This window comes from Malaclemys terrapin, chromosome 2 (genome assembly GCF_027887155.1).
Source record: "Malaclemys terrapin pileata isolate rMalTer1 chromosome 2, rMalTer1.hap1, whole genome shotgun sequence".
NCBI classification, from domain to species: Eukaryota; Metazoa; Chordata; order Testudines; family Emydidae; genus Malaclemys; species Malaclemys terrapin.
In genome coordinates, this window is record NC_071506.1 from 285,279,024 (window position 1) to 285,339,585 (window position 60,562).

The following is a 60,562-nucleotide window of genomic DNA, read 5'->3' on the forward strand; positions in this document are numbered from 1 at the left end:
GCAGAGTCCTCAGAGCGACGGGCTGGCCGGGGGCAATGGGAGATGGGTCATGGCACGGCAGGAACAATCCTGCTCCACCTAGCCCAGTACAATGGCACTGTTTACAAACCGGGAGCTGCCAGACGCACACTGGCCAGCCCGGCCCTGTGCTCCCATCATGCTTCTTCCCCTTCGGGGCGGGCCCATCACCCCAAGGGTGATACCAGAGTGGCCCCTTTGGTCGATCTGCTTCCTCCTGGCTAATGTGACAAATTGATCTATTGTACGATTGAGGCGCGCTGTTTCACGTATTTGTGTGTGAGTCCGTGAAAAGGGAGGTAAGCTTTGGGGGTACGGAGCATGCCCCTGAGCCCAAGGTGAGACCAGAGTGGCCCCTTTCATCGATCTGCTTCCTCCTGGCTAGCATGCCCCTGAGCCCAAGGTCATACCAGAGTGGCCCCTTCCATTTTTTCCACTGGCTTCCGCCTTCCTTATTTCCAATGACTTGTCTGCTCATGCACCTGTCACTGGTCCATGGGGTTGCGAATCAGGAGGGATGGGGTTTGTGGTCAAAAACACTCACGGTCTGCTTCCTCCTGGCTAATGTGCCAAATTGATCTCTATTGGTCAATTGAGGCGCACTGTTTCACGTTTTTGTGTGTGAATACGTGAAAAGACCCCCACAAACCCCCATGCCCAGTGCCCTCCCACAGACCACTCTGAACCCCCCCAGATCCTCTCACTGCCCAGTGCCCCCTAGCTGTAGACCCCCCCACAGCCCTCCGACAACTGCACAGTGCCCTGCCCCTCCCCGCCCAGAGCCCCCCCGCAGATTCCCTCACTGCCCAGTGCCCCCCACCGCCCCACTGCCACAACTGCACAGTGCCCCACCCAGACCCCTGCACACTTCCCAGTGCCCCAACACACACAGATCTTCCCACCCCTCACTGCACAGCACCCCCCCAGACCCACTAGAGACCTACTCTCCCACACCCTAACCCCCAGCCACAATACCCGGCCCTGATGGGAGGTGACTGTGTCTGCCAGGCTGAGCCGGCAGCGCAGCCACAGCTTGTCCTGGGGCAGGATAACTCCGGCCCTTGGGGTGCAATCAGCCAGGCTGGCAGTCACGACTGGAACACAGGTATGGAGGGGTATGCGCTGTTTAGGAAAGACCGGGACAAAGGTAAAGGTGGGGGGGGGCATTGTATGTCAATAGTGAAATAAGCTGTAAAGAAATAATAATCGATGGAATAGATAACACAGAGTCCGTCTGGGCAATACTCACACTGGGTAAAAGGACTACTAGAGCCTCTCCGTGGATAGTGCTTGGGGTGTGCTATAGACCGCCGGGATCGACCCAGGATATGGATAAGGAACTATTTAATGTGTTTAGAGAAGTAAATACTAATAGAAACTGTATAATTATGGGGGACTTTAACTTCCCGGATATAGATTGGGGAACAAACGCTAGTAGCAATAATAGGGCTCAGATGTTCCTAGATGTGCTTGCTGATCAATTCCTTCATCAAGTGGTAGCTGAACCGACGAGGGGGGGCGCATTTTAGATTTGATTCTGGTAAGTAGTGAGGACCTCGTTGAGGAAGTGGTAGTAGGGGACAATTTGGGCTCCAGTGATCATGAGCTAATTCGGTTTAAACTAAATGGAAGGAGTAACAGAATTAAGTCAAAGACTAGGGTTTATAATTTTAAAAAGGCCAATTTTAACAAATTAAGGGGACTGGTAAGGGAAGTGGATTGGGCAAACATATTAATGGATCTAAAGGCAGAAGAAGCCTGGGATTACTTCAAGTTAAAGATGCAAGAGCTGTCAGAGGCCTGTATCCCAAAAAAGGGAAAAAGATTACTAAGCAAGAGATTTAGACTGAGCTGGATGAGCGACCGACTCAAAGGGGCGATTAGGAAAAAACAGAAAGCGTACAAAGAGTGGAAGAGGGGAGGGATCAGTAAGGAAACTTACCTTAGTGAAGTCAGAGAATGTAGAGATAGAGTGAGAAAGGCCAAAGGCCGTGTAGAGTTGGACCTAGCGAGGGGAATTCAAAGCAATAGTAAGAGGTTTTACAGCCATATAAATAGGAAGAAAGCAAAGAAAGAAGAAGTGGAACCACTGAAGACTATTGCCGGCGAGGATATTAAAGATAATCTAGGCATGGCGCAATATCTCAATGAATATTTTGCATTGGTGTTTAATGAGGCCAATGAAGGTATTAGGGTTACTAGCACCATTACAGAGGGGCATTCAGGATGGGGGATTACCGCATCCGAGGTAGAAACAAAACTCGAACACCTTAATGGGGCTAAGTCGGGAGGACCGGACGATCTTCATCTGAGAATATTGAAGGAATTGGCGCGGGAAATAGCAGGCCCATTAGCGACTATATTTAATGAATCTGTAAACTCGGGGGTGGTCCCGTTAGACTGGAGAATAGCTAATGTGGTTCCTATTTTCAAGAAAGGGAAAAAAAGTGACCCGGGTAACTACAGGCCTGTTAGTTTAACATCTGTAGTGTGCAAGGTGTTAGAGAAAATTCTGAAAGAGAAACTAGTTGAGGACCTGGAGGTTAATGGCAATTGCGATAAATTACAGCATGGTTTTACGAAGGGCAGATCGTGCCAAACGAATCTGATCTCCTTCTTTGAGAAAGTAACGGACTTATTAGATAAGGGAAATGCGGTGGACCTAATATACCTGGATTTCAGTAAAGCGTTTGATACTGTACCCCATGAGGAATTATTGGTTAAACTGAAAAACATGGTGATTGATATGAAAATCCAGAGGTGGATAGGGAATTGGTTAATGGGGAGACTGCAGCGGGTCGTATTGAAGGGTGAACTGTCAGGTTGGAGGGAGGTTACTAGTGGAGTGCCTCAAGGTTCAGTTTTGGGACCCATTTTATTCAATCTATTTATAACTGACCTCGGAACCGATTGCAGGGGTGGGCTGATAAAGTTTGCGGATGATACGAAGGTGGGAGGCGTTGTAAATTCGGAGGAGGATAGGGATATTCTGCAGGGAGACTTGAATGAGCTTGTGAATTGGAGTGTCAGAAATAAGATGAAATTTAATAGTGAAAAGTGTAAGGTGATGCATTTGGGGATGACTAATAACAATTTTAGTTACAAGCTGGGGACGCATTGGTTAGAAGTAACGGAAGAGGAGAAGGACCTAGGGGTCCTTGTAGACCACCCCCAGGCAGCGACAGCCCTTTTGCACCAACCATCACCATCACCCAGTGAGAGCCCATTATGTAACTGCAAATGTCTACATCCTATTAAAGCATTTAATGTTTTCAAATGTTGGATTTAGTGTATTTTCAAATTATTACAAATTAATTTTTGAATGTATTTCACTGGTTATTTTTTACATTTCCAAATACATGTTACTAGAGTATTGCAACTTTTTTTTAATGGAAGGGGCCCCAAAAATTGCTTTGTATATGATGCAAATTGGAAGAGTAAAGTAAAAAAAAACCCTTTTCACGGATTCACACAAAAAAAAGTGAAACAGCATGCCTCAATCATGCAATAGATCAACTTGGCACATTAGCCAGGAGGAAGCAGACCGGGAGTGTTTTCCACCACAACCCCATCCCTCCCGTTGTGCAACCATCCCCCAGAGGAAGCAGATTGGGAGTGTTTTCGACCACAAACCCCATCCCTCCCGTTTTGCAACCATCCCTGGACCAGTGACAGGTGCATGAGCAGCCCAGTCATTGGAACTAAGCAAGGAGAAGCCAGTGGAAAAAATGAAAAGGGGCCACTGTGGTCTCACCTTGGGCTCGGGGGCATGCACCGTTCCCCCAAACCTTACCTCCCTTTTCACGGATTCACACACAAAAAAGTAAAACAGTATGCCTCAATCATGCAACAGATCAATTTGGCACATTAGCCAGGAGGAAGCAGACCGGGAGTGTTTTCCACCACAACCCCATCCCTCCCGTTTTGCAACCCCCCCCCCAGAAGAAGCAGACCGGGAGTGTTTTCCACCACAACCCCATCCCTCCCGTTTTGCAACCCCCCCCCCCCCCCCCCCCAGGAAGCAGACCGGGAGTGTTTTCCACCACAACCCCATCCCTCCCGTTTTGCAACCATCCCCCCCCCCCCCCCCAGAGGAAGCAGACCGGGAGTGTTGACCAAACTGCTACGCTGCGTGGCAGAAACCGCTCCCAGTAGCAAAAGGGGAGGGGAGCACTTTGTGGGGCTACACCTGGCGGAGCAGAGCGAGCGCCGCCGGGGGGAGCCGCGGCCTGGCTGCCGGGGCCCGGGAGCGGCGGGGCGGGGAGGAGCGGGGCGGCAGCGGCCCCTGGCGGCGGCAGGCGGGGCCGGGCCGGGAGGCCGGGGCCAGTCCCCGCCCTGAGCGCGGCTCGTTCTTGGCTGGACAAACCCCGCAGCGGGGCTCAGGGGCTGGGAGCCGGTAGGTTCAGCAGCCGCCCCGGCCGCCTCTGCCCCTGGTGCGGACCCCGCGGGCCGCAGCAGAAGCCCCCGGGGCCGGAGGGGGGACTCCCGCGGGGCAGCCCCGCTCCTGGGCTCCCGCTGCCTCGTCAGCCCAGCGAGCTGGGAACCCAGCCCCCCGCACCCCACCCGGTCAGACCTAGGGGCCGTGGGGCCCGGTCTGACTGCGGCCAGGCCAGCTGCTTCAGAGGGACTGACCAGACCCGGGCAATTCTCCAGGGATCCCTCCCCTGCCCTCCACGCCCCGCTTCCGGCAGTCAGAGGTTTAGGGGCACCCAGAGCGTGGGGTTCCCCCCCGAGCATCTGGACTAATAGCCATTGATGGACCTGTCCTCCATGAACTTATCTAGTTCTATTTTGAACTGTTATAGTCTTGGCCTTCACAACATCCGCTGGCAAGGAGTTCCACGGGCTGTGCGTTGTGAAGAAATACTTCCTTTTGTTTGTTTTAAACCTGCTGCCTATTCATTTCATTTGGTGACCCCTAGTTCTTGTGTTATGGGAAGGAGTAAATAACACTTCCTTATTTACTTACATATTCACTGGATGTTAGAGCCTCACTTGTCTACCAAGTCCACCACTGTAAGCTCCTGGGAGGCAGACACCTGTCTATCCGGGGAAGTGCCAAGCTCACTGGTGGACACTAAAACAAGGCCTAGTTTTCCCGGCTGCCTGCAAGAGCCTAGATTGTGATGCTGTGTAGCAATGCAGTGACAACACAAAACACACTGCTACGTGCTAGACATAGTGCTGAGCCGCACTGTGCCATAGCAGGCTAAAGGTGGTGGCTGTTTCCTGCCCTCTGAAACGCAGCATCTAAAAAAGGCTAGGCTGAGATCCAGCTCCCCACTCCGGAGCATGTTACTGCACTCGAACAGGAGCAAGTAATCACGGCAGGGCAGAAAAATAGCTTCTCCTTGAAAGTGCTCCCCTCCTTGGCCGCCTGGGGCCTGGCCGCCCAGCGCAGGCTCATGCCAATCAAGCTGACCCACAGGCTACCATGATCACCTCCTCTTGGACAGACGATCACAGTCGCGGCCCTTTGCTCCTACATTCCCGCTTTTCGTCCTGCGTGCTGCACCCAGGCTCACGGATGCTTTGGGTGGGCATAGCCCCTTCTCTTGGTTAGGGTTTGAGTTACAAGGCCTCAACCCACCCAACCTCCATTTTTGTGGGTGCAAAGTGGATCCAGTTCCCACTCCTGTCCTGGCACTAAAAGGGGCTATCGCTACCTGTCTGTTTCAGATGGCCACCGACAGTGGGCCACAGAATTCAGGGGGTTCCACCTGCATATGGCAGAGCTGGAGTTTGTCTGAATATCTGTAGCAAACTGTACACCCCCCCCTCCGTTATTTAGAGACCAAACCACTCTTCTCCCCTCTGCCGCAGGACAGAAAGGAGCCAAGGCCCATGGAATGAGCTGGTACAATTTTATTTACAGACTTTAGAAAACCCCCATTTCTACCAAGCTGCTCTTTACATGTTTCTGGAGCAGACAGGTTTACAGCAGCTCTTTCACCCTGGAGATCATGGGAAGGGGATTCTCCTCCCCTGGCCCCTCCTGAAAAGGAAACCCTGTGTATTTTGGGTGTTGGTGTCAGTTCCCACAGCCTCTCCATTGAAACTAAAGAAAAACCTCAGCAGCCCAGCTCTGTGATGCAGAATAAATACTGTACCACACTGTGTGAGCCCAGGCAGAAAAGGAGAAGCCCACCCAGGGCTGGTAACAGGCTGAGCTGGGGAGGTCAGAGAAGACAGGCAGCCAAAAGCAGCATTTTGAAAGTAATTTACCCCCCCCCCAGCTTATTTTGACATTTCACTGTGTATGTTTCCACTTCCCGTAAGCAGGTAGGAACGTGGACTAGAACCAGCGGCATCAAGGATTTCTCTCACTCCAACCCTAACTGTCTAGAAACGAGTTAAGCTCCAAGGCTCCGGCTGGGATTTTTTGAAGTCACCTAAGGGACCTCGGTGTCCAGCTCCCATTGACTCGGAATGGAATTTAGGCACCTAATTCCCAAAGGCTGTTCTGAAAATCCCAACCTAGCTGTCCTCGCTGGAGAACCGGCCAGGACTGCAACTCTGGGCCTGTGTCCCCACAGCCTGGCACCCTCTGCTCTCAGTGACACTGGCCCAGAGGGGGAGGCTGCAGCCGGCTGATACAGAAGCGTTCTGCACCCACTTTGCACAGGGGAAGAGACTGCACAGGGTGCAGGACAGCGGAGAACTACACCATCTGAGTTCTCCCAGCGCCGAGAGTTACATTCCTGGGCTGTTTCGATATTTCTACCATCAAACCAGAACAGTCCTGTTCTGCTTTGGAACAGAGGGGCCTAGGTTTGATTCCCTGCTGCAGGCCCAGGGGCCCGTCCCTGAGGAGGAGCACGTCCTGCTGTGACTCTCGGCAGGTAACCGGGAGATGCTCATAGCGGGAGCTTTTCCCACACTCGGTGCACGCCACGCGGTTCCTCTCCACGGTCTGTGATCCCGTGTCTCAATGACATCGGAGCAGCCAATTGGCTGGGAGCGGGGAGGACTGGTCACAAGGGACGGAGCTTTACACCTGTGACCTGGCCCCAGGTCAGTACCAGCCAAGCGTCGTTATCATCAGACGTGGTTGGAGCCCGTTGGTCAGACCGTCCAGTTACCAACAGGCAGAGCGTGCGACCCAGACCCCCACTGGAGTCTCTGGGGTTAGGAGCGGCCCAGCCACCCCAGAATGGAAGAGCCTGGTGGGGACACTGGCATGGTCACTACACATGCCGGGCCTGCTCTGGGGACGGACACTGTCACTGTCCAGCCCTGCTTAACCTGGCATCTTCCACACGCGCCAAATCCCCAGCCCGGGGGATAGGCAGAGGTGTGGAGGGCTCACAGCGCTCAGGGCAAAGTGGGGAGAGCTGGAGCGCCAGGCACGTTGGCTGAGGCCCCTGTACAGGTTTGGGTGGCCAGGGTGGCACGGGAGCCAGTTGCACAAGGCAAGAGCTCCCCCGTGCCCGGGGATCTCAGCTGGCCTGACCTGGTTGCTTTCTGCCCCCTTCGTGCTGCCCGAACACAGGGGTGCGCAAAGGGACCTGAACGCACCAGCCCGGCTGGCTTGTGGGGTGTGACTGAGGCTGTTCCCACAGTGAGCGACGCCTCCTGCCCAGATTCTCAGTGTCGTTTATCCTTCCCCGTGCTCAGGAGCGGCAGCTGTTCCTCCCAGCAGGTGCTGGCCCCGGTAGTGCTCCGACCCGACACGTTCCCCACCACAGAGCTGGGGGAAGCCCTATCCCCGCACTCTGCACCGATGGTTTCTCTGAAGGGCTCGGGTGGGCAGCAAACCCCTCCCCAGGGACTCTATTCCTGGAAGGTCTCTGCCTCGCCTGGCCCAGGGCCGGCTGGCACCCGGGAGGGATGGAACACGTGTCACGTGGGCACAGTAGGGGGCTGGCTCGCCAAGTCCAGCTCAGGCTGGTGCAGCCTGAGAGGCCCTGGCTCCCCGCTGCCAGCCCCGCGGTGCCCTCGGCAGGAGACGAGTCCTCTGGTGCTGTGCCAGGCTGTCCTGGCGGGCAAAGCCCCGCCCACACTGAGTGCCCTTGGAGGGACCCACTGGTGCGTGGCCAGGTGGCACAGGCGGGGCAGCCCCCCATGGCGTGCGCCCACTGGTGCTGCGTTTACTCCTCGGGGACAAAGCCCTGGCGGCAGGCAGCTCACAGGTACTTGTGCTCTCAGAGGTGGGTCTTCTGGTGAGCCAGGAGCATGTCCCGCTGGCTGAAGGCCTTGCCGCAGGCGGGGCAGGAGAAGGGCTGCTCGGCCATGTGGGGCTCGGGGGGGAAGAGCAGGGGCCGCTTCTTGCGGAAGCGCTTCCGGCACTCGGCGCAGGTGAAGGGCAGCTTACCCGGGGGCATGTGCTGGTGCTGGAGGCAGCACTGAATCCGGCCGACGCTCTTGCCGCATTCCCTGCACTTGGCGGGCTTCTCCGCCAACAGGCTCTTCTTGGGGCTTAGCAGCGACTGCTTCTGCCCCAAGCACTTCCCACGCTCGGGACATGGGCCGGGCCGCTCACCCCCCACGGCTCTCTGCTGGCCCCCGGCTCCTCGGAGCTCCCCAATGCCCCTCTTGCCCTGAGCCGACTGTCCCAGGACACTTCTCTGCCGAGCCGCAGGGCCCTCGCCGGGGCTCTGGACCATGGTCCCTTTGGATGTTGCACAAACTGCCCTGGGGGGGCCCTTGCCCACCTCCTCCGCACGATGCTCCTCTGCAAGTTGGAGCGGGATCTCACCTGCCGGGGCAGAAGAAAGCAGCCGTTATTCATGTCACCTGCCGGGAGGGAGGGAGGGAATTCTGCGATTCAGGGGCTCCTGCTTTGGAGTCAAGGCCCATGAAGTTGGCTGTGGGGAGCGAGCTGGGACACTCATCGAGGTGCTGGTTTACCGGCCGGGCTCTGCAAATCCTTTGTTCCCCTAGAGAAGGGCAGAGGGGACGTTTTCCCCATCTCACTGTCTGAGGTGCTGGGGTCAGACCTGGGCCTTGCTATCACCAGCGATGAGGCTGCTTTGAGCTCCTCTGGGCTTGCAGAGCAGCCTCACGTGGCCTGCTGGGAATTCCCCAGGGGAAGAAACGCTGGAAGGGCCAGGCCTACACCACCCCCCTCCCCCGGCAGAGGGGCCGTGCTGGGGGGGATGGGAGGGGCCCGTTTGCAGTCGCAATGCGCTGGAAGTTGGCGCTGACCAGCTCCTTTAGCCACTCACTGGTTCCGAGCTGTTGCTCTCCACTACTCACCTGCGCTGGGCTCTCCAGGGAGCCCCCTTTGCTCCAAAGCTGGTTGAGTCCTAGCACACACCTCCGGCTCCGGTTTAACCCAGGGGGAACGGGCAGGCGCAGGAGCAGGAGGTTCTGTTCCCAGGGAAGAGCAGGTGGGAATTAGCAGACGGTTTCTAACGTCCTGGAAGGGGCTCCCGACAGAGGTGGAGGCAAGGGAAAGGGGTTTGAAGGTGGAGCGTGTATGTTTCTGAACGGGGCGGGTTAGTCTATCCAGGATTAAATGCACTTGACTACAGAAAATCTGGTTTTGCAGGTTCCGTAAAGGGCAGGCACTTCTCAGTTGTGGGAAGGCGTGAAAGGAGGAGTTCAGCCAGCCGTGCCTGGCACCAGGGGACGCTTTGCTGGAAACATTAAACTGGATCCATAGCTGATGAAGTCAGAAGGAAAATTCCTTGCTCAACTGGCCGAGGCCAGAGAAAGGACAACTCCAAACTGCCTAATCCCTGGCTATTAGCGAAGAGAACGGCTGGCGATAGGACATCACTTGTTTGTGAAAGGGTACGAAGGGGTGAGCGTCTAAAGGGTTCATTAGCGTGTCTGCCTGTCCAAGTGGGAGCCGCCAGCGTGGGTTTGAGCACCCCGGGGCCTACTCCTTTTTGCGAGTATCCTTCGTCAACATTTGTACAGCCTTATCACGGTTCGTCACTGTCTGGATGTGGCAACTCCTGACTAGTGCGGCTTTCAGCCATGTTTGGAGCAACTGTACAAATTCCGCTTGGATTTAATACAGACATTTACGGCTCAGTTAGTATCTGGTGCCACCCTGAAAAATCAGGGCTGTAAACAAACTTCCAGCACCGGGTTCCATGCTGGGGTGGCCTGCGATAGCGGGGACTGGACTCCGGGTCCCAGAGTCCCTTCCACTCCTGGGGGATTACGTTCCAGTTTGGGTTCTACTCCCACTTCCCCCCGCGTTGGGGGTTTAAAGCCGGCAGTGGCTCTTGCTGGAGGAGAGAAGACACCTCTTTCTAATGGATACAAAGGTGCTGGTCAGGCTCAAGAGGAAGCAGAAAACGAGGGGCTAAGACCAGTGATCAGACTAGCCAAAGAGGGACAAGAGGAGGGGCTCTGGGGGGTGGCAGGGCCAGGAGGGGGGACGACCGGCTGGCTTGCGGCCTGTAAACTAACACCACGTTAGAGAAGTTGAGACCAGATGAGCAGAAATGGTAAAACGGTCCGGCTGGATTCGCCGCTCGTCCCCTCACGCCCTGTGCCCAGAGCTCTCGGCTGCTACTCACCAGGGCTGGGGCCTGCAGGGGTTCTGCCTTCTCCACAGACTGGCCGATCCTGCCCACACGGCTCTTCCTCACGTTTAACCCAGGACACGGCCTCGGGGGGGACAATCGGAAACTCTGTTCAGGGCAAAGAGGATTACACCACGTTCCCCGCTCTCGGCCAGAGCCGAACACCGAGCTCAGGCCCCACCACCTTCGCTGTGGACCCCTCCTCCGCCCTAAGACAAGTTCGGCGGCTCCAAAGGGGGGGGATTTGCTGAACGGCCAGAACACTAAGGGACACCCCCGCCCTGCTGGGCTTCATGAACGCAGAGCACGTGCACTAACGGCCAGACAGGCCAAGCTCCCACGCAGCAGGCAAGGGAGCGAGACAACATCCTCTCTGCACGCAGGGCAGGTCCCGTCCCAGCTCCTGAGCAGAGGGGCTGCTCCCTGCCAGCCCCCCTGGGGCACTGCCAGCCCCACACGGGGCAAGGCGACCGCAGGGTGTTGCTGTTGAAAGGCCGGGGGACAAGCCGGCAGGAGTCGGGTACAGCAATGAGGTGGGCGACAGGCTGCCCAGAGGGTAAGAAAACTGCTGCCGGTCCCTGGAGATGGCTGGGCGCAGACGATTACTGCAATCGCCGGCTCCGAGATGGCGAAATCCATTACTCACCCGAGCAGGGGCTTCCACTGATTTCGTTTTCCCCAGAGTCCCCTCGGGCCCCGCAGCCCGGATCCTCCTCCTGGTTAATCCACAATGAAATGTCTGGTGCAGAGACGGGGGATTCTGTTCACAGGAAAGAGACGGGCTCAGATTTTCAGAGGGGCCTAGGGGAGTTGGGCACCCAGTTCCTATGGACTGTCAGTGGGAGGTGGGGGCCCGAAGTCGCTAGGCTGCTTAGCCAATCCCAGCCAAAGGCTATTAAGGGTACGTCGACTTTCGAGCTGGACGTGTAGCCGTGGTGGTGGGAGGGGCTGGCTGCCCCAGGTACGTCTGTAATGGCTCAGATGAGATCGTACGTGGGGCAGCTTGTCCCTCCCTCCGTGCGCCCCCACGGCTACACTTCTCGTTAGCTGCTCGTTAGATCAGAACTCCCGCGGGTACGGCTCCTTGGCTGGCACTTCCCCCTTCCAGCCTGAACGCAGACACACCCTGCCTGTTTCTCCTCCCCGCTGAGAGCTGGGCCCAGGAGCCTCACACCCATCTCCGCCCAGCACCGTGTTTCAGAGGGGGCCCGCTCTGAACAGACGCTAGCGCGGCTCTGGGGGGAGGGGAAAGGGAGGGCTGCAGATGGGTTTGATTCGAACAGGGGCTGCTAACAGGGAGTTTCGCAAGGGAGTTCTCCAGGTGAAGGAGGAGCAATACAGCAACCTTTTGGGGTAAGTGACTGTCTGTAGTGTGTGTTTGTTTGTGTTTGAGGGGTACTTGCTGTGTGCTGAGCTTGTGTTTGTCAGTCTGTTTGTTTGTTTTGGTTGTTTGAAGGACCGTGTGCTGTGGCTGGCAGTTGGAAGCTGTGAGCTTCAAAGGAAGGTTTGAAAGCTAGAAGCCTCTGGTAAGTGGCTGAGCCTTAATCAGTGGGCGGGGCATTCATACAGGCCAAGGCTTTATAAAGCAGCGCACAAGCGACCAGGGGCTGCTAACAGGGAGTTTCGCAAGGGAGTTTGGAAGGGAGCAGGAAGGGGGCGAGGGTCCCTTGCCAGTTCTATCTGTTTTCTCTTGATTCCCCTTAATACCTATAAAGCAACTACATTCTAACTGTTTGCTTAAACAACCCTTTCAGCTGACAGGGGGCTGCAGACGGGAGTTTGACAGAGGGAGGCTTACGATGGTTAGGAAGACCCGCAACACCTGTGCCAGCACTGCTGCTGTCTCCTCCACCTGTGCCTGTAGCCAGACAGAGTGCCTAAGCATGGATGCCTCTACCCAGATCCTGGTGTGGTTTTGCAAAGACTGTAACTTGCAATTTCCACTTACTGATATCCAGGCTGGGGGGACCATCCAATGTGAAAGGTGCCTGCTGGTGGAATCTCTCAGGCAGCAGGTGGGAGAGCTACAGGAGGAGGTGGCTAGGTTGAGGAGCATCCGTATCCACGAGCAATTCCTCGACAGTGTCCATGTGGAGACAGCTGAGGTAGCTGTCCCAGTACACAGGACTGCTGATACACCACTGGTGGAGGAGGAGATGGCTCAGGGTGGACGCTGGCAGCTGGTTACTTCTGGCAGCAGGCAGTGCTCCACCCTTGCTCCGAATCCTCCTGCCGTGGTTATAGGTAACCGTTATGCTCTTCTTGATACAGGAAAGAAGGAATCACTCCCTACAGTAAAGGAGGAGAAGCCTCGTACCCCTAAGGCTGGAGAGTCTGCTGCCACCACTGCGAATAGGAAACGTAGGGTAGTGGTGGTCGGAGACTCTCTGCTGAGGGGGACGGAGGCGCCCATCTGTCGCCCTGACATTTCATCTCGGGAGGTATGCTGCCTGCCGGGGGCCCGTATCCGAGACGTTACGGAGGCATTGTCGAGGATTATCCGGCCCTCTGACTACTACCCCATGCTACTCATCCATGTGGGCACAAATGATACTGCGCGGTGTGACACTGAGCGGATCAAGAGTGACTACAGGGCTCTGGGAGCACGGGTGAAGGAGTTTGGAGCACAGGTGGTATTCTCTTCAATTCTTCCTGTTAAAGGTAGGGGCCCGGGCAGAGACAGATGCATCATGGAGGTGAATGCCTGGCTGCGAAGATGGTGTCGCCAGGAGGGCTTTGGCTTCCTAGACCACGGGATGCTATTCGAGGAAGGACTGCTAGGCAGAGATGGCGTTCACCTTTCGAGGAGAGGGAAGACCCTATTCGGGCACAGACTGGCTAACCTAGTGAGGAGGGCTTTAAATTAGGTTCGACGGGGACAGATGAGCAAAGCCCACAGGTAAGTGGGGAACATGGAGACCGGGGAAATGAGTCGGAAACAAGAGGGAGTGTGGGCTATATTGGCAGAGAGAAAGGAGAGTCAGGAAAAAACTGGGAGGAAAGATCAAACCAGTATCTTAGATGCCTATATACAAATGCGAGAAGTATGGGGAATAAGCAGGAAGAACTGGAAGTGCTAATAAATAAATACAACTATGACATTGTTGGCATCACTGAAACTTGGTGGGATAATACACATGATTGGAATGTTGGTGTGGATGGGTACAGCTTGCTCAGGAAGGATAGACAGGGGAAAAAGGGAGGAGGTGTTGCCTTATATATTAAAAATGTACACACTTGGACTGAGGTAGAGATGGACATAGGAGACGGAAGTGTTGAGAGTCTCTGGGTTAGGCTTAAAGGGGCAAAAAACAAGGGAGATGTCATGCTAGGCGTCTACTACAGGCCACCTAACCAGGTGGAAGAGGTGGATGAGCCGTTTTTCAAGCAACTAACAAAATCATCCAAAGCCCAAGATTTGGTGGTGATGGGGGACTTCAACTATCCGGATATATGTTGGGAAAATAACACAGCGGGGAACAGACTATCCAACAAATTCTTGGACTGCATTGGAGACAACTTTTTATTTCAGAAGGTTGAAAAAGCTACTAGGGTGGAAGCTGTTCTAGACTTGATTTTAACAAATAGGGAGGAACTCGTTGAGAATGTGAAAGTAGAAGGCAGCCTGGGTGAAAGTGATCATGAAATCATAGACTTTGCAATTCTAAGGAAGGGTAGAAGGGAGAACAGCAAAATAGAGACAATGGATTTCAGGAAGGCAGATTTTGGGAAGCTCAGAGAGCTGATAGGTAAGGTCCCATGGGAATCAAGACTGAGGGGAAAAACAACTGAGGAGAGTTGGCAGTTTTTCAAAGGGACACTATTAAGGGCCCAAAAGCAAGCTATTCCGCTGGTTAGGAAAGATAGAAAATGTGGCAAAAGACCACCTTGGCTTAACCACGAGATCTTGCACGATCTAAAAAATAAAAAGGAGTCATATAAAAAATGGAAACTAGGACAGATTACAAAGGATGAATATAGGCAAACAACACAGGAATGCAGGGGCAAGATTAGAAAGGCAAAGGCACAAAATGAGCTCAAACTAGCTACGGGAATAAAAGGAAACAAGAAGACTTTTTATCAATACATTAGAAGCAAGAGGAAGACCAAAGACAGGGTAGGCCCACTGCTTAGTGAAGAGGGAGAAACAGTAACAGGAAACTTGGAAATGGCAGAGATGCTTAATGACTTCTTTGTTTCGGTCTTCACCGAGAAGTCTGAAGGAATGCCTAACATAGTGAATGCTAATGGGAAGGGGGTAGGTTTAGCAGATAAAATAAAAAAAGAACAAGTTAAACATCACTTAGAAAAGTTAGATGCCTGCAAGTCACCCGGGCCTGATGAAATGCATCCTAGAATACTCAAGGAGCTAATAGAGGAGGTATCTGAGCCTCTAGCTATTATCTTTGGAAAGTCATGGGAGACGGGAGAGATTCCAGAAGACTGGAAAAGGGCAAATATAGTGCCCATCTATAAAAAGGGAAATAAAAACAACCCAGGTAACTACAGACCAGTTAGTTTAACTTCTGTGCCAGGGAAGATAATGGAGCAAGTAATTAAGGAAATCGTCTGCCAACACTTGGAAGGTGGTAAGGTGATAGGGAATAGCCAGCATGGATTTGTGAAGAACAAATCATGTCAAACCAATCTGATAGCTTTCTTTGATAGGATAATGAGCCTTGTGGATAAGGGTGAAGCGGTGGATGTGGTATACCTAGACTTTAGTAAGGCATTTGATACGGTCTCGCATGATATTCTTATCGATAAACTAGGCAAATACAAATTAGATGGGACTACTATAAGGTGGGTGCATAACTGGCTGGATAATCGTACTCAGAGAGTTGTTATTAATGGTTCCCAATCCTGCTGGAAAGGCGTAACGAGTGGGGTACCGCAGGGGTCTGTTTTGGGACCGGCTCTGTTCAATATCTTCATCAACGACTTAGATATTGGCATAGAAAGTACGCTTATTAAGTTTGCGGATGATACCAAACTGGGAGGGATTGCAACTACTTTGGAGGACAGGGTCATAATTCAAAATGATCTGGACAAATTGGAGAAATGGTCTGAGTTAAACAGGATGAAGTTTAACAAAGACAAATGCAAAGTGCTCCACTTAGGAAGGAAAAATCAATTTCACACATACAGAATGGGAAAAGACTGTCTAGGAAGGAGTACGGCAGAAAGGGATCTAGGGGTTATAGTGGACCACAAGCTAAATATGAGTCAACAGTGTGATGCTGTTGCAAAAAAAGCAAACATGATTCTGGGATGCATTAACAGGTGTGTTGTGAGCAAGACACGAGAAGTCATTCTTCCGCTCTACTCTGCTCTGGTTAGGCCTCAGCTGGAGTATTGTGTCCAGTTCTGGGCGCCGCATTTTAAAAAAGATGTGGAGAAACTGGAAAGGGTCCAAAGAAGAGCAACAAGAATGATTAAAGGTCTTGAGAACATGACCTATGAAGGAAGGCTGAAAGAATTGGGTTTGTTTAGTTTGGAAAAGAGAAGACTGAGAGGGGACATGATAGCAGTTTTCAGGTATATAAAAGGGTGTCATAAGAAGGAGGGAGAGAACTTGTTCACCTTAGCCTCTAAGGATAGAACCAGAAACAATGGGTTTAAACTGCAGCAAGGGAGGTCTAGATTGGACATTAGGAAAAAGTTCCTAACTGTCAGGGTGGTTAAACACTGGAACAAATTGCCTAGGGAGGTTGTGGAATCTCCGTCTCTGGAGATATTTAAGAGTAGGTTAGATAAATGTCTATTAGGGATGGTCTAGGCAGTATTTGGTCCTGCCATGCGGGCAGGGGACTGGACTCGATGACCTCTCGAGGTCCCTTCCAGTCCTAGAATCTATGAATCTATGAATTCCAGAACGGTCAGGAAGGGGGAGGGGAGTTGAGGTGGGATGGGGGGAGAGCTGCAGATGGCACTTGCCGGGGACAAGGACAGAAATCCACGTCTGGGGAGGAGCTGCACGTTCTGAGAGCTTGCTAGAACTTCAGCTTCCCTTTGCGCTAGTGGTTCCCCCGGGGGCTGGGTGAGCCTGTCCGCTCTCAGAGCCCGTTCAGCACACGGGACGTTCTGCAGCACGCAGGCTGCCAGGGTTAAACTGTGTAACTGCCCCTGGGTTGTTCCAGGCTTTGGGATCTCAAAGGAGCTTTTCTCACTTGCTACTTCCAGAGAGGTCTTCTCTCTCATCCCCGCCCTGCCTAACCTGGGGGGCAGCCAGGGGAAATCCCGTGTCACAGGGTGTCTGCTCACCGTTGGTCAAACCAAACTGGGGGGGGGGGGGGAAGAAGGGAGGAAGCGGTTTCAAGATCCTGATCTGGATTTGTGGCTTCATCCCATCACTGCTCTTACCCGCTGGCCGGGATTAGATTAAAAAAGCAAAGAGCAGGAATAAAACACACACATGACGCTCAACCCCCTGGTGCAATCTCAGGGATTCGGGGGAAGCAACGTCCATTTCGCCCGAATTACCCCAAACGTTCTCCTGTCCCTGGCACAAGTGTCAGAAAAGTGTCTATTGAAATAGAAGGAATGAAAGAGCTTGTGAAGCTTTCATTAGATAGAGCCATTTAACTTCACACCTTGTGCGCGTTCGCCAGGCAGTCACACCTCCAGCACCGGGAATGCCCCGGCAGCCAGTGGAACGGGACCACTGGGAACCCAGCTGAAGCGAGAGGCCTCAGGGCTCATTTCGGGGCGGTTTCAATGTACCTGGGCTGGGGTCTGCAGGGATCTCGCTCTCCTCTGAACGACCCCGATCTCTGACACACGGCTCCTCCCCTCGTTCAATCCGGGACAGGAGGTCAGGTTTGGAGATGGCGTAGTCTGCAGATGGAGAGAGACGCTCCAGTGTTTGAGTCACACAGTAGCATGCTCATTACAGATCATGATCAGTGGTTTTAAATACCCAACCCCCGATTGCTGGGGGTGACAGGCGATGTGAAGAGACGCTGCACAGTTACAGGGATACCTGCCCCGGGGCGGGCGTGTTCCTCTGATGGGTGGGGCTCTCTGATTCTTCCCAAGGGAAGGGGCTGCCATGGGCACAGGAAGTATTAATCCACGTGCCTATTTATTAAGCACCAAGAAGCCGAGCAGGGAGCCACCCACAGAGGGGCAGAAGGGTTCATTTGGACACTAATTATACTATAATAGAGCCTGGGGGCGCTGGGGCTGTTCTCGGACACACAACGCACAGTTATGTCCTGAAATTCCAGGTGCAGGATCTTAGCCAAGGAAAACTTGGGGCAAACTGGGCAGTGCATTTGGGGTATCGAATTTGCTGTCCACTGTTAACCCTCGGGATTATTCTTTTCCTTCCTCCTAATTACATGATGTGTATTACAGATGGAAATATTGATTAAAAAAGTGAACCGATTAAACGATTACAATTATTTTGTTTAATTGGTTAACCAAGGTAGCGGGCCTGGGGCCAATCCGGCCAGGGCCAGGAAGCCCACCAGCCGGCTAGATGCATCCCGGCCTGCACCATGCAGGGCCGCCAGGATTACTTGATAACCTTTTACATCCATCCCTAATGTGTATCAGGCTTTCCCCGCTGCTTTTCGGCTCTCCAGCTCTCTGTCCGCTAGGAAACTGTATGACTTGCGATTCCGCACTGGTGGTGCTGACTGTGGCCGCGTGGCCTCCCCTTGTGGAAGGGTGGGACCCCCTGGGGGTCTGGCACACTGAACGGGTCCTTCCAGGGGCCAGTTAAAGGCCGACGCATAGCACAGATCCTGTGGGTCTGACACCATTTGCATCTGTCTCAATGCAGCTGGCCACTCAGAACCCGCTGGGGCAAAGGCGAGTGGCACTGTAATGGGGGGGGCCTCGGCTCGGGAACACCCACTGGTTGAGTGCGCGCATGGCTGCAGTTTTTCCTCAATTTCCTCAGCTCACGGTGTCCCCCGTCGGCTGCTGCGCTTGTCAGATGGGTCTTCAGGACTCAGCCCAGATGCAAATGGACCCTTTCTAGGGTATTAGTCCAAGATGTCCTGCAGCCCTCCCCAGCTTCAGTCCTTTAACAGTCCATCCGGGCCCATCACAGGACCCCTCCGTTGACAATGCCTCTTTAGCTCTCCTCAGTCTGACCAAGAGGGCCGGGCTCAGTACCCTAGCCTGGCAGCTGATGCATGAAGGTTCCTATTCTGGGATGGAGCAGCACCCCTAGGCCTTCCTCCCTGGAGGCTCTTCGCCTGACCTTTGGTCCTCTGACCCTGGCTCTCCAGCTGGGTCAGTCTCAGTTCAGCTCCGTTCTGGGGGGGGGGGGGGTGGGAATAACAGGCCCATGTACAGTTCCTTCCCTGGGCCTGTCTACACTCCCTTCTCTCAGGGCACAGCCACTTCCCCCAATGGCTGTTGGGGGACGGGGGAGATCTGGACCTGCCCTCTACTCCAGGTCCTAGCCCAGGGACCCTCTCAGTATCAGCCACATCCCTTTAACTACCTGCGTTTCCCTGGGCCACCTCTCCGTAGCCCGTCTTAATTGAGTTGTGGTAGCCAGCCAACAGCGATTCCCTCACTTCCCTGGTCCCTGCCAGCAACTGCCTGCCTTAGCCCTTACAGCCCCTCCAGCCAGCCAGGAGCACCTCTTGTTCCCCCAGTCCCTGCAAGCAGACTTCCCTGAGCTCAGTCCTGCCTGCAGTGAACTGTCCATGGTCCTGCTGCTCTTCCAGCCACCGAGGAACCCAGGCTTCCCTCTTCCAGCTCCAGGCAGCAATTGACTGCCCCTCCTCTGCTGCTCCCTTTTATATGGCCCTTCTGGCCCCTGATTGGCTGCTCCAACAGTCCCTCTGGTTGGCTGCTTCCCTTGCAGCCACTCTAGGCTGCAGGCAGCCTCTGGATCTAGTCCACCCTTTTACAGGTACCTCCACACACCAGCACTGAATTTGATCCACTATCTAGAGTTGGAACTGGATGGTCCGTGCAATTAGTGATAGGACATGGAATCTCTGGCAGCTGGTTGGGAAGTACCTGCGTAATGCGACTTGGGGTCTCCAGGCAGCCCAACTGCAGAAACCATCTTCTCAGTTAGAACTAGTAATTGGCCATTCTAGCTGACAGGCCAAGGAGTGAGTGGGAATGAAGCTCATAGATGAAATGGCGAGAACTCCAGTGCTACCAGCTACACCATGTCACTATGTTCACTTGGGACTGCAAAGGTTTCCATTAGCTCAAACACAACTTCTGTCTTCAGTCAGGAGATCTGACATTAACGCAACAGAGCCAGAGTTGGATGTGTAGAATATGCACAACTCAATACACCCACTATCTAGGCCATCAGTAGAAAGCACTGGAGGTGGAGCAATAAGGAATGTGTATTTTAATCTCTTTTTAAAATGCACCATCAGTCAAAGACGTGCACTACAAGGATTTTACCTACTGATCAACCAGGAATCAAAAGAATTGGAGAATAAACTTGAGCTGGAGCCAACTCTACCTTCAGCGATCTCACAGCTTCTCGTAAGCGAGCGAAGAAAAAAGAATTACCCAGGGAGATCAGGGCCTCATAATTCCCCTTCATCATGTTCTTGTAAAGCTCCTTCTGCCATTCCTCTAAGCTCCCCCACTCCGGCTCGTTGAAATAGACGGAGACGTCGTCGAACGTCACCGGCACCTGGAATCACAAGCGTTGCACACTCAGTACCTCCTGGGTCAACCAGGAGAGATGGGGAGGATCAATGTCGTCTGGCTATTATTGGAAAAATGATTAGAAATGGGTTTGACGTAAAGAAAAACCCAGACATCATAGCTAGACCTGCACGAGGCTATGCTGCCCCCACCCCCGCACAGCTGGAAAGGAAAATCTGAATTTGGTCAGGTGGAGGGTAGAGCAGAGACTGCGTCCCCCTCTCCATCACTGCACGATGCGGCTCACCCCCAGGATCAGTGCTGGAGCTTCCAGCCCGCCCTCCAGGTACCAGGCAGCACAGCTCAAATGCTGCTAGGGACTCCACGTCTGCAGCTGCACCCAGATCCCCCTTTCACAGGGGTGGCCCTTCCCGGGTCCTCAGCAGGTTTCAGGAACTGGGACGATGCTATTGTGGAAGCAGTACTCTGAGTACTGATCCAAAGGGGACCATCTGGCCCCAGCGATTAACTGAGCTAGGAGGTCCCTGTGGAGTGACTCTTTGTTCAGGTTTTGCCTACAGAATTTGTTCTCAGAAGCTGCAAATACTGAGCAACATTCAAATTTAACCAAGGTCCCTGTTACACCATATGTGAGCGTCCCACACCTGATGTATGTAGCCTCAGAATAGGCCTGTGAGGCAGGGCAGTGCTGTTATGCCCATTGTACAGATGGGGAACTGAGGCACACACAGGCTAAGTGACTTGCCCCAGGACACATAAGAAGCCTGGGACTGAGCGCAGGTCTCCTGAGTTCCAGCTCAGTGCCCTATCCCCTAGGCCGGCCTTCCTCCCCTGCAGACATTTGAACACTGTACTCGGATATGATGCCTGAGCACTGATAGCCGTGCGCCGACACCATGGAGTAACAGCGGGGAGGGAATGGGCCCAGTGCAGCCACGGTGTTCCTAACCAGTGGGATTTTAGGCACCGTCACACAGGTTGGCATCACTCCCTTCGTCCAAACCATTTTAGGCCGGTGAATAAGGAACAGCCAACGCAGCGTCAGAGCAGCACGTCACAATACAATTCGCCTGTGTGCTATTGTAGCACGTTTCTGTAACATGGTTAGAACATACTCTGGTCCTTCCAGAAGAGATACGAGCAAACGCGCTCCAGCGCACGGCCCTGACTGGGGAAATCTTGCTGCGGAGATGGAATGTAAACGGGAAAAGAAATCCTTCAATAGACTGACGAGAGAAAGAGGCCACAATTTTCAAAAGTGGAGGTCTAAAGCATGGCCTGGTCTAAACCTAAAACTTAGGTCGATCTAATTTCGTCACTCAGGGGAAATTAATCCCAAAATCTCCACCTAAGACAAGAGGGGTTGCGAACCTGTGGGAGGAGGGGCACCCGCGAGCGTGTAACACACAGAAATGACGACACTGGGGAGGGAGAAAACCAGCAAGTAGCAGCCTGGGGGTCGAGAACATGGGTTGGTGTTGGACCCTAGAAACGCCTAGAGCGATTTTGGCTCTGGTGCTGGCTACAGAGGCTTGGGGCTATAAGCTAAGATGACACTCTTTTAGCCTTTGGTTCCTCTCCTATGTTGGGAGAAGCTGGACTTTTACCTTCCTTGTAAATAAACAGAATTCCATCAAAGAAAATACCATCAGTACTGAATTCCAGCGGGAACACCCCCAGGGCCCGGCACTTTGACTGGCCGCGCAGGTCACAAAGGGCAATAGTTAGGCAATGAATAAATCCCCCGATTTTCCAGAGCACTGAGCACACGGCAACACCCGCGGACTCCAATGGGAGCGGCTGGCGCGCAGCACTTGGAGAATCGGGCCACTTATTCGTTGCCTAAATACGAAGGTAGGAACCCAGCTTTAGGCACCGACTCTGGAAAATCTCCGCACGTGATTCAGTTCTGCCCCTTGGCGCCAGCTGGGATATCGTTACCTTGGGGACCTCCCCCCTAGCGCCTGGGGGGAGTCTCAGGATCCAGAAGTTCCTGTTCTTCAGCAGGTTCTCCATGTTCTCCAGCCTCCTCTGCAGCCGTCCGTACCCCTGGATCAGAGTTCCTAGCGCGGCCCACTTACTCTCCAGCTGGCTTTCAAATTGCATCACTGTTTTCTCACAATCGACTAATTTCTTCTCTGCTGTCCCCACTCTCCTCTCCAGAGTCAGCAACCGCGTGGCATGGGAATCCACCGTCCTGTCCACAGCTTGGATTGCAGCTACTGCGGGCCACATGGAAAGCTTTGCTGGTTGCAGCTGGCTCTCTCTCTCAGAAGTCTGTGTGGGGTCAGAGCGGGATTGGAAAGGCATCGGGCGCTTTGACTCCGGGTCCCACTCTGGAGCCTGTTTGCAGGGACAGGAACGTAAGTGGAGCTGGGGGACTCGTTATTCCACAAACAAAACTCCACTTAAAAGGGACTAAGGCTGAGCAAGTGCGAGAAGCCCCAGAGAGCCAGCCCTGAAAAGCCAGGAAAGGCCAGGGAGAGATGGCCAGAGCGGCACTTCCCAACCACTTTGGTTCAGGGCCCATTGGTAAAAGTTGATGGCCTGGCGCAGCCCAGTAAATAGCCCCGCGGGGTGGGGTGGGGGGTGTTGAGAACTGCCTCAGGAAGGGGGCTCAGAGCCTGTGGGTGGATGTGCAGAGCCCACCCCACACTCACCCTGCAGCAGCAGCTCCTGTCCTGCTCAGCTCCCTGCTCCAGGTGTCCTGACCTCCGGGGTCGCAGCGCCACTCAGGTTTGGACCTGCCCCACTACAGGGGGCCAACTGGTCCAAATCTGTGGGAGTGGCCTTGTGACCTGGCTGGGCCAAACCCGAGCGGCACTGTGACCCCGAAGATCACAGTGCCCAGAGTGGGGAGTCAAGCCCAACCTGCCTCACGAGACTGGAGCTGCAGGAGCCGCCGCATGGCCCTTTGAAACGTTCTGACCCTCCAACTTTGGGAAACCCTGGACTAGAGCATTGTCCGCTAACGCTCCAGCTCTGGCTGGTTTGGGGGGCTGTGCGCTAGGTCACATCTCCCTGCCGGTCTCAGTTGTAGAGGACTTTCCGCCCCAAGCTCTGCTTCCACTCACCAGTGCTGACGGGGATCTGGGTCCCCTGGAGATGCAGATATAGTAACACTATGAATCGGGTGTAAAGCCGTGACAGTTCCAGCTGCCTCTCCTGACTCAAACAAGCACTGTCAAGGTTTCTATACTAAATATTCCACCGGAGATCTTCCTGCTGCTGCCTGAAACCCATCCCCACCCACACAGGGCCGTGCAGCCAAGATGGAGGTAACGCTTACACTCTGAAGGCCGGATCCTGGGAAGAGCCGAGCACCTCCGGAAAGGTGAAGCTTTGTCAGTACTTCTCAGGAGATGTGCAGCACCTTGTCGCAGGATCAGGTCTTGCCGTAAGATACAGCATAATGAAAGGTGGCAACGAGGATTTGGAATTGTGTGTGTCTTGTTGTAAGAGACCCAGACATGGCCCAGACCCCTCTGTGCCCGGTGCTGTTCAAACACAATATGATCAAACTGTTCTGTGTTTGCAGGGCACCTGGCACAGAGGGGTCCTGGGCCCTGACGGGGGCTCTTAGCCATTACCACAATACACACAAATAATGTTTTCAATTGATGTTATCTGCTTTGTCTTCCCTTCCCTGCCTGCCCCTCCCTGCTCACTCCCACTTCAAATACTTGTTACTCTGTGGGACGAGGGAGGGGTTGCTATAGGACTGGGGCCCTAAGAAGTAGAACAGGGGATCTCAAACTGGGGGTTACGACCCCTCAGGGGGTCACGAGGTTATTATGCGGGGGGGGGGGGTCGCCAGCTGTCAGCCTCCACCCCAAACCCTGCTTTGCCTCCAGCATTTATAATGGTATTAAATATATAAAAAGTGTTTTTAATTTATAAGGGGGGTGGGGGTCGCACTCAGAGGCTTGCTCTGTGAAAGGGGTCACCAGTACAAAAGTTTGAGAACCACTGAAGTAGAGTATACACCTTGTTCCCTAGCTCAGGGATGAGCAGTTTCACACCCCATCCATTGCTCTTGGCCCTGCTGCCATTAAATACACCCCATTGCTGACAGGCTCCGGCAGCCTGGACTGACTTCCCAGGCCTCCGTGTGTGGGGGCCCTGAATAGAGAGACCTTGCCCCGCTTCCCAGAGGTTCCTGACACTGGGCCCCACACACTGAGGCGCAGGAAGTCAGCGAAAGCCTCTGGCAATGCTGGGCCAGGGAACAGGGCGCTTCTCTCCAGCTCCAACTGACAATCAGACCCCAAACCGCCAGGCCGGAGGGGCTGGAGAGACAGTTTCCAAGCCCTGCCCCGGACAGCAGGACCCAGCCCCCAGGGAACTCAGAGCTACGCGCCTCAAAGCAGGAGAGGGCACCAAAGCCAGGACCAGTTTAACTCCTCTCCCCGTTCACACACCCTGGAGCTAGAGACCATGCTGATAAAATTTGCAGATGACACCAGGCTAGGAGAGGTTGCAAGCACCTTGGAGGGCAGATTTAAAACTCAAACTGACCATGACAAATCAGAAAATAGTTTCAGAGGGGTAGCCGTGTTAGTCTGGATCTGTGAAAAGCAACAGAGGGTCCTGTGGCACCTTTAAGACTAACAGATGTATTGGGAGCATAAGCTTTCGTGGGTGAATACCCGCTTCGTCAGACGCATGGGTCTGAATTCAACAAGCTGAAATTCAACAGAGACAAGTGCAAAGCACTCCACTTAGGAAAGAAAAATCGAATGCACAGCTACAAACTGGGGACGGACTGGCTGGGGGGCCGGGCTGCTGAAAAAGCTCTGGGGGTTCCAGTTGGCCACAAACTGAAGAGGAGGTGTCAGTGTGATGCAGCTGCAAAAAGGGCTCATCTGATTCTGGGGTGTGTTAACAGGAGTGTTGTAAGTAAAACTGCTCGACGCTGGGGAGCCCCAGCCAGGGGGAGCTCCCAGTTCAATTCTGGGCACCAGGACTGAGGAAAGAGGTGGACACATTGGAAAGAGTCCAGAGGAAAGCGACAAAACCGATAAAAAAGTGTAGCCAACCTGGCCTGGGAGGAAGGGCTGCAAACACTGGGCACGTTTAGTGTCAAGAAGAGCGCGGAGGGGAGCCTGGCTCCGGCTCCCAGCGCTCCCGCTTAGGGTTGTTCGAGGAGCAGTTGTTCCCCCCTAGGGGGACCAGATGTCCCGATTTTATAGGGACAGTCCCGATTTTGGGGTCTTTTTCTTATATAGGCTCCTATTACCCCCCACCCCGTCCCGATTTTTCACATTTGCTGTCTGGTCACCCTATTCCCCCCCGCGGAGGCGGGCAGGAGAGAACGGGCTCAGGGGCTCGTTGAGAGCCGCTTTGCACCCGGGGCTCTGGGCCCGGCCCCCAAGGGGGCTGTCGAGTCCCCCTCCCTGGAAACGTTTCAAAACAAGCTGGACAAAGTCCGGTCAGGGCTGGGCCAGGGTCACTGGGCCCGGCCTCCGCGCAGGGGGCTGCGCCCGACCCCATGTCTGTGACTCCATGAAAACCGGCGGGGATCGCTCAGCCCCCGCCCGGCCGGGCAGCCCCGCGCTCCCCGCGGCCCGGCTCCCGGGGCCCAGGCCGGGCGGGGATCGCCTTGTCCCGGGGCCCGAGGCTCCCCCGCCCCAGCGCCGGGCCCTTACCTGGGCAGCGGCCCGCTCGGCCATGGCCCCCCCGGGCGGGGCTTCTCCAGCGGGCCCGGCCCGGCCGAGCTCCGCTCCCGCTCCGGGCTGGGCAGAGTCCCGGCGCCGCCTCGCCTCGCCTCGCCTCGCCACGGGCAGGTCCCGGCCCCGCTGCCGGGCGGAGCGGAGCAGAGCGAGCGCCGGGGGGAGCCGCGGCCTGGCTGCCGGGGAGTCGGGTTTCCGCGCGGCCCGGGACGCGGCGTCCAGGCTCTGCCCCCGGCCTGAGCTGGGCCCGCCCCGGCCGCGTGTGCCCGGAGCCCCGATCCAGCAGCCGGGGGCGCTGCGGCAGCACCCAGGGCCGGGTTTTCTTCCCCTTGAGAAAGAGGAGGAAAGCCGGGCTCTGCATTGCCTGGTTTGCTTTTAACCGCCAGCGCCCTCCCCCGGGTTCCTGTTCCCCTGAACCCCGGGCCGCTCCCCGCACTGGGGCCAGCGGGACCGGCTGCCCGGTTTTATAGGGACAGTCCCACTGTTTGGGTCTTATATAGGCTCCTATTACCCCCCACCCCGTCCCCATTGTTCACATGTGCTGGGTGGTCACCCTAAGCGGGCCTGAGGCGAGATCTGCCAGGCAAAGCCCTCGGGCCCGGGCTGCAGCTGGGAGCCGGATAGAAACCAAACTCCCAACCCCCATCAGCCACTTGCCCCAGATCCGAACCATTGCTCCAGGAGGGGAAAATCTCCCCCGCCCTTGCCAGGCCCCTGAGCCATGGGGCTGGCCTGGAAAAGCCGCTTCTCTTTGCTTCTGGGAAGAGCCTGGCCCAATGCGAGGAGCGGAAGCTGGCCCTGCCCGTGAGAGGAAAGGCACAGAGAGGAGAACACCTCGGGAAGGATACGGCTCTTTGGCCCCAACATGGCAGTAAAATAAGGGAAATGAATATCTGAATGTTCCTGCCCCACCTGCTAAATGCTAACCCCAGTGCAGGCCTGGGTAGGGAGGGCTGTCCCTAAGCCCAGTCCGTCACAGCCATGCCCTAGGGCCCAATAATCATTCCCACCACCAGCCCCACTCCCCAAGCTGCATGAGACTCAGGGCCCCCAGCTTCTGCAGAGACACAAATTCCCACTTGGTGAGGCTGGCAGCCTTGGCCGGTCCCAGCCACAGCAGGACACACACAGGCTGGGATGCTGCACAAGGAAGCCAGCTCCCGGCTCTACCTCAGTTAACAAGGAGCCAGAGGAAGGGCTGAGAGGGCTTCACATCACCAACAGGCTATTTTCCAGCCTTCCCTAGCCCCTCCCAGCATTCGTCTGACAGTCCCCCAAACGTGACATTCCTGCTCTCACACGGATTTTATCCATCAACATGCGGCACACAAACATGCCTCCTTTTGGGCTGGGACTGTTACCAGCTAAGTAAAATGGCACCTGGTCAGTACTGGATGGAAGACCAGACCTCCAAGGAAAGGCAGGAGGCTGCAGGCATTACAGCAATAGCGTGTGTAGTTTTACTTTGGGGGCTGTATTCTGTTCTATACAGGTTCTCACCCCTCACTCCTCCCCAAAGCATTGGAGCACCTCCCGGCAGTGCATTAAACACTGTGACTAAGAGCTGGGCCGTTTGTTCTCTCGCCAGGTGAAGCAGTGTTTGCAGTGGAGTGTCCAGGCTGGATACACACACAGCTCTGTGGTTATCTCAGAGAAGGCAAGGTCTAAAAACTGCCCCAAGCACATCTACATGGCCCCGCAGGTCAGACGACCGGGGCAGATGCTGCAGTGTGCACCACAACGTTGCACTGCACCCGCCCTGTGTAGACCCTGCAAGTGCAAACTAAAAAGGTCTTTAGTTCACATGACCAGAGGTGGACTACATTAATGTGAACTAGGTCACTTTCCGTCCGCACTCGTAGGATAATCACAGTGCGGCACTACAGTTTACACCCCTGTAGTCCAAACTGCAGGGCCGTGTAGACGAGCCTTTAGAGCAGAGGGTGGTGAGGTTTGTGATAGGCCTTAGCACTGATGGGAGTTTATTCTACAGTCTTGGGCTTTGTCTTTAGTTTATGTAATGATGGTGAGGCAAGATGGCCACCGTGCTCCACGCCAGAGATGGCAGCATTTACATAGAGTATTAAATGTCTACTATCCATGCACTATAAAACATCGAGGGAGCCTTAAAAAATCACTCTGAAATCACCAAGTGAACACCAAATACGTGGAATTTCTTTGTCATAACAATATCAAGTGTTTCAAAAGGAATGCTTTATAAATGTTACAGCACACTAGTGAACATTTCACTGCAGGTTAAGGGTCCAATACTGCTAGCCCTGGCCTACAGCTCACTGAAGGCAAGGTGAATGCAGTACCTGCAGGATCAGGCTTTCATTTCTTCTTCATTGGTTCCTTTTTCTGTGTTCGCGACGCTTTCATTGTAAAGAGATACCAGCCTATAAGTCTCCCCCCACTGCCAACACATTCTCCACGAACTAGCCTGCTGGTTATACTCAGGCCCTCAGTGGATTCTGTTCTCCCAGGTGACATTTCAGAGTCCGCTGATGTCTAAAGTGTTCGGAGCACTCGAGGGCTCTCTCAAGTGGACCCGCCAATGCTCACGGAGGTGCTGCTTCCGTGTGAAGTTTTTGACGCACTCCGTGCACTGGTAGGGGCGCTCCCCAGTGTGAACACGCTGGTGCCCCAGGAGATGGTGCTTCTGTGAGAAGCGTTTTGGGCACTGGGTGCAGTGATACGGCTTCTCGCCCGTGTGGATCTGCTGGTGCTTCAGGAGATGGTGCGTGCGGCTGAAGCTCTTGCCGCACTCCTTGCAGTGGTAGGGCCGCTCCCCGGTGTGGATCCTGTAGTGGTTGGTGAGCTTGGATTTATCCGTGAAGCTCTTCTCGCATGCTGGGCATTTATAGGGTCTCTCCCCCGTGTGGCTCATCTGGTGTCGGATGAGGTGGGAAGAGCGACTGAAGCATTTCTCACAGTATGGACAGATAAGGGGCCCTTGGCACTTCTCGGCGTGGGTTCTCTGGTGTATGAGGAGGTTGATGTGCAGCCGAAAGCTTTTCCTGCACTCTGTGCACACGTACAGCCGCTCTCCTGCCTGCAGGAGATGAGGATTGCTTAGGCTGGAGTTCGGACTGAAGCTGCTATCGCACTCCGTGCTTGGACAGCATCTGCCTCTTGCCGGGTCAGATTGGAGACTGAGCATCCGTGGCACGCTTTGCTGATGGTCTGGCAAGCTGCCGGCTCCCTCGCCTGCCTGGACTCTCTGGTGCAGCAGGTACTGCTGCTTGTGACTGAGGCCCTTTGCACATTTCGGATAGTCATAGGGTCCTGCTCTGGTGTGACTCCTCTGGTGAATGATAAGGCTTTTCTTTAGCCTAAAGCCTTTCCCGCACTCGGCACACTTATTAGGCCTGTCTTTGGCAGACTTTCTCTGGTGAATGGCGACTGGCTTGTTGTTGCTGAAACATCTTTCAAGCTGAGCTGGTCCTCTCCTTCCGGGGTGGTTCTTCAGTTGTGATACTGCACCGCACCAACCCTCCTCAGGACCCTGCCCAACGTCCTCCTGGGACGTTCCTGTTAACGTTCCAAGTGCTTCCAGGATGGCAGGGCGTTCCTCTTGCTCAGTTTTGATCAGGATCCCATAATCTAATGGATAGGAGAGAGAGAGCTCTTATTTCAGCCTTGTTATTCATGGCTATTATTTGTTAGCTGTCTTCCCTGCATGCACCAAAGTTTTCAAAACTGGGGGCCTAAGCTCACAGCCCCTAAATCCAGTTACACCTCTACCGAAAAGAGGCCCGATTTTCAGAGCCATGGAGCACACGCAGGCCCAGCTCCCAGTGCTCTGCTCATGGGAAAGCCCAGCCAGAGAAGAGGTTGCAGCAGCCAAAGCAGAAGGTGATCAAGGTGGGGATAAAGGTTACAGCTGCAGGGGGAGCGAAGGAGGGAGGGATTTCTGAGGTGATGTAGAGACAAAAGGAGGAGAGAAGCTGGAATTCTCAGAAGATAATGGGGAAGGGAACAAGGGGAGCACCTCCTGGCTTCCAAACTTCCCTCCCTACTGCCCTCATTTTGGAGCCATCTGCGCCCCTAGCCGTGGCCTCCTCTCCTTCCCACAGCCTGGCCCCTCTCTTGCTTTGGACGGAGGGGTGGCGGGAGGTCCGTCATTTGCTTGTGCTGCCTCATCTATCTGCAACACTTTTCTCTCCCTCTTCTTTTTCTTCTAACCTCACCTGAGGATGTCAGCCTATTACCTTGGGTCTACAGTCAGCTGTAACCCCAATTCCCCCCCCTCCCCCCCACACACACGTTACTGGACTCAATGCAGGAGTCGCTGGGTGGGATTCAATGGCCTGTGTTATGAGGAGGTCAAACTGGTCCCTTCTGGCTTTAAACTCTGCAGACTACAGCCTCCTTCCATCCTGTCCTCTGGGCACATCTGCAAGAGGACTCACTTGCCTATCTGCCCCTCCAATACATGAGCCTGTCCCCCGTACCCCCATTCTCCCACAATTTCCTGGGCTGTAAATTCTCTGCTTGGGCAAGAGTCTGCCCCCACTCTGTAGGGCGCTGCCTTTCCATTCACTCACTGGCAAGCAGAACTCACCTGGCCCAGGGTCCGTAGGCATTTCTCGCTCCTCCAAGGCTCCTGGATTCCTGACACTCGGCTTTTCCTCTTGTACAATCCAGGATAAAATGTCAGGTTGGGAAATTGCATAATCTATGGAAAGAGACATTGGGGGCTGTTATGTTTTATTGACACTGACGGAGCCGACGTCTCAAACCAAATGTTTTTGGCCAAAGGAGAATAAAACAGCTGGGAGAAGATGGATTAGTCCCATGCAAGCCTGTCAGGGGTCCCAGGACACCAGGGGACTGGACGGCTCATATACAAAACAAGCATTAAGGCCTTGTCTCCGCTACAAATTCCTAGCCAGAACAGCTGAGGCCTCCCAGCATAGAGGCAGCTTATCCCAACAGAGGGAGTTTTTCCTGTCAGTACGGTAACATCACCTCCCCAAATGACATTACTGTGCCGATCACCTACACCGGAGGCTTTGCCAGCACAGCTGTGTCAGCTGCCGGGGGGAGGGGAGGGAGCGGGGAATCACATCCATGACCAACCCAGTTATACGTACTGACAAAGCTTTGTAAGGCAACCTTCCCTAGGCAGCTTCCCTGTTTACAAACCTCCTGAGAGCCCAGGGAGCTGTTTCGAGAACAGGTCGGCTCCAGGAAGAAATCAAGGCTCGCTGCTTTAAGAAAGTCCACGTGCCCCAGATGCCGGGCTCCAGAGTCAATGTGCCACCTTCTTCATCCCACCCCTCTATGCAATGGCAGCTGGGGGCCAAAGGAAGATGGGCAGCATGGCAGGGCCAATAGAGACACTTGGAGGGAATGGGAGATTTAGCATCTGACAGTTTCCTGTCAAACGGGAGGATGTGGGGAACCAGGAGAGGCCCCAGACAGCACTACGAAAGAGAGGGCAGCATCCCAGTTCCCCCAGGCACTGTCACTACAGCCGTCAGGGCCAGGCAGCTCCCTGAACTGGAACACAGCCATTTCAGCTTGTTCCTCACCAGGTGGGAACCCAGGAGCCGCTGACTGCAGGGTTGGCAGCAGCATCTGAGCCAGCCCTGTTACAACGCTTAGTCGTCTTCAGATGAAAGACATTTCTGGTTTGTCACTTCCTGATACAGAGAAGGGGTGGGGCCTGCAGGTGACACCACGGACAACCAGCCACCGGCTGAAGGAAATCATTTTCAGATGGGTTTCTAGGGTATTTAATAATGTTGAAAGAACAGTTCTTCTGACCCACATCCTACTGTTGCTCCTGTCTCCCCTCTTTTCCCATCTGCGTCCATCTGTCCGAGAACACACGGAAGGAAGAGAAATTGGCCCTTTTTAAACTGGCGTCTAAACAGGAAGCCTGGAATCACCCTATGGGAACTGGCCACTAATCCCATTTTACCTGGTGTCTGTCTCAGCCAAGAGGCTTTGAATCTAGTCAGCTGGGCAATACTGTGATATTTCTTCCCGGCTCCTGGCTCAGATCAGTTCTGAGGCATGAATCTCAAGAGTGCCCAGAACATTTAACATCTAGATTTCTTAGCTTCTAAACTTTGTAGAGTAACAGGACTTAGGGAAGTGAAGCATGTCTCACCTGGTATCAAACAGCAGTCCACCTTAATATCTAAGGCAGTATTAGGGAATGGAGACTTTACATCCAATGTAATCGACTGACTTTTTTAATGCTTAGAAGGCTTAAACAGAAATCATTTTAATTAAAAAACTCCTAATCAAAAGTTAGTCACTGTCCATCTGCTTTCTTCTACCCACCCATTTCTAAGGTGCCTAGTGTCTGCCTGTATCTGCAAAATATTTAGGAGTAGAAAGACACAGAAAGTAGACACCATATCAATCAACCAATTCACTTCTCTCTCTCACTAATGCTCTGAAATACGTTTTATAACGATGAAGAATTAAAAGATCAACACTAGACAATACACTAGAAAGAACAATTCTGCACTGGCCTCGATGGGTAGGCTAATAAAGACTCAATAGTGTAGAGATAAAGAAGTTCTAGGACTTTACTGCTGTGCTTGTTATCTTTTTGTAGGAGATACCGTAACAGCCTAGAAGTCACCTGTGGCGATTACCATGTGTGTAAATGAAATTATAATTTGTGCAGGCTACAGAAATAATCTCAAACTAGAGAGAAGATTACTGCAGGAGGGCATGTTCCAGTTACGGGGAAATCAAACATCTGAACTGATGGGGCTGCAGTTTCTGAGCGGTAACCAAGAGTCTCTGCATCCTTTGTCTTACCCAGTTTATTTTGCATCTTTAGCTTGGAAGGTCTGTGAATTCCTTGCCATCAAGTCATGGGCCATGCTGGAGTCAGTAATGAAGTGTGCATGCTCTAGGCTTATTTTACTGCCAGGAGGATGTTTGCCTGGACTGCCTGCTCAGTCTGTAAAAGCAGCACTGGATCCCTAGTTATTGAGTGACTCCTTGTTTACACGCCACGTTTAGAAGGTTCTCTCTGCTGTCTGGCATTTGCATGGGCACTGTCCTGTTCAAAGCTGGTCCTGGCTATGCACACACACACTCAAATTCCACTGCTGTATTTTTTTAAATCAAGTCTTCCTGGTGTGAGGTGGAGATTCACTCACCTCTGACCCCTTCTCCATTGAGAGAATGAAGCAGCACAAGAATGACCCCTGGCTTTAGGTTTTGCTCTTAGCAGCAGAATTCCATCTTTTAGAGGAGGCACAGGGGGGCCTCCCATTTGAGAAAAAAGTCCAAAGACACATCATATATTCCGTAGGAGCTCAGTGGGGATGCACTGTGCAGCTCCTCCTTAGCCCGCACCCCAGGGCCACGCAGAGCTGCTTTCACAGCTAGGACTTTGTCCAGAACTCACAAGATGGACATCACAGAAAAGAAACATTCAGAACTTCGCAGCTTCAGTCGTTTGTTCAAGCTTAATTTTATTATTATTAATAATCAAGCATCTACTGCCGTCAATTTACCCAGCACTTAGAGACAGAGACAGGTTCCCTGCCCAGGAGGGCTCACAGTCTAAACAGTACAAGTTTAAAAGGGAAATAAGGGGGTTAAGTGAAGTAATTAAAAAAACAGACACCGAAGAACTGGCTAGTATACGCGTACTGGACAAAATCAGGAGTGTTCCTCCACCTACCACAGGCCCTATGTTGCTAAATGCAAAGAGAGATTCTCCTTTTGCACCTGTGTTTCTGGAAGATCTGCGCTCTAGCCCTGCTGTCCTCGGGTGGGGTCAGGATGGCCATGGTGTGCAGCAATTTGGCACAGGTGAAGCCTGAGGTGCTCATGGATTAGTACACTTGGAAAAATGAATACACACACAGAGACCAACAAGAGACCTGATCACAACCCTCAGAGCCACTGGGAAATCAAAGAACTCACCAATGCTGGGAAAAATAAACTTCTCAACTAAAAATCCAACACAGTATATTAAATACGAACTCCCAGCTGTACAAGGACTAAAACAGTCATGAACTGGTTTTAAAAAAAGATCTACTCAGGTTCATTGGGTTTAAACCCAGCTTGGCTCGGGAGTGCGGATGGGCCCAAATCGGGTTAGGTAGGGAGTGGGGAAAAGGCCCTGTAAATTATGCTCCCATAATGGTTACTGTCCAAATTCAGCGCCCTTCTGGAGTTTGCCTTTATTTAAATGACCGAACAAGACCTTACGGCAGAACTGTACTGAAACAAAGACCTTAGCCCAGCCCTCAAAGTCAATCACCAGCCAATCTCTCTCCTGAGAAACTGTATTAAGGCTTCTCCCTGCAGGTCCCCCTTTAGCTCTCTCTTCCTTAAAGGCCCACAGCCTTTGATGTTCCCAAATGGAGCTAATGAGACCCACCCGGGTCTGACTGCCAGACTGAGTCAGTGGAACAGCTCTGCCCCTCCATGAGGGGCCATAGTCCTAACAACCAGACACCAGTTACAGGCCCAAACTGGAACCCAGGAGAGGACAATATAGTTTCTAACCCTGGATTAATATGATGTGACCAACTAAAACAGGTTTCAAACCACTTCAGGTAGCAGTTTTCGCCCCAGTGTAGCTGAGATCTAAACATTTAGACAATGTACCAAATAAATAAATGTTACCAAGCTGTGTGAGTTTAACAGTCCCGGAGTATGGCAAGCCCTGATTCCCAAAAATGAGAGTAAAAGAACTGAGAGGAGAATAAGAGAAGCAGATACACCATGAGCTGCACAGAAAGGAAACAAACAAAATACTGTGCAGACAGGAAAAATACTGACCAGATAATAAATAAACAGAAATATTATGATACAGCTACCAGGAAAAAGAGGGCAATCAAGACAGTAATTCACTGCAATATGAAATTCAGCAAGCGTCTGAGTGTAGTGAAAGTACTGTCTCCTGCTAACAATTTGTTTTTCTATTCAATTGCATTGTTTGTGTCTTAATCAGAGGTATAAAAGGAAACCTTGCGAATGCGCTCTCGCCTGCAGATGTACTCATGTGCGATGAGTCTTGGATCAAATTCTGATCATAACTACTGCAGCATAAGTCTGGAATTACTCCAGAGTCTTCAGTGGGTTCCCCCAGATTTACAGTGTCATTTAGAAAGAATTTGGCCCAACTGACAGCACACGAGAAGTCAGTTTCAGTGCTAGAGAAGGAGTTGGATGGATAGTTCTAGGGAACTTGGCAGCTGCAGAGCAAACTTCCTCTGTCTGCCCTGTTCATATGCCTCATCACTGCCCTATCCCTAGCAACCAACTCCCATTCCCTGGCATCTGCCCAGAGACGGTCAGCAAGGGTATCACTCAGTGCCCCGTGTGCGTGTGTATACTTTTAGTAACCTGTAGACCGTTTGGGGCATGTACAACATGTGACTAACTTATGGAACTGACTGCTGCAGGATATCATCGAGGGGAGTAGCTTGCATATTGCCAATTCCAGACAAATAGCAGACATTCCCGAGAAACATATTTAGTTATCACTTCAATTAAGTGATTCAAGTCACTTGTTTTAAAACTTGGAGCATTTCACATTAAAAGTGAGCTACGAGATACCGCAACACACCACCACTCCAGCAAGAAGTCTGTGTGGCCCCTACCCTACAGTGTGCATCCTTTGGCGATAAATTGTCTGCACCAACGAGCACATGGCGACAGTACAGGGCCAAAGCACTGAGTGGGCCCTGGGTGAGCTAGAAGAAGATGTTGTCTAGCAAAGCGTCTCTCATGTTCTGCACGTTTAGACGGTTCCTCTCGCGGGTGTGGATTTTTTGGTGTTGGAGCAGATGCTGCTTTTGCGTAAAGCTTTTTGTGCACTCAGTGCATTGGTAGGGTCTCTCTCCCGTGTGGATCCTCTGGTGTCGAATCAGATCCGAGGGGTGACTGAAGTTCTTCCCGCAGTACGTGCACATTAACGACCCTCCACTCCTTCCCGTGTGCATTCTCTGATGCGTGATGAGGCTTTTCTTCTGAGAGAAGCACTCCTGGCACTTATTACACTTATAGGGTCTCTCTCGCACGTGGCTTTTCTGGTGCTGCCTGTAAGGTGATTTGACGTTGAAGCTTTTCGTGCATTTAGTGGCACTGTACGGCTTGTCCGCTGTCTGGATTCTGGGGTGGGATTTCAGGTGGTGATTCTGTTTGAAGCTTTCCTCACACTCCACAGAGCTGTAAGTGGCCCCTCCAGGGTGGATTCTCTGGTGCATCGTCAAGTGCTGCTTGTACACAAAGCTTTTCTCACACGCTGCAGGTTCGTAGCATCCCAGCTTCGTGTGACTTCTCTGGTGCATCGTGAGGCTCTTCTTCAGCCGAAAGCCTTTTCCACACTCAGCACACACGTGTGGTCTCTCACCTGGGCAGCTTCGCCGGTAAAAAGTCACAGCGTTGCTTTCCCTGAAGCTTTCTTCCCCAGGCACTGACTCTACCGGCCTGTCCTTGACATGGTACCTTGGCTGCATTATTGAGCTGTCTGGACTATCCAAAGGCCTTCCCTCCCTGGGAATCCGGAACACAGTTTCTTCAGACAGTCCAGAGAACGTCCTTCGCAGCTGCAAGTGTTTGAGATGTTCCCCATGCTCCAGCACCTCAGTTTGGAACATGATTCCATTATCTGCTGGGATAAAACAAAAATAAAATACAGAACATTTTATTTTGTCTGCTTGGGAATAAAGGAAACCTGTTAATCATTCCCCCGTCATTACAAACGCCCATTACGGTCGGTTCTCCCGAGCAAACAGTCCTGTGCAATAGTTTGTGTTTGCAGGAGGACAGGGTGAAAAGACAGATTCCAGCAGCGCTGAGCGTCCGGCTCCCCTTGGAGACAATGAGCTCACCAGCAGTTTGTTTTCCTGTTTCAGGCCTGGGAACACCAGACTGTTCCCAAGGCCACTGGAGAATCGGGGCGAAGCAGCTACATGTCCCCTCACAATCTAAGCTTTCATGTCTAAAGAGACAATGCATTTTACTGGCTGTCATTCCCCCCCAGTGCAGACGACTCGCCCAACGCCCTTAAAGCCTTCACACAGCACTTACACGGCGTAAAGCCACAATACAAATGGCATCAGGAGTTTCCATCTTCCCTGACTCTCGGCAGCTCCGCATCAGCTGTGCTTAGTTTACAAATCAAACAGTGCATCCTCTGGCTACCAGCTCTGCAAACTCAGCCTGGGATCTGAGAGGCAAGCCGGGTTCTTCCTTATAGCACATTACCCCGAATCCCAAAGATTCTGCAGGCCGGCTCAGGTCTTTAGGGACGCCTTTACAACCTCCCTCGCCTTCAGTGGGTGTGCACAGGCGTAACGGACTATCCCTGTCACTGGAACCTAACGAACAATTCTGTTGATGATGCACGAGGAATCCAGCTCACTCCCTTTTAGGCTTTGAGTTGTAAGAACTTATTTTAGTCTCTCATGCCAGCAGACGTGAATGAGTAAACCTAAGAGCCGGCTGAGTAAGACGGGGTCATGTTCACACACAGCTACAGAGTAGGTCTGGGCTTTAAGAGATGCTGGGAGCCCTGGGGAGCCCTTCTGCACCAGGTGAATTTCACCCTTTGGGAAGTGGTGTCAAGGGTTTTGCTGGCCACACTGGATATAGATTTAAACCAGTTTTTTAAAATATCCTCCTAACATTGTCCCGGCTGTTGCTGAACTCCTCACTCTGGCCTGCAGCCCAGGGTCACTGTTCCCTGGCTCCTATATATGGCAGAGGACTCTGTCTGTGGTGCCTTTTCACGGCAACGCAGACCACAGTTCTGCCAAAAGCTCTTCCTACGACCTTGGGGCCAGAGAATCCAACCCCTCTTCCTCCGCCTTGGGGACAGCGGCTGTCGCCCGCATCAACCGAGTTACAGTAGCATCTAAACAAGAGACTTTATACAAACCGGAGAGAAGTAGAAACAGAGAACAGCACTTAAACTTCACCTCGTCTAGCGGCGACTGTGGCTAGCCGCACTAGAGCAGGCTCGGAGACTTCGACAGAAAAGGGGGGAAATCGGTAGCTGTGGCTTTCCATAATAAAGCTCTCTCCTAGCCTTGTCAGTCAGCACTGCTCGTCCTTACAGCCACTGTCTGTCCAGCGGGCTCTCAAAAACATGCCCCTTGCCTCTGTTCTCTCCCTCAGGTTTGGTGCTCCCTGGAGGAGGCCCTCCGTCCATCCTCACAACCCCCCGGCAGGGAGCCAGTCACACGCTCTTTAGAAGCCTCGGTTTGGGTTATTGTAGGTGTTGAGACCTCAGGAACATGAGACGTTCTCCACGTCACCACCACCGTCCCACAGCCATCGCCACATTACAGCATCTTTCACTAAGCTTCCTTTGCTCAAACTGTCTGGGCTGCTGCTTCCTTCCCTATACAAATGGGTCAGCATCTTTCAGTCTTCAAAGGGAGTGGGCTCATTTCCAATGGCTCTTTGGATCCTGGGCACGCACCTTCCCCTTTGCTCCCTTGGGAGTATCTGCGCAGATGTCCTTCTCAGAAGAAGAAACATGAGCAGGCTAATGGTTTCCCATTCCTGGGCAGGACGACCACTGTCTGTGCACAAGGATCCCGTCACGATGGGTCAGACCACACAGAAGGTTTCATCGTCAGGACATTTGCCACAGTTCTCCAGTCACCTCTCATCTCCAAGCTGGCTTCACAATCTTCCCAGAACCCTGACAGGCTAATCCTCCAGGGAGACCAGGCCACGCCATCTGGCCATTCCAATCTGAGCATTTCATTCCGACGGGCTTGGCTATGAACCTGTGATACGGACCACAACCCAGCCAAAGGGCAGCGCACGAAGAGCATCGATAAACAACAGCTATCGAGTCAGGGGGAGGAGTCCGACAGGGCAAAGCAGGGATCAGGCTTATTTTAGGTCTTTACTAATGACTGGGAGGAGGAGTAAATAGCGTATTAATGGGATTGACAAAGGTTACTAAACTGGGCAGGTTACAACATCAAGAGGAACGACCAGGAGAAGATAACAAGGTGGGTAAGAGAACAAAAGGAAATTCAACCTGGAAAACACAATTAGCACATTGAGGGGGAAACAACCTGGGAAAACGCGTACTCAGAAAGTGGGAGGAACCTCAAAAACAGGAAGTGACCCATGGGGTGGGAACAGACTGTTCATTAGTTAAGAGCTTTTACGACAACGTTGGTGACAAAAAGAGCCAATGCAGTTCGGGGCAGCACAGAGACATCTCCCCACTGGGCAGAGGGCATCGTCCCTCTCTATACCGCTGTTGTGAGACTGTACTAGGGTTGCCAACTTTCTAATCAACAAAACCGAACACCCCTGCCCCGCCCCTTCTCCGAGGTCCTGCCCCTGCCCTACCCCTTTTAAGAGGCCCTGCCCACCACTCACTCCATTCCCCCTCCCGCCGTCGCTTGTTCTCCCTCACCCTCATTCACTTTCACTGGGCTGAGGGTTGGGGTGCAGGATGGGGTGAGGCCAGAAATGAGTGGTTCAGGTTGCAGGAGGGGGATCTGAGCTGGGTCAGTGGGTTGGGGTGCAGGAGGGGGTCAATAAAAGATATTACCTCACCCGCCTTGTCTCTCTAATACCCTGGGACCAACATGACTACAACACCACTGCATTCAGGGTTACTTCCTTAGTGTCTCTCCACACAGCTACTAGAAAAACTGGTGCAGGAGTGGGTGTGGGGTGCACGCTCCGGGAGGGGGCTCAGGGTGGGGCAGGGGTGCGGGTTCTGAAAGGGAGTCAGGGTGCAGGAGGGGGATCGGGGCATGGGCTCCAGCTGAGCGGTGCTTACCTCAGGCAGCTCCCGACCTGCCCTGGCTCTGCTCAGTTCCCGGAAGCGACCAGCATATCCGGCCCCCTAGGTGGAGGAACCTCCCGCGCCCGCAAGCACTGTCCCCACAGCTCCCATTGGCTGTGGTTCACGGCCAATGGGAGCTGCGCAGCTGGTGCTGGGGGCGGGGACAGCGCACAGAGCTTCCCCGATTGCCCCTCCGCCTAAGGGCTGCAGGGACATGGCGGCCGCTTCCGGGAGCTGTGCGGAGCCAGGCACAGGGGGCCTGCCTTAGCCCTGCTGCGCTGCCAGCCGGACTTTTAACGGCCCGATCAGCGGTGCTGCCTGGAGCTGCCAGGAACCCTTTTCAACCGGGCGTTCCGGTCGAAAACCGGACGCCTGACAACCCTAGACTGTACCTGGAATCCAGCTTTCATTTCTAAACACATCGGTGCCAGCATTAGTGAGCAGGTGGGAGGAATTATGGGAAGAGTAACCAAAGCTATCTGGTCTGTCGGGGCTGATTTATGAGCAAAGACCGAAAGCTTTAATGGCCCAGTCCTCAGGCCTGGCATCTGGAGTTCGGAGCCCTCTGGAGCTGTGCAGAGCACCGAGCCCCAACCACACCTTTGTGATTCCCCAAGCCCCTCCTCAGGGAGGGGCACCCAACCCCTCCTCAGGGCTGGAGTCAGCAACTCCACTCCATCTGGGTGCCTGGGGATGATAGCAGGGAGGCAGTGAGCCTGGGCAGGGCTTATGAGACCCCATGCAGGGGGCAGGCTCCTCACTGGTGGCCCGACAGACTGAATGGGCCATACTCCTGGTTGGCAGCCCCAGGACGGAACCGTCAGCTAGGAGCTGACCATGGGGCCCAGCATCCCCACAAAGTGATCAGGGAGCGGTCCCTCCCAGCCAATGTACTCGCCTTGTCTTATTTCATCTTCGGGACCCTCCCTGGTCGTCTTTTGTCTCCCCCACAAGGTGATCACTGCCATAGCATCTGCTGCCCCAGGCGGGAGAGAGGGAGACCAGGAGCCATGTGTCTGTTTTATTTTGGGGGTGGGTTACTCCATTGCTTAAGCTGCCACATGTTTCTGGTACTTTCCCTCCGTTAGGGGGAAATTCTGTACTCAACTCTGGCCTTAAACCCTTCCTTCCCCCTCCCCTTGTCCTCGGACTGGCTCTGGACCCTTGTCCCCCTCACAAGCCTGCAAGAACACTCCCAGCTCCACCCCGCTTCCTCCCCCTCCACATATACCTCCCCCCCGGGGAAGTCCCAGTATGGTGCCAGCTCTCCGCTCTACCTCCATTTTGGGAGACCGCTGATAACTCACCAGTGCTGGGCTCTGAGAATATTTCCACTTCCTCCGAGGGCCCCTGCTCCTCGACACACAGCTCCTCCTCTCGCTTTACCCGGGACACACAGCTTGGCTCGGAAAACGCGCACTCTATTCATGGAAAGAGAAAACAGGCGGCAAGTTGACTCTCTTCTGTGAATCCCTTTTGCCCCCATCGCAGCATCCTTCTGTCCTCCCCTTGCAACCGCCAGCAGGTTCACTCCAAGCTGTATGGCTTTTACACAGGACTTCTCTTCCCACGTCTTCTGCTCCCTCTGCCCCTTTTCGTAAGAGCTTTCCCCAGCTCTCTAAAGCAGGGGCCTCTCTCCTACCTCACTCCACGCATTCTGTGACAAGATAGCTACAAAGACACTGCTGTTTCAGCACAGCACTCACCGACTGGGGGTTCAGCCGGGATCTCTCTTTCCTCCGAGTTCTCCTGTCCCTTGATGCACGGCTCTTCCTCGCCTTCACTCTGGCAGGTCGCGTCCGGTGTATACACCAGTGATTCTGTGCATGGGAAAGAGAAATCCCATTATGTTGTTCTAACATCTCTACACTGTAGCTGCTAACGAGTCACTCAGCCAGAGCTGAAAACCTGCATCTATAGCAGTTCACAAGCACCTTTGTTTCCTGCTTAGACACGATGGAGAGGACACCACGGAAAGCCCTAAAATAAGGAAAAGATGCCGAGTTTACCTGTGCTGGGCTCTGCAGGGATTTCGCTCTCCTCTACGTCTCCCTCCTCCCCCTCGCAGGGCGCTTCCCCTCGTTCAATCCGCGCCAGAAGGTCAGGTTTGGAGAGTGCATAGTCTATTGATGGAAAAACACATCAGCGTTCCCTGGCTCCATGCTGCATTGAGCAGTACGAGATTTTAGGCACCCCGTCACTGCTCAAAGTGGTGCGTAATGGGAACGAAGCTCCTAGAGAAACAAATGCCTGGTGAGGGAGGAGCAGGGCTGCCTGCTGGAGGTTCAAGGCTCTCCATGTAGAGAGACAGCGTTATCTTTCAGGCACTAAGTATTAAGCTACTTCCCCAGTTATTAACCTGCCATCAGGCCAGAGACCCATCCAGGCCAGAGCCTGTCTAGGGGGTAAGCGATGGTTATTTTGTGTCCACAGTTCCTGAGACCAGAATGAGAACCTGCTTGGTTTATTAGTCTCCTACATTAGACCTAAAGGGTGGATTACAAGCACCAGATCCCACCACAAGCTGATTGTCCATCAATCCCTCCCCTTTGTTGAGTTTTTCCCCATCTGGCCCCTTGTCTCTCCTGCCCACTGCCTTTAATCCAACCTGTTCCCATCAAAGCTTGTGAGGTTTCCAGCAGCCCAGGTGTCTCCAACACACAGTTCAGCCGCAGGCCATCAAGTCAATGCCTCCATAATCCACGGTGCTTGTGTACTACACCAACAGCACATGCAGTCATGCCTCCCTCTAACTACAATGTTGCCTCTGTGCATTTCCCACCGAACAATTCTCTGCCCCTGGTGTTCTTCCTCTGTTACCCTGTTCAGTAGGAGATTTTCATCAGCACCACACATGGAACATAGCAGCTTTCTGGATGCGTACTTCCAAGTAATGCAACCATTATCCACAACCAGAAGGCTCTGGAGATGGAGGGACCAGGTCATCCCTGCATACCTTTCATTCTAAACTGGCATCAATAACAGTGAAAAATGTGTTGATCCATCACAAAGATTCTATGTCAAGTGCAAATCCATTAGCCCAGTGCTGGAGCTGGCCCATGAATATCTGAGATTGCAGAACATCTACTAAACGAGTGAGAACCAATATTTACCCAGCGAGATCAGAGACTCATAGTTCCCCTTCATCACGTTCTTGTAAAGCTCTTTCTGCCATTCGTCTAAGTTCTGCCATTCTTGCTCAGAGAAGTAAACAGAGTCGTTTTCAAATGCCACCGGGACCTGTAATCACAGAGGTTACAGATTCATTCAGCACCTTGTATGGCACCCCAGTGCCATAAAGTCAACTGCCTCTTTCATCTTCTGTAGCCTTTAAGAGTCGGGGGTGGGGACGACGACACACAAGAACATTTCTCATTATTATAATTTATTTTTACAGCTTCCATAAGAGTTCCAGGTACTGTACAGAAACCCACAATGCTTCCCCTCCGAATGCCCAGAATTCAGACACAAACATGAGGAGAGGAACAAAAGGGAGAGGAATGACCACACTCTCTAGAAGAGCATCATTTGTGTTACTTACTGGGAAGCCCACTGTGAATGCCAAAGCACTGGTACCCTCATTCCCACAGAGCAGTATCTTAGAGCGTGTCTACATGGGGAAGAATTTCAGAAGAGCTAGTGCAGAACAGCTATTCCACACTAAGAGTGCCTTTGTGTAGTGTAGGTTAATCCATTTTGGAAGTGGATTAACCTAAACAGCAAGAAGGCAGTCTTAGTGCCGAGTAAGAGCGTCCACATGGGGGTACTGTGCTTTTTAGACACACCATATGGCCGAATATTGTCGTCGGAGGCGCCTGATACCAAGTGGAAGTAAGACTGTGGCGAGCGCCTTCCAGTTCCGTCATGCACAAACGGGCAGAGAGCTGAACGTAGTTCTCAATGGTCCGCGAATAAAGCACGATTCACACCCGGTCCTTCTAGGTGTCACGTTGGAGAGAACGCTCACATTTTGTGACCATCTGACAAAGACAGCAAGTAAGGTCAAAACACACAACAACCTGCTCGGAAAACTGGCCGGGACGCCATGGGGCGCCAAGGCCCAACTGTTACACACTTCAGCCTTGGCACTCTGTGACTCAGCAGTGGAGTGCTGCGCTCCAGCCTGGGCTCGCTCATCTCACACAAAGGTGATCGACGTACAACGTAATTCTGCCATGCGTATTATTTCAAGCACGCTTAAATCTACTCCTCTACCATGGTTACTGGATCTCTGCAATATTGCTCCACCCAATGTTCGCAGAGAGGAAAGGGTAGCAAAGCTCGTGATGAAACTACGTGATATGCCACATCTACCATTAATTAAAGCCTTGTTTAATCCACCACATGGTCGTCTGCCCTCACGGCGCCCTTTGTGGATAAGTTTACCGGGTGAGGGATTTATGGTAGAGGATGTGTGGCGAGCTTCATGATCCGCAGAGAAAGTGACAAATAATTATCTTGTCTCGGACCCCACTCAGCATCAACCCGGGCTTGATTTACTGCGAAGGCAATGGAGCCTTCTGAACCGGCTTCATACTGGACATGGACTTTGTGCTGCAGCGGAATTTCGGTGGCATTTTAGAGACAGTCCATTAGGTTGATGTGGGCAGCCACAAACCATGACGCACACTGTTGAGGACAGCAAAATGACTCAACTTCCTGGCGGTTTTCATGCCTTGAACATCATTGATAAGAACGCTGTGGCTTGGCTTGACCAGATTGCATGCGCCAAAGAAATACACACCACAACTATTTTGCAGTAACTTCCCCATGCCGACAAGCCCTTACTTCAAGAGTAGTTCCAGTGACTTCAGTGGGACTAGTGGTGGATGAAGATACTGCTCAGAGCGAGTAATGGTTTGTGCATCTGCTCCTTTGTGATCAGATACAATACAACGTTCATTTAGCTGATGGATTTCGTTTTATTTATGACACTTCACAGCAGTCAAGATTTTGTAAAGAGTAATGAAAAGGCAATAATCCGAGTTACCCCTGCAGAGCCATGTTCAATATCTGATGAGAAGGGGAGAGAGGCTGACACCTACGAGTGAAGTATCAGAGGGGTAGCCGTGTTAGTCTGGATCTGTAAAAAGCAACAGAGAGTCCTGTGGCACCTTTAAGACCAACAGATGTATTGGAGCATAAGCTTTCATGGGTGAATGCCCACTTCGTCGGACACATGTTTCTGACGAAGTGGGCATTCACCCATGAAAGCTTATGCTCCAATACATCTGTTAGTCTTAAAGGTGCCACAGGACTCTCTGTTGCTACCTACGAGTGAGTTAAAATAAACAGCACAAACCTCAATAACAATTTATAAATTGAATAAAGCTCCCAAATTCCTTGAAGCAAACTATTTGGCCTATAGACTGCACAGATGGTTCAGGCCATACTTGCAGAGCTCTAACCAACTTACCTCACATGTATTTGGTTTGTAGAATTTACAAATTCCACTGGCTACTGCTGTAGAGTTTTATAAACGTGGCAAGATCAAAAAGCTTATAAAGTCCACAGACACAACATGGTGCTTTCAGATTCACTCAAGTTTCTACCATTATATAACATATTGCACTAGATCTCACAGAGGAAAACGAACAGATATGGAGTTTCTATACCAAGTTGTGTGAGAAGTCAACTTACAAAAATAAAGACTCTTTGAAGAGTGAAACCTTTTGAAAATGTTCCTCTCTCAAAAATAATGGGCCCATTTAACACGAGACTTTCCCAGAAAATCCCTCCGCTGCCAACAGGCCACGTATACAAAATTTCAGGCATAAAGGCGTTTGGGAATGTTAGAGTCAGGGCGGTAATCATCAGAGATATAATGAAAACTGTTTTACTACAGTTCTTGAATATTATTAGCTACATCATTACCTTGGGGATTTCCCCCTTAGTGCCTGGGGGGAGTCGCAGGATCCAGAAGTTCCTGTTCTTCAGCAGGTTCTCCATGTTCTCCAGCCTCCTCTGCAGCAGCCCGTACTCCTGGATCAGAGTTCCCAGCGCCGCCCACTTACTCTCCATTTGGTTCCCAAAATCCACTACCGTTTTCTCACAGTCAAAATATTTCTTTTCTGTTGTCACTGTTCTACGCTCCAGGTTCAGTAACCGCGTGGCATGAGAATCAACCTTCTTCTCCACTGCTTGAATTGCAGCTAGAACAGTCCACAGCGAAATCTCTGCAGAGTTCGGCTTTGTCTCTTTAGCAGAAGGTTGTTGAGGAACAGTAGAGGGCTGGAAAGGTGTCCATTGCTGGGACTCCATGTCCCACTCCTGATCCTATTCACAAGAAGAGAAACTGAGATCAAGTTGGGGTCCCATCACCATCTGTCACACCCAGCTACAAAGAGAAAGTGCAAGAACTGCTCACCACAGGCTACTAAGCACTTTCTATGTCTGGATGTTTATTTTTATAGGGTCACACTCCAGACATGACCATAAAAAGCATGTTAACAGTATTATACAACTGATTTGCTAGTTTTATAACTGACGGTTTAGACTGCATCGGGCTGACGCTTGATAGCTGCATTGCACAGACAATGACCATGTTTTACTAATATTTGAACCTGATCCTCATTTTCAGTAATGTCCCGTTACACCATTAGAGAAGCATAAAGGGGCCTTATGTGTTAACGAGGATCAGGTTTTTTTAATCAGCTTTGCACAATTTTCACTTCCAAGATGGCTCTTAAGCAGTTTCAGGCACTTTTTTTCCCCTCCTTTGCCTTGGTAATTGCTTCTTTTCCTAACCCAGTATTTTTCCTATGCTGGTGACTTGTGCTTTCTATTTCAAGCTATTCCGTTGATGTTGGTTGTAATGCACCTGACGCACACATCCAGCAACTCTTCCTCTGGCAAGAGTCAATAACATGCAACTACAAAATGTTACCACTGATACTGTCACATAACTCAGGCCTAACGTCACACGAGTGAAAGGGAGAGTTATTTGTGCGTGTATTCACATTGCAAAAAGAAACCCCTGGTATTAAACTCTGACATTTCCGCAGCGTCTTTCATCAGAAGAATCAGACCTCAAAGCACTTTTAGGGCTATTCAACCACTGTAGTAATCTGGAGACAAAATGCAGAGTAAGCACTGCAGTTAGATTAATTCTGCTCTCAGTTACACCAGGATGAATGTAGAGTAACTCCACAGAAGTCAATGGAGTTACTCTGGATTGGCACCAGGATAAACGAGAGAAGAAATTATCCTCCTGTTTGCAGGACCATGCTTGGTGTTAGTGACAACACTGAGCACTGGAACTTAGCTCCTTTTCCAGGCAGGCCACGTCTACACCACACAATTAAAGCCACCTAAGTTTGGGCTTGTCTCCACTACCGGGAGCTCAACGCTCAGAGATGGATTTAGCGGGCCTAGTGAAGACCTGCTAAATCGATGGCAGAGCGCTCTCCGGTCGACCCTGGTACTCCAGCTCTCTGAGAAGAGTAAGGGAAGTTGACCGGAGAACGTCTCCCGTCGTCACAGCGCAGTGAAGACATCGGGGTAAGTCGACTCCAGCTACGTTATTCACATAGCAGCTGGAGTAGCGTAACTTAGGTCGACTGACCCCCTTAGTGAAGACAAGCCCTTAGGTGGACTTACAGCAACCACAGTAATCACTGCCGTTTTTCACGTCCACGCTACCCTCCTTCTGTCAGTGGTGCATGTCCTCACTAGGAGAACTTGCACTGACCTAAGAGGGGCAGTCTGGGGGGCTGAGAGCCCAGATGCCACCCAGGCTCTCAGCTCCCAGCAGAGGGAGCTCCACGCGGAGTGGGGAGATGAGAACCCAGGCGGCAGCCAGGCTCCAGCTGGGAGCTCTGTGTGTAGTGGGATCAGAGAGCCCGGGTTACAGCTGGCTCCAGCTGGGAGCTCTGTGTGTAGTGGGATCAGAGAGCCTGAGTTACAGCTGGCTCCAGCTGGGAGCTCTGTGTGTAGTGGGATCAGAGCGCTCGGGTTACAGCTGGCTCCAGTTGGAAGCTCTGTGCGGAGCCCACAGCCCAGTCTCTCAGCGCAGGGCAGTGAGGCTCCGGCTGTCAGCACTTCTGGGGCTCACAGCTGGAAAAAACACTTCCCCCTCCCCGCCACCCCCAAGCTCAATTTCGAAACAGGGACTCTACCAGCAGTGAAACTGCCATTCTTGTCAATTTCACAACTCCAGTGGTCAGCCACCCTGACAGCCAACAGGCGATGCAAGTAAGGCAGTGTCTACACAGACATTGTGTCACCCAAACTATGCCGACCTAAGCCTTATGCCTCTCGTTCAGGTGGATTTACTAGGTCGGAGTAATAGGTGAGTTACAGTCGCGGGAGGAACACTATAGCATGTACGTTACATAGTTAGGTTGACGTAAGCTGACCTAACGTTGTAGTGTGGATATGCCCTAACATCACATACCCCCAAATTAATTTTAATAGGTGTCCTAACAAATGGGAGAAATCTATAGCCATACTAGAAAATTACTATTCTACTCAATTTCTTTTGGTAAGAAAACAAAACTAAAGTAAATTCAGCCTGCTTTTCACAAACATTTGTACGGTATATAGGCATAGCACAGTATTAGCTATGAGCATGTGTTTAATTCTGTGTCTATTGCCCCATAATTCTTTCCCTTGAAAGGAATGTTCACTCATAAAAAAAAAATTGAGCTTAAGTACATCAGAAGCAGGAAGCCTGCTAAACAATCAGTGGGGCCACACTAGACAATTGAAGAGGAGCACTCAGGGAAAACAAGGCCATTACAGAGAGGCTAAATGAATTCTTTGCATCAGTCTTCACTGCAGAGGATGTGAGGGAGATTCCCACACCTGAACCACTCTTTTTAGGTGACAAATCTGAGCTGTCAGTAGAGGAGATTTTGGAACAAAACTGATAAGTTAAACAGTAATAAGTCACCAGGACCAGATGGTATTCATCTGAGAGTTTCGAAGGACATCAAATATGAAATTTCAGAATTATTAACTGTGATATGTAACCTATTGCTTAAATCATCTTCTGGTAGCAGATGACTGGAGGATAGCTAATGTGATGCCAATTTTAAAAAAAGGCTCCAGTGGCGATCCCGGCAATTACAGACCAGTAAGCCTAACTTCAGTACCAGGCAGACTGGTTGAAACTATAGTGTGAATTGTTGGGGAAGAGTCAAAACAGCTTTTGTAAAAGAAAATCATGCCTCACCAATCTATCAGAATTCTTTGAGTGGGTCAACAGACATGTGGACAAGGGTGATCTACTGGATATAGTGTACTTGGAATTTCAAAAAGCCTTTGACGAGGTCCCTCACCAAAAACTCTTATGCAAAATAGGCAGTCATGGGATTAGAGGGAAGGTCCTCTCATGGATCAGTAACTGGTTAAAAGACAGGAAACAAAGGGTAGAAATAAATGGTCAGTTTTCAAAGTGAAGAAATGTAAATAGCAGGGTCCAAGGATCTGTACTGGGACCAGTGCTGTTCAACATATTCATTAATGATCTGGAAAAAGGGGTAAACAGTGAGTGGCAAAGTCTGCAGATAATACAAAATTACTCAAGAGAGTTAAGTCCAAAACTGACTGTGAAGAGTTACAAAAGGACCTCACAAAACTGGGTGACTGGGCAACAAAATGGCAGATGAAATTCAAGGTTGATAAATGCAAAGTAACGTACATTGGAAAACATAATCCCAGCTATACATACAAAATGATGGGATCTAAATTAGCTGAAATCACTTAAGAAAGAGATCTTGGAGCATTGTGGATAGCTCTTGAAAACATCTGCTCAACATGCAGTGTCAGTCAAAAAAGCGAACAAAATGTTAGGAACCATCAGGAAAGGGATAGATAATAAAACAGAAAATAGCATAATGCCATTATATACATCGATTACACCCACATCTTGAATACAGGGTGCAGTTCTGGTTACCCCATCTCAGAAAAGATGCATTAGAATAGGAAAAGGTATAGCGAAGGGAAACAAAAATGACTAGGGGTCTGGAACAGCTTCCATATGAGGAGAAATTAAAAAGACTGGGGCTGTTCAATTTAGAAACAAGACAACTAAGGGGGGATATGATAGAGGTCTATAAAGTCATGACTGGTGTGAAGAACATAAGGAAGTGTTATTTACCCCTTCACATAACACAAAAAACAGACGCCATCCAATTGAATTAACAGGCAGCAGCTTTAAAACAAACAAAAGGAAGCAACAGAGAGTCCTGTGGCACCTTTAAGACTAACAGATGTATTGGAGCATAAGCTTTCGTGGGTGAATACCCACTTCATCAGACGCAGTGGATATTCACCCATGAAAGCTTATGCTCCAATACATCTGTTAGTCTTAAAGGTGCCACAGGACTCTCTGTTGCTTTTTACAGATCCAGACTAGCACGGCTACCTCTCTAATACTAAACAAAAGGAAGTATTTCTTCACACAACGCACAGTCAACCAGTGGAACTCGTTGCCAGGGAATGTTGTGAAGGCCAAAAGTAGAACTGGATTCAAAAAAGAACTAGATAAGTTCATGGAAGATAGGTCCATCAATGGCTATTAGTGAAGATGGTCAGGGAGACAATCCCATGCTCTAAGTGCCCCTACATCTCTGATTGCCAGAGCCTAGGACTAGACAACAGCGGATGGATCACTAGATAATTACCTGGTCTGTTCTTTCCCTCTGAAGCATCTGGCATCGGTGCCACTGTTGGAAGACAAGCTACTGGGCTAGATTGGTTCATTGGTCTGACCCACTATGACAACGAGAAGTCCGATTTATTTGGGCATAAGCTTTTGTGGGTAAAAAAAACCCACTTCTTCAAATTGGGTTCTTCAGTTGCATCTGAAGAAGTGGGTTTTTTTACCCACAAAAGCTTATGCCCAAATAAATCTGTTAGTCTTTAAGGTGCCACCGGACTCCTGGTTGTTTTCGTGGATACAGACTAACACGGCTACCCCTCTGATACTTGACCCACTATGGCCATTCTTATGTAATAGGTTTCTGTTGAATTTGTGGAACAACATGGAATTATTTTGGGGATCAAAACGGCACTTGTAAATTCTCACAAATGTTCAGCAAATGTTGCTTGTCTTATACTTCAAAGGAACCAAGAATAAATTTGGGGCCAAATCATGAGCTTCAAGGGGAGCAGCAGGTGCTCAGCAACTCTTAGTACTTGTCCCCTTGCTGGAGATGTGGTTTTACTTTTAAAAACAACCCTGGTGCATTTTCAACTCAATTCTCTTTGCCTGACAAACACAAACCCCTTCCTTCCACATGTGACTGCTCCCACTGACAATGGGATGCAGTGGAAGGATCTCTCATGTGAGTAAGAGATTCACAATCTAGCACGTGTTGAGTTTAATACTTTTAACAAAAAGTGTGGTTTAGACAGAGAATCAAAATGTAATCACAGTACTAAATACAATTGACATGTCATTAGTTTGTACCTCTCCCCCAGAGGGCTATGCAACCATCTTTGGTACACATGGAAACAACTCTTTAAAATTCTATATAACACCAATAAATGTCGCTCTTAGTATGAGTGGCTTTATCGCATTCCCAGAAAACAACAGTGAATATTCCTCTGTGGAATAGTCTCCCAGGAAAAGGGGTGGGAGCGCTGTTGGCTTGGGAGACTTAAGCCAAGACTGCACAAAGGCCTGGGTATGGGAATGGACAAGATGATTGTCTTGTTCTTTCCCATTTCTCAGTTCCATGATCCAGATTTGTCTGGTGGTTTATTTTTCCTCTACGATTTCCAACCACTTTTGCCGGACGTCTGCTTTTTTCTTTTAAATTGACATTTAATTTCCCAAAAGCAGCTACAGAGGCTGAACGGAAACCAATGGCTGACTCGCTCCTGGCACCGAACACCCAACCGGTAATAGGTCAAGGCCCCAATTCTGCATCCGCATGCCCCTGTGCGATGCGCCGCGTGAATCCAATGGGACTCTGTGTCTCAGACCCACGCACGCCTACTTTAGTGGGGCTCCGCACAGGCACCTACAGAGGATCAGGGCCTAGAACAAAAACCATTTCAAATGAACCCCAAGGGGGGACTCTGAGATACGAAAAAACCCCACAGGGAAAACGATGACACATGACGATTAAAAGGCCTGCCACAACCCCCAGTGCCGAGAATAACGTGGGTCCTGACGGAGAGGGATGGGACAGGGATGGGGCAGGTGAAAGCTGAAACAGGGCCGGGCTGTGGGGCAGGCCCCGGCCCCACACTCCGGCAGGAGGTTTTTATACTTGCTGGGCTGGGCCGGTCCGTGGCACCCCCCCGCCCGCCCCGGGGCTCAGCCAGGGGGTTCCCGGCCCCGGCCCCGGCCCGGCCCTTACCTGGGCAGCGGCGCGCTCGGCCATGGCCCTTTGTCCCGGCCCGGAGCTCGCCCCTCACCGCGGCCCGGGGGCGGCCCGAGGAGCGCTGCTGGATCCGGACCCGGACCCGAACCCGAGCTCCGCTCCCGCTCCGGGCTGGGCAGAGTCCCGGCGCCGCCTCGCCTCGCCTCGCCTCGCCACGGGCAGGTCCCGGCCCCGCTGCCGGGCGGAGCGGAGCAGAGCGAGCGCCGGGGGGAGCCGCGGCCTGGCTGCCGGGGCCCGGGAGCGGCGGGGCGGAGCGGGGAGGAGCGGGCCGGCAGCGGCCCCTGGCGGCGGGGGGATCGCGGCGCCGGGGGAGGGTCTCCCAGCCTCGCTCCCCTGGGCGCTGCGGCCCCGTGATCCCCCCGCTCCGCTCAGCGGGCCCCCGTCAGCCGCCCGCCTCCCCCCAGCCAGGCCCAGCGGCTGCCCCCGTGGCTGGGCGGGCTCCTGCCCCTACGCCTCATCCCCCACCCCAGACAGGCCCCCAGCCCTCCCCAGCAGGCCTTAGCCCCTGCCCCCTGCTCTGCAGGGAAACCCACCCACCCCCACCCCCTTTGGGGAAGGGGGCAACAGGACTGGGCTTTCTGCTGGTGGCCGAGGAGGGGGCTGTGCAGCTGGGATCCTCCTGTCCCTGCTCTCCCCCTTTCCAGGGGGCTTCCCAGTGAATTAATCCCCCCACCCCGCTCGTGTGCCACTGCCAGGCTCACCTCCGAGCTGCGGGGGGCAACAGCTGGCCACAGCAGAATTGCAGGGAGCTTCCCCTCATAAGCACAAGCATCGCAGCATAGAAATGTGGGGCTGGAAGGCACCCCAAGCAGTCATCAAGTCCAGCCCCCCGCGCTGTGGCAGGACCAAGTAACCTAGACCAGGGATTCTCAAACTTCGTTGCACTGCAACCCCCTTCTGACAACAATTACTACACGGCCCCAGGAGGGTCACCAGGCAGCAGGAATCGGGCCTTGGCCCTGGGCCCCCGCAAGTCTAAACACCAGCCCCAGTGAACCCATTAAAATAGGGTCCTGACCCACAGTTTGAGAACCGCTGACCTAGACCATCCCTGTCAGGTGTTTGTCCAACTTGTTTCTAAAAGCTTCCAATGATGGGGACTCCATGACCTCCCATGGGAGCCTATTCCAGAGCTTAACTACCCTTATCCCTAGAAAGCTTTTCCTGAATACCTACCCTAAATCTCCCTTGCTGAAGATTAAGCCCATTATGTCTTGTCCTACCTTCAGTGGACAGAGAGAACAATTGATCCCCATCCTCTTATCTAACAGCCCTTAACATAGACTGTTCCCGGGTCTGCCCTCGGTCTTCTTTTCTCAAGACTAAACATGCCCTTTCCACATAGGTCAGGTTTTCTAAACCTTTTATCATTTTTGTTGCTCTCCTCTGGACTCTTTCCAATTTGTCCACCTCTTTCCTAAATTGTGGCACCCAGAATTGGACACAATACTCCAGCTGGGGCCTCCCCTGTGCCGAGTAGAGCAGGACAATTACCTCCCGTGTCTGATATATGACACTCCTGTTAATACACCCCAGAATCATATTAGCCTTTTTTGCAGCTGCATCACATTGACGAGCTGTATTCAGTTTGTGATCCACCATAACCCCCAGGACTTTTTCAGCAGCACGACCGCCCAGCCAGTTATTCCCCATTATGTGGTTGTGCATTTTATTTCTTCTTCCTAAGTGTAGAACTTTACACTTGTCTTTATTGAATTTCATCTTGTTGAATTCAGACCAGTTCTCCAATTTGTCAAGGCCATTTTGAATTTTAAACCTGTCCTCCAAGGAGCTTGCATCCTTTCCCAGCTCAGTGTCATCTCAGATTTTATAAGCATACTCTCCACTCTCTTATCCAAGTAATGAAAATATTGAATAGTACTGGACCCAGGCTTGAGTCCTGTGGGACCCCACTAGATACACCCTCCCACTATGACAGAAAACCATTAGTAACTACTCTTTGAGTACAGTATTTCAACCAGTGGTGCACCCCCCTTATAGTCATTTCATCATTCTAGACCACATTTCCCTAGTTTGCTTATAAGAATGTCATGTGGGACTGTGTCAAAAGCCTTCCTGAAATCAAGGTATATCACATCCACTGCTTCTCCCCATCCACTAGATCAGTAACCCTGCCAAAGAAGGAAATTAAGTTGGTTTGGCATGATTTGTTCATGACAAAGCCATGCTAACTATTCCTTATAACCCTATTGTCCTCTGGATGCTTCTAAATTCATTGTTTAACCATTTGCTCAAGTATCTTTCCAGGTACTGAAGTTCGGCTGACTGGTCTATAATTCCCTGGGTCCTCCTTGTTCCCCTTTGCAAAGAGAGATACTATGTCTGCCCTTCTCCAGTTCTTTGGATCTTTTCCCATCCTCCAGTTCTCAAAGATAATTGCTAACAGTTCCAAGATTGCTTCAGCTACTTCCTGAAGTACCCTAGGGTGAATTTCATCAGGCCCTGCTGATTTGAATACATCTAACTTATCTAAATATCTTTAACCTTTCTTTCCCTATTTTGGCTTGTATTCCTTCCTCCTAGTTGTTAATATTAATTGTGTTTACTGAGGGACAATCTCCACTCATTGATATATTTTGCTTTCCACAACCAAATCCCTATACAACTTTTCATGAGTGATGTACCGAGTATTCAGCTTCTGATATCTAAACTGTATTGCTGAATCTATTCACATAAATTGGGTTATTGCTGATTGTGTACTCTATGTATCATGTCCTTTAAAAACAAACTTCGTACTTGTGAAAAGAAGAACAGGAGTACTTGTGGCACCTTAGAGACTAACAAATTTATTAGAGCATAAGCTTTCGTGGACTACAGCCCACTTCTTCGGATGCATATAGAATGGAACATATAATGAGGAGATATATATACACACATACAGAGAGCATAAACAGGTGGGAGTTGTCTTACTAACTCTGAGAGGCCAATTAATTAAGAGAAAAAAACAAACAAACAAACAAACAAACAAAAAAAACTTTTGAAGTGATAATCAAGCTAGCCGAGTACAGACAGTGTGATAAGAAGTGTGAGAGTACTTACAAGGGGAGATAGTCAACGTTTGTAATGGCTCAGCCATTCCCAGTCCTTATTCAAACCGGAGTTGATTGTGTCTAGTTTGCATATCAATTCTAGCTCTGCAGTCTCTCTTTGGAGTCTGTTTTTGAAGTTTTTCTGTTGTAATATAGCCACCCGCAGGTCTGTCACTGAATGACCAGACAGGTTAAAGTGTTCTCCCACTGGTTTTTGAGTATTTTGATTCCTGATGTCAGATTTGTGTCCATTAATTCTTTTGCGTAGAGACTGTCCGGTTTGGCCAATGTACATGGCAGAGGGGCATTGCTGGCACATGATGGCATAGATCACATTGGTAGATGTGCAGGTGAACGAGCCCCTGATGGTATGGCTGATGTGATTAGGTCCTATGATGATGTCACTTGAATAGATATGTGGACAGAGTTGGCATCGGGGTTTGTTACAAGGGTAGGTTCCTGGGTTAGTGGTTTTGTTCAGTGATGTGTGGTTGCTGGTGAGTATTTGCTTTAGGTTGGGGGGTTGTCTGTAAGCGAGGACAGGTCTGTCTCCCAAGATCTGTGAGAGTAAAGGATCATCTTTCAGGATAGGTTGTAGATCTCTGATGATGCGCTGGAGAGGTTTTAGTTGGGGGCTGAAGGTGACAGCTAGTGGTGTTCTGTTATTTTCTTTGTTGGGCCTGTCTTGTAGGAGGTGACTTCTGGGTACTCGTCTGGCTCTGTCAATCTGTTTTTTCACTTCAGCAGGTGGGTATTGTAGTTTTAAGAATGCTTGATAGAGATCTTGTAGGTGCTTGTCTCTATCCGAGGGATTGGAGCAAATGCGGTTATATCTTAGAGCTTGGCTGTAGACAATGGATCGTGTGGTGTGTCCTGGATGGAAGCTGGAGGCATGTAGGTAAGTGTAGCGGTCAGTAGGTTTCCGGTATAGGGTGGTATTGATGTGACCATCGCTTATTAGCACAGCAGTGTCCAGGAAATGGACCGCTTGTGTGGATTGATCTAGGCTGAGGTTGATGGTGGGATGGAAATTATTGAAATCATGGTGAAATTCCTCAAGGGCTTCTTTTCCATGGGTCCAGATGATGAAGATGTCATCAATGTAGCGCAAGTAGAGTAGGGGCGTTAGGGGACGAGAGCTAAGGAAGCGTTGTTCTAAGTCAGCCATAAAAATGTTGGCATATTGTGGGGCCATACGGGTACCCATAGCAGTGCCGCTGACTTGAAGGTATATATTGTCCCCAAATGTGAAATAGTTGTGGGTGAGGACAAAATCACAAAGTTCAGCCACCAGGTTAGCTGTGACATTATCAGGGATACTGTTCCTGATAGCTTGTAGTCCATCTTTGTGTGGAATATTGGTGTAGAGGGCTTCTACGTCCATAGTGGCCAGAATGGTGTTTTCTGGAAGATCACCGATGGATTGTAGTTTCCTCAGGAAGTCAGTGGTGTCTCGAAGATAGCTGGGAGTGCTGGTAGCGTAGGATCTTAGGACAGAGTCTACATAACCAGACAAGCCTGATGTTAGGGTGCCAATGCCTGAGATGATGGGGCGTCCAGGATATCCAGGTTTATGGATCTTGGGTAGCAAATAGAATACCCCTGGTCGGGGTTCTAGGCATGTGTCTGTACGGATTTGTTCCTGTGCTTTGTCAGGGAGTTTTTTTAGCAGATGGTGTAGTTTCTTTAGGTAATCCTCAGTGGGATCAGAGGATAATGGCCTGTAGAATGTGGTGTTAGAGAGCTGTCTAGCAGCCTCCTGGTCATATTCCAATTTATTCATGATGACGACAGCACCTCCTTTGTCAGCCTTTTTGATTATGATGTCAGTATGATGTCGTACTTGTGGATGATCTAAGCTCTATACCTAGCTGTACAGACACTCTTTTCCCAACCTATGTATTATATACTTTTTTTAACATTAGCTTTAAATTGTTTAAATCTGGTCATCATTAATCTTTTTAGTGAAGACTGAAGCACAGTAGGCATTAAGTGCCTCAGCTTTCTTGATTTCATCAGTTATTTATTAGCTCTCCTTTCCCACTAAGTAGAGGACCTACACTTTCCTTCCTCTTTCTCTTGCTCCTAATGTATTCAAAGAACCATTTTTCATTGCCTTTTATGTCCCTTGCCAGGTGTAACTCATTTTGTGCCTTAGCTTTTCTGATTTTGTCCCTACAGACTTGTGCTGTTTTGTACTCTTGCTTATCAATTTCCACATGGTGTAGGATTCTTTTTTGATTTTTAGGTCCTTAAAGAGCTCCTTACTTTTACTATTCCTCCTATCTTCCCTTTGCATCAGAATAGTTTGCAGTTGTGCCTTTAATATTGTCTCCTTGAGGATCTGCCAGCTCTCCTGAACTCCTCTTTCCCTTTGATTTTCTTCCCCGGATAACTTACCCACCAGTTCTCGGAGTTTGTTGAAGTCTGTTTTTTCGATGCATATAAATAGCAACCCAGTACCATAGCTCTGCTGCCATTGGTTGCCGCACTTGTTGGAAGGGCATCCTCCACCCCATTGTTTGTTATTCGGAGTCAGGGCCGGCTCCAGGCACCAGCCTACCAAGCATGTGCTTGGGGCGGCACCTGGAGGGGGGGCGGCGCTCAGGCCCGAGAGCGAGGCCGCGACTGGGCTCGCCACCTCCCGCCCCCGGCGCTCCGGCCAGCCAGGGAGAGCGGGCCCACGGCCGGGCTCGCCACCCTCCTCCCAGCTCTTCGGCCGGTCGGGGAGAGCGGGCCCGCGGCTGGGCTCGCTGCCCTCCTCCCGGCGCTCTGGCCGCTCGGAGAGAGCGGGGCCCACAGCGGGCTTGCCGCTCTCCCCCTGGAGCTTCTGCCACCGGGAACAGCGGGCCCGCGGTCGGGATCTCCGCTCTCCTCCTGGCCCTCCGGCCGGCTGGGGAGAGCGGGCCCGCGACCGGGCTCGCCGCCCTCCTCCCGGCGCTCCGGCCGGTCGGGGAGAGCTGGGCTGCGGCCGGGCTCAGCACCCTCCCCTGCCGCGCTCCCCAGCGGGGGGGCGGCAAAAAAGCCAGAGCCGGCCCTGTTCGGAGTCACTGCATCACATCTAAAATTAGACTGTAAACTCTTCAGGGCAGGAGCCTTCTCTACATTCCTTCTGTGAAGTGTCTAGTACATTTTTCGGCTGTTTAAATAACAAAGCTGTACTGTACAGAGTAATTTGCAGAAGGGGAGGAGAAACTGAGGCACAAATAATTAAGTGACTTGGCTACAGTAACTCTCCAAGCCAGTAGCTGAGGCAGGAGTAGAATCCAGGTCCCTGGAATCCCACTGAGACCCTGCCTTCATAGAATCATAGAATTGAATCCTAGAATATCAGGGTTGGAAGGGACCTCAGGAGGTATCTAGTCCAACCCCTGTTCAAAGCAGGACCAATCTCCAACTAAATCATCCCAGCCAGGGCTTTGTCAAGCCGGGCCTTAAAAACCTCTAAGGAAGGAGATTTCACCACCCCCCTAGGTAACCCATTCCAGTGCTTCACCACCCTCCTAGTGAAAAAGTTTTTCCTGATATCCAACCTAAACCTCCCCCACTGCAACTTGAGACCATTGCTCCTTGTTCTGTTATCTGCTACCACTGAGAACAGTCTAGATCCATCCTCTTTGGAACCCCCCTTCAGGTAGTTGAAAGCAGCTATCAAATCCCCCCTCATTCTTCTCCTCTGCAGACTAAACCATCCCAGTTCCCTCAGCCTCTCCTCATAAGTCATGTGCTCCAGCCTCCTAATCATTTTTGTTCTCCTCCACTGGACTCTTTCCAATTTTTCCACATCCTTCTTGTAGTGTGGGGCCCAAAACTAGACACAGTACTCCAGATGAGGCCTCACCAATGCGGAATAGAAGGGAATGATCACATCCCTCGATCTGTTGGCAATGCTCCTACTTATACAGCCCAAAATGCCATTAGCCTTCTTGGCAACAAGGGCACACTGTTGACTCATATCCAGCTTCTCGTCCACTGTAACCCCTAGGTCCTTTTCTGCAGAATTGCTGCCTAGCCACTTGGTCCCTAGTCTGTAGCAGTGCATGGGATTCTTCTATCCTAAGTGCAGGACTCTGCACTTGTCCTTGTTGAACCTCAACAGATTTCTTTTGGCCCAATCCTCTAATTTGTCTAGGTCCCTCTGTATCCTATCCCTACCCTCCAGCATCTCTACCTCTCCTCCGAGTTTAGTGTCATCAGCAAACTTGCTGATGGTGCAATCCATGCCATCCTCCAGATCATTAATGAAGTTATTGAACATAACCAGCCCAAGAACCGACCCCTGGGGCACTCCGCTTGATACCAGCTGCCAACTAGACATGGAGCCATTGATCACTACCTGTTGAGCCCGACGATCTAGCCTGTTTTCTATCCACCTTGTAGTTCATTCATCCAGCCCATACTTCTTTAACTTGCCAGCAAGAATACTGTGGGAGACAGTATCAGAAGCTTCCCTCTTGTTAGTTGGAGGGTTGGACAGCTGCTCCTCAGCCACAAGATCCCTTGTATTATAGGTTTGGGCAAGACATTTGTTTAAAGGTCCACCTTTCTAAGTGCTCTAAAATCAGCATGCTTAGTCAGATTGCTTTGAAATTTGGCGTAACTCAGGAGGGTGCATTCTACAAGTGATGAGCCTATTAAGAGGCCTATAGCACCATCTTTGTAAATTGCCTGTAGAGAAGTTTTTATTTGGTTGGGGTTTTTTGTATGCCGGGCACTGGATGTGTAGGCAAAACTTTCAAAACAAGCTAACCCTATTTTTTAAAGGTCGGATAGTATATCTTTTAAACATAATGAACTTCTTCCTCTTTGGTTAAGACAAAACGAAAATGTCTTATTTAGGAGTGGTGGGGTAGGAGGAGGAGGGGAAAAAGTAATTGTTTTTCAGCTAGCTCTGTAAAAGTATTGCTCCAGAAGTAACGATATTGATGCATTCTGATTACATTTCAGGGCTTTGTATCAGTGAAAAAAAAATGTTTGGGCTTGAAGTTCTGCACCAGTGCAACTGCACAGTGCAGCCAATAGCTTTGTTCACCCATCGTTCCTTTAGGTTTCACGTTGAGTCACTCTGCTGTTCGTTTAGGGTCCGGTGTGTGTCTTGGGGTACTGATGAACACAAGTTCTTTTTGCTTTTCAGGTAATTCTATCAAATATCACTCAGGCTGCAAAGACAAGGAATGGGTTATTATGGTCCAGGGGGGTTTATTCAGCAGAAATTACCAGTCTTGCCGTTTTGCCCCAGGATGTATACTCATAACTCCTGATGCCTTTGTAAATATTTATTTACTATTTCTGGCCCCCTGTGAAAAGTGATTAGAAAAACTGGAAAAAGCAAAAGGGATAATATAATGTGTCCTGAGGCTCGGGAGAATTTTTGTATGACATGTGGTTCCCCCAGGCTAAAGCATGGCAGCTACAAAGAACAGGTATAAAACTGTTTAACAAAATAAAGTTTTTAAACATTTACCAAAATGTTCCTACAACACTCCTAAGAATCCAGACCAGCTCTCATCCTCCAGCTCCGTTTTTGTGTGTTATCTTTAAAAGTCTAAGTGTTCAATGATTTTTAATTTCTTTTTTGTATTTTGCTAAATGTGTCTAATAAATTAATAGTGTTAAATAGTTACTGCTA

At 51.4% G+C, this 60,562-nt stretch overlaps 2 protein-coding genes across 5 annotated transcripts; both read right to left on the reverse strand.

Annotated features, from left to right (window-relative positions):
* Nucleotides 1-5,868: 5,868 nt before the first annotated feature.
* LOC128830957 (zinc finger protein 398-like) lies at nt 5,869-26,112 on the reverse strand. 2 transcript variants are annotated; one of them, XM_054016942.1, is made up of 8 exons: nt 25,757-26,112; nt 22,050-22,451; nt 20,007-20,133; nt 17,226-17,339; nt 11,149-11,262; nt 10,497-10,610; nt 9,217-9,330; nt 5,869-8,716 (listed from the first exon to the last, which is right to left on the reverse strand). In XM_054016942.1, the coding sequence occupies exons 1-8, from the start codon at nt 25,778-25,780 to the stop codon at nt 8,163-8,165; spliced, it is 1,563 nt and encodes a 520-aa protein (XP_053872917.1). In that variant the 5' UTR covers nt 25,781-26,112; the 3' UTR covers nt 5,869-8,162. The 2 variants fall into 2 exon arrangements, with proteins under 2 accessions (XP_053872917.1, XP_053872915.1); XM_054016940.1 differs by lacking the exon at nt 9,217-9,330.
* A 1,821-nt stretch (nt 26,113-27,933) lies between these two features.
* LOC128830935 (zinc finger protein 777-like) lies at nt 27,934-51,975 on the reverse strand. Of its 3 annotated transcripts, XM_054016880.1 has the most exons (8): nt 51,860-51,975; nt 45,420-45,821; nt 42,659-42,785; nt 41,555-41,668; nt 41,252-41,365; nt 40,853-40,966; nt 30,348-30,461; nt 27,934-29,386 (listed from the first exon to the last, which is right to left on the reverse strand). In XM_054016880.1, the coding sequence occupies exons 1-8, from the start codon at nt 51,881-51,883 to the stop codon at nt 28,275-28,277; spliced, it is 2,121 nt and encodes a 706-aa protein (XP_053872855.1). In that variant the 5' UTR covers nt 51,884-51,975; the 3' UTR covers nt 27,934-28,274. The 3 variants fall into 3 exon arrangements, with proteins under 3 accessions (XP_053872855.1, XP_053872857.1, XP_053872856.1); XM_054016882.1 differs by lacking the exons at nt 27,934-29,386; nt 30,348-30,461 and adding an exon at nt 33,218-36,389; XM_054016881.1 differs by lacking the exons at nt 27,934-29,386; nt 30,348-30,461 and adding an exon at nt 33,218-36,392.
* Nucleotides 51,976-60,562: the final 8,587 nt, after the last annotated feature.

What these genes read in the sequence shown, in the direction of transcription:
- LOC128830957 (XM_054016942.1), bottom strand. Translation starts at nt 25,780, where the DNA reads ATGGCCGAGCGGGCCGCTGCCCAG. An exon ending in CCCTGCAGACCCCAGCCCAG is followed by an intron (nt 11,263 to 17,225) that starts GTACATTGAAAC and finishes TCCTGTGAACAG; the next exon opens with AATCCCCCGTCTCTGCACCA. An exon ending in CCCTGGAGAGCCCAGCGCAG is followed by an intron (nt 8,717 to 9,216) that starts GTGAGTAGTGGA and finishes CTGCCCCGGCAG; the next exon opens with GTGAGATCCCGCTCCAACTT.
- LOC128830935 (XM_054016880.1), bottom strand. Translation starts at nt 51,883, where the DNA reads ATGGCCGAGCGCGCCGCTGCCCAG. An exon ending in CCGAGCGCGCCGCTGCCCAG is followed by an intron (nt 45,822 to 51,859) that starts GTAAGGGCCGGG and finishes TCTTGTGAATAG; the next exon opens with GATCAGGAGTGGGACATGGA. An exon ending in GCCTACGGACCCTGGGCCAG is followed by an intron (nt 29,387 to 30,347) that starts GTGAGTTCTGCT and finishes CCTATCCATTAG; the next exon opens with ATTATGGGATCCTGATCAAA.